General features: G+C 48.0%; 1 protein-coding gene across 1 annotated transcript; it reads left to right on the forward strand.

Moving 5' to 3' along the window:
* The first annotated feature begins 28,729 nt into the window (after positions 1-28,729).
* On the forward strand, positions 28,730-59,699 carry EHD1 (EH domain containing 1). Its single transcript, XM_087703050.1, has 5 exons — positions 28,730-29,217; positions 37,263-37,360; positions 48,078-48,490; positions 54,806-54,970; positions 58,988-59,699. Exons 1-5 carry the CDS (start codon positions 28,814-28,816, stop codon positions 59,510-59,512), a joined length of 1,605 nt encoding a protein of 534 aa, XP_087559176.1. The 5' UTR covers positions 28,730-28,813; the 3' UTR covers positions 59,513-59,699.
* Positions 59,700-60,948: the final 1,249 nt, after the last annotated feature.

Below are 60,948 nucleotides of genomic sequence, written 5' to 3' on the forward strand. Positions count from 1 at the left end.
AAGGGAGGGACTTTTGCCATTCTGCGTCTTCTGGGGGGGGCCCCTATTCTGGCAGCAGCCCTGGCTGGGGGGTGGAAGCTGTTTCTGGGTTTGTTTGCTCCCATCCCCCCTCGGTCTCTTCACCCTCTCTAAATTTTTGCATAGAGTACTTTTGTTCAAACTCTTCTGTTTGTTCTCTTTCCTGGGGCCTCCGTTCAGTCAAGGTTTCTTCCCAGTTGGCTGGTTTTTTCCTTTGTTTTCTCCTGGTAACTCCAGCATCCAAACTCTCACTATCCTCTTTTTGCCCCACACCTAGGGCGAACCGCAGGGTCCTCTATTCCTAGGCCAGCCATCCTTCCAGGTAAAGATGGGTCTGCAGTTTCCCTTTCAGTCTTCTCTTCATCGCTCGCTCTCAACGATATTTTTCTCGTTCCTTCTTGTGAGTAGACCCCCCAGGGTAGGTTGAAACCTCCTGGTGGGGTGTGAGTGAGTCTTCGCTTACTGTCAGCACCTCTTCATTGGGTAATTAGGAAAGAAGACCACGAGACTCCATAGGTAGAAATCAAGTGTACTTTTACTAATTATAAATGATTAAAGGAGTAGCGAAGCGAAGACTGATTATTTAGGCGCGAAAGCAATTGATATATAGAATAACCCATTCCTCACTCCTTGGCATCACAGTTACAGTCCAATCATAATTCTCCCAAGTGTCAGGTGTGAGATAATTTCAAAAGGCATCACGAAGATGGAATGTCGGTGCGGTTAGTCTTGGCAGGAACCTCCTACGCATGCGTAGTCCGACAGGCAGCAGAGCTCCAGAATCTTCCTCCAGCACAATTAGTAAACCCCTCCCAAATACCATGCCCTCCCTCCCCGTTTAATGGCAGCCAAAGCAGCAGCAAAGCAGAGGCTGACAGACCAGGAGATGGTGAGTCTTTGTAGACCTTTACTTCGTACAGGAAATGGACCTTGGTTATGTTGGACAGAAGGACCAGGAGATGGTGAGTATTGGTAGATCTTTACTTCATACAGGAAATGTCCATTGGTTATTTTAGACAGAGGGATCAGGCGATGGTGAGTATTGCTAGATCTTTACTTCATACAGGAAATGGTGTGGGTTATGTTGAATGGAAGGACCAGGAGATGGTGAGTATTTGGACCACTTTACACGAAAACGGTACAATAATGACATTGAACAAAGGAGATGGTGAGTATTTGTAGATCTTTTCTTTGTACAGGAAATGTCCCTTTGTTATGTTAGACAGAAGGACCAGGATATGGTGAGTATTGGTAGATCTTTACTTCATACAGGAAATGCCATTGGTTATGTTGGACAGAAGGACCAGGAGATGGTGAGTATTGGTAGACCTTTACTTCGTACAGGAAATGTCCATTGGTTATTTTGGACAGAAGGATCAGGCGATGGTGGGTATTGGTAGATCTTTACTTCATACAGGAAATGGTGTGGGTTATGTTGAATGGAAGGACCAGGAGATGGTGTGTATATGGACCACTTTACACGAAAACGGTACAATAGTGACATTAAACAAAGGAGATGGTGAGTATTTGTAGACCTTTACTTCGTACAGGAAATTTCCCTTGGATATGTTGGACAGAAGGACGAGGCGATGGTGAGTATTGTTAGATCTTTTCTTCATACAGGAAATGTCCCTTTGTTATGTTGGACAGAAGGACCAAGAGATGGTGAGTATTTGTAGACCTTTACTTCGTACAGGAAATGTCCCTTGGTTACGTTGGACAGGAGGAGCAGGAGATCAAGATCTGCAGTCTTCATGCAATTAATCAATGAGATCTTGCATGACCACCTCTACAAAGGAGTTATCGTATATTTGGACGATATCCTTATCTATACTCGCTCCTATGACGAACATGTCGCACTTGTGTGCACTGTTTTGAAAAAACTCAGAGCTGCTGATCTTTATGCCAAATTATCCAAGTGTGAGTTTCACCAAACCAAGATTGACTACCTTGGGTATCGCATCTCTCCAGCCGGCATTGAAATGGACCCTGAAAAAGTAAGGGCGGTCACTGAGTGGGACGCGCCTAGAACTCGTAGACAATTGCAAAAATTTTTGGGATTTGCTAATTTCTACCGTCAGTTCATTCCTTCCTTTGCCAAAATTGCGCTTCCTATAACTAACTTGCTAAAATCCAAAGGTGGTCCTAAACCTAAGCCAAGCAAACCTCTTGACTGGACCATGGACTGTCAGGCGGCTTTCGAAAAGCTGAAACGCCTTTTTGCTGCGGAACCAGTGCTGAAGCATCCCGACATGGACAAGCCTTTCATCGTCCAAGCTGTTGCCAGTGATGTCGCCATTGGGGCCGTCTTGTTGCAATCCAACGACCAAGGTAATTTGCAACCTTGCGCGTACACCTCCCGCAAACTCACAGACACCGAAAGACGTTGGGCAGTTTGGGAGAAAGAGGCTTTCGCTGTACGATGGGCCCTGACCACTTGGCGCCATTTTCTGGAAGGCGCTAAGCACCCTTTCGAGGTGTGGACTGACCACAAAAATCTGGAGGCTTTGAGAACGCTGCGCCGACTCTCCCCCAAACAAATGCGGTGGGCCCAACATTTCAACCGTTTCAATTTCACACTCAAGTACATCCCCGGTGGGAAGAACTTCATGGCAGACGCCTTGTCCCGACTCCCACAATACAACTGCTCTAAACTGAGCATCGTGCAACCTGTGGTTCCTACTTCCAGCCTGGCGGCTCCGATGGTTACTCGCAAACAGGCACGAATGAAAGTCGACGTGCCTCAAGATTTTCTTTCTGACCTCAAACTCGCCCTTCCCCAGGATGACTGGTTCCAGAAGCATCAGGATGAGTGCACAATGAGGGACGACTTGCCATGGATCGGCGCCAAATTATACATCCCCACATCCCTTTGCCCCGTTGTCCTCCACCAGGCTCACGACTCCAAGTTGGCGGGTCATTTCAGTTTTGTAAAGACTTTACACTTAGTGAAGAGACAATTTTGGTGGCCATCTTTGAAAAAGGACATTGAACTTTATGTTGCCAGTTGTCCCGTTTGTGCGGCCGCGAAACGCCCCCAGGGAAACCACAGGGATTGCTCCAGTCTGTTGCCCGACCGGTTGCCCCTTGGAAGGAGATCTCTATGGACTTTATTGTTGAACTCCCCGAGAGCCAGGGGCACACCGTCATTTGGGTCGTTACTGATTTGTTTTCGAAACAAGTTCATTTCGCGCCCTGCCACAAGATTCCTTCCGCTAAGGCGCTAGCTAAACTCTTCATTTCCCACATTTACCGCCTACATGGGGTGCCTGATCGCATCATATCCGATAGGGGTGTCCAGTTCACCTCAGTGTTCTGGAAGGAATTTCTCAAACGTATTGGCTCTGCCCAGGGCCTTAGCTCCGCCTACCATCCTCAGACTAATGGCGCTTGTGAGAGGACTAATTCTGTTCTTGAACAATATTTACGTTGTTTCATCAATTATCAACAAGATGACTGGGTGGACTTATTGCCGCATGCTGAAGTAGCCTACAACAATTCTGTCCATTCCAGCACTGGGTTCACGCCTTTCTGGGTTGTGTATGGTCAAGACTTTGTTCCTATTTCTGAACTGCCTCGTGACCAGCCGCAGGTTCCATCCGTCGCTGACTGGAGCGAACGTCTCAGCCGCATTTGGCCTTTGACCCTAGCAACTCTGGATGCTGCTCATCGTGCCCATAAGAAACAGGCGGACAAAAAGCGTACACAGCCTTATGAATACCGGGAGGGTGACATGGTTTATTTGTCCACTAAGTTCCTTCACACCACACAGAAGTCCAAAAAGTTGGGGCCGAAATACGTGGGTCCGTTCCCCATCGTGAAGATCATCAATCCTGTCTCTTCATGCTGTCCTGTATCGTCCGACAAGCGTAGAGTCCCCACAACCCATGAATCCAAATGGAACTAATCTGGGCATGCTGGCTGGGAATTCTGGGAGTTGAAGTCCCAGCATCTCAAAGTTGGAGATTTGAGGCTCCCCGACTCCAGATGTCTGCAGGGAGCTGATTTTCCCCAACGGAATAATCAAAATTAAAAAGGAAGGAACAGACCAGGGACATCCAGGAGACCCTCTGAACATGCGGCCACCCACAAGGGCATCTCTGCCACTCCTGGCACTGCACCCCTTTTCCCAATGACCTGACCGCTGCACAGAAGAAGTCTACCTGGACACGTCTCGATTGGATTCATAATTTATTACTAATAAATGTTCCAAGACAAATCACGATACACCTGAGCCCCTTTTATTCCAGCTGCTATCCGTCCACTGGGCACACCTCGAAGTTTCCCGGTGCCCCCTTCTCTATTTGAGCTTCCTCTTGCGTCCTCTGCCCCACGCCAAGTCTGGCTGCTCACTGTCGGCAATTTCATAGACGGTGATGCGCAGCTTGTCCGAGCCCCACTTTTTCAGATTCGGGGGGTCCCTCTCCTTCCCTGCCTTGGCCCCCAGGGTGCCCTTTCGGTTGCGCACCTCACTCAGGAAATGCTCCAGTTCGTGCTCCATGCAGGTCAGCTGGTGGGCGTACGCCTGGAGTGGGGGGTTGGTGCCCAGAGGGGTGGATTCGCACTCGGGCTGGGCCGGGACAAGGACCTGAGATTGGTAGCCAGATGATTCATCTCCATCGTCTTCTGGACAGGACATCTGAACCTCCTGCAGCAAAAAAGAAGAATGAAGAGAGATCGGTTTTAATTAATTAATAAAAACCAATTGTAGTTTCTCAATTCATTAATGACTACACATGCTTTCTTCATTAATTAACCACTCACATTACTTCATTCATCAAAGACCAGTGAAAGCTAGTTCATTGATGTCCACTCATATCTTCAATCATTAATGACCAGTTGGAGTTTTTTCACTCATTAATGACCATTCCTATTTTTATTAACTAATGACCAATTGTAGTTTCTTCATTGATTAATTAATGATCTGACCAGTCATAGTTTCTTCATTAATTTATGACCACATAGTTAGTTCATTAATTAATCAACAACAGTTGTAGTTTTTTCATCGGTGTCTTAATTAATGACCAGTTGCTCCTTCATTGATATATTAATGACCATAGTTTCTTCATTAATTAATGACCAATCATAGATGCTTGGTTAATTAATAATCACTTGCAATTTTTTAATGACATTACTCATCTATCATATGCTCTTCCTGCTTGCTGCTTTGACCTAGGCTTCCCCAGCAGCTCGAAGCCGAGTCCTCATCCCGATAAACTCTTTTTATTGAATTGACAGTGAATTCCTCTCCAGCAAAGCCTTTCCTCTCCCACAGTCTTTCAAGAGAGTTCCCAATTACCGACTTTTATCAGGCTTGGAGAGTGGCCAGGCCGATATCTTTTAGATGCTGCAATACTTGGCAAGAATGCAGGAATGAACTAATGGTCTCCTGCAAACTCCACTCCCCTGTCGCTCCTCTTTTATTTCTTCTGGGAGGGGCCATTCACTGTCCACCTGCGGCCTTACTCCCAAGTCGATCCTTGTTCCTTAGCTGTTTCCTTCTCCTGGCAGCTCTGCGCATGCGCACACTGGGAACAGGCTCCAGCTGTTCATCTGCCCCACTGATGTCTGACTCCGAAGGTAGCTGATAACTGTCGATCAGCCCTCATCAGAGCCTTCCCCAGACTCCAGGACTGGCCCATCTTCCTCCTCAACCTCCTCACTGTCCAACTTTTCTGCCAGCTCCACTGGCCACCAGCAAGGCACAACACTGGCTTTTATTCCAGAATGGACTCCAAACGTCCCAAAAATGTGTTTGCACCACATGAAGAGACCCTCAAGCTTACAACGAACCACTTTTTATTTATTAAGCAATTACATTTTTATGGCACCCATCTCATTCATACGTTGACTCTGGGTGGACCACCGTAGAATAAAAAGGGTTTAACACCCACCCACCCACACCCACCCCGATGAAACAAAGGCAGCTAAAGGAAGAAGTGGAAGAGAAGGGAATTCAACTGAGCCCGTTGCATGGAGGCTGTGTCCTTCCCTGGCTTGGCTAAGTGGGTTGTGTGAACCATTGATGTCATCTCACAGAATCATAGAGTTCTAGGACTGGAAGGGACCTTAGAGGTCTTCTATCCAGCCCTCTGCAAAAGGCAGGAGACCTTATACTACCCTGGTCAAATGGTTGTCCTCTCTCTTCTTAAAAACCTCCAATGTTGGAGCTCCCACAACTTCTTTTGGGAAGCCGCTCCATTGAGTAATTTGCTCTCGCTGTCAAGAAATTCCTCCTTAGTTCCAGATTGAATCTCCTTTTGACGAAGCCCTTGCTTCTCGCACTCAGATGCTTCAGAGAATGGCTCCACTCTGCCTTCTCTGTGGCAGTCCCTCAAGTACTCATCCCTCTGCTGGTTGTGTCCCCAGCTGGCATACCTCCCAACGTTTCTCTGCTCCCTCGTCCAGCTCCTGCGCGCACTCGTTCCTCCTGAGGCACAAGCAGCGGATGGCGTAGAAGACAAAGAGCCAAATGGCCCCGATGCTGCTGAGCAGAGCCAGCGTGGACAGCCACGGCCCTCCACCCTCGACGCTGCTGTGCCGGAAACGCAGCTGTTGCTCACAAGGGCCGTTGGTGCCATGGGTCTCCCCATTGGAGAAGGGCCCATCCAGCAACGCCCAGGCCACGACCAGGGACCAAGAGCCTCTCCGGACCTCCATGGCCACTACGAGGGCTCCCACTGAAACATTCCGGAAGCTCCTGGGTGGGGAATGGCTCTCATTATGAGTTGGCTGCCTCAATGTTCTCCGTGGGCAACCAAGAGGAAGAAGTTCCAAGCCAGTGTTGGGTGCTACCCATCAGTGCCTTTTAAAACACCCCCCTTTTTAAAAGGAAAACTTAAGGATTTCCCAGGTTTTCTCCATAGCTGCTTTTCGGGACTCCAAATTCAACCCAGAGGGGAAGCATTGAAAATGTTGAAGCTCACAATTTAATGCAAAGCAACAGCCTGCTAATCCATCCGGCCTTCTTTTGGCCCCACTCTATTCCCAGCTTCTATTGCCTTGTTCGGGCCTTCTCCTCGGGGGTGGGGGTGTCTTCCTTCCCTGCTTATTTTCCTATTTCTGCAAATCCCAGAGTTCATCTAAGTGCTGTAAAGGAGATGGTGGGAGAATTGTATTTTAAACATGCAAGATGGGATGTCAATCTCTCCAGATAGACCAACGGGAAACAAAACGAGAGGACTTGATTGTAAAGCTACACTAATTGGAGTTTTAGAAGTTTGAAAGTGCCCCCTTTATACTGTGAGAATTCTTAAGTGTGGTCTCTAATGTTTTATACAATAATACAATACAATAGCAGAGTTGGAAGGGACCTTGGAGGTCTTCTAGTCCAACCCCCTGCCTAGGCAGGAAACCCTATACCGTTTCAGACAAATGGCTATCCAACATCTTCTTAAAGACTTCCAGTGTTGGGGCATTCATAACTTCTGGAGGCAATTTCTGTTCCACTGATTAATTGTTCTAACTGCCAAGAAATTTCTCCTCAGTTCTAAGTTGCTTCTCTCCTTGATTAGTTTCCACCCATTGCTTCTTGTCCTGCCCTCAGGTGCCTTGGAGAATAGCTTGACTCCCTCTTCTTTGTGGCAACCCCTGAGATATTGGAACATATTATGATGAATGTATTTTACAATGACTATGTTAATGATATCACAGTTGCTGTATGTACATTGAGAGCAGAGGTGGCATTCAGCAGGTTCTGGAGGACCAGAAGTGGAAATTTTGAGTAGTTCGGAGAACCGGCAAATGCTACCTCTGGCTGGCCCCGCCCCATCTATTCTCTGCTTCCCGAGTCCCAGCTCATCGGGAGGGAATGGGGACTTTGTAGTATCCTTCCCCTGCCATGCCCACCAAGCCACGCCCACAGAACCAGTAGTAAAAAATTTTGAATCCCACTACTGATTGAGAGGTTCCACACCAGAAAAAAATTCCTTGTATGTCTAATCACATTTGGCCAATAAAGAATTCCATTCCATTCCATTTTAAGAGCCAAGGTGGCGCAGTGGTTAAAAAGCAGCACTGCAGGCTACTGCTAGATCAGCAGGTCAGCGGTTCAAATCTCACCGGCTCAGGGTTGACTCAGCCTTCCATCCTTCCGAGGTGGGTAAAATGAGGACCCAGATTGTTGGGGGCAATATGCTGACTCTCTGTAAACCGCTTAGAGAGGCCTGAAAGGCCTATGAAGCGGTATATAAGTCTACTGCTATTGCTATTGCTATATTCATTCCATCTATTCCTCTCCACTCTTGCCTTCTCTTTATTATTCTCTCCTCTCTTCCCTCCCCTTCCCTTCTTTCCACTCTTCTCATTTCTTTATTATTCTATTCTATTCTATTCTATTCTATTCTATTCTATTCTATTCTATTCTGAGGGACACATTGGTTCAGTGGCTTGTTGACCAGAAAGGTTGGCAGTTTGGCGGCTCGAATCCCAAACGTCATGTAATGGAGTGAGCTTGTCCCAGCTTCTGCCAATTTAGCAGTTCGAAAGCAGGTAAAAAATGCAAGTAGAAAAATAGGAACCACTTTTGGTGGGAAGGGAACAGCGTTCCGTGCGCCTTGGGCATTGAGTCATGCCGGCCACATGACCATGGAGTCGTCTTCGGACAGTGCTGGCTCTTGGGCTTTGAAACGGAGATGAGCACCGCCCCCTAGACTAGAGTCAGGAAGTCCACCCTTCCTAAAGTTGTCAAGGTTGAGAAACACTCTGCTAGAGTCTGAATTGCTCATAGTAAAACTTCAAAAGAAGAAGGGCAGCTAGGTAAGCAAAACTGGGGGACAGTTTGTCTTCTGGGAGGGGGACCTCGGATGTTCATCCAGAGGGACAGGAGGAATGAGACCACAGCGTATAAAATGGGATGGGGGAGCTGACTCAGATCAAGGGGCCGAAGGTGTGTTGTAGGAGGAAGCCTTCCTTTTAATTTCATTTCTAATTTTGTGTTGCGTTTCTGTTTTAAAATTCTGCTCAGGTGCCTGGAGGGGCTTTTATCTCTTAGGTCACTCTGAGGGGGGAGGCACATGAAGCCCCTGGGGTCTCCAGCGATCGTGGCACCTACTCTCCCACCCCCACTGTTTTCCTGGGTGCTGCCCTTTGAATTCTCCCAGCACTTATCAAATATTTGCAGCAGGCTAATCATTAACCAGCTGCCCCGTATGAGCCAACCGCCCCACTGGGTGGAGCTGATCCGACTTTGCCCGCTTCCTGGATGGGGGGGGGGCTCTCTCTACCCAGCAGCAGCCACCGGAGTGCAGCACCAGGCTGGGGGGCCTTGGAGAAGGTAAGGTGCCTCTTGGGTGACTGAACCATTGCCCCTTCCTTCCTTCCTTCCCTCCTTCCTTCTCATTCACTGCTTTCTTGCTTTCTTTCTTTCCTCCCTCCTGCTCTTCTTTCCTTCCTTCTGCTCTTCTTTCATTCCTTTTCCCTTCCATTTTCTTCTTCTTCCTCCTCTCTCCCTCTCTTTGTAAGTCTTTCTTTCTTTCTTTCCTTCCTTCCTTCTTTCTCATTCACTGCTTTCTTGCTTTCTTTCCTCCCTTTGTATTTCTCTTTCCTTCTTTCTTTCCTTCTTTCCTCCCTCCCTCCTCACTTTCCTTCTTTCTGTTCTTCTTTCATTCCTTTTCCCTTCCATTTTCTTCTTCTTCCTCCCTCCCTCTCTTTGTATGTCCCTTTCTTTGTTTCTTTCTTTCTTTCCTTCCTTCCTTCCTTCTTTCTCATTCACTGCTTTCTTTCTTTCCTCCCTCCCTTTGTATTTCTCTTTCCTTCTTTCTTTCTTTCCTTCTTTCCTCCCTCCCTCCTCTTTCCTTCCTTCTGCTCTTCTTTCATTCCTTTTCCCTTCCGTTTTCTTCTTCCTCCCTCCCTCTCTTTGTATATCCCTTTCTTTATTTTTTTCTTTCTTTCCTTCCTTCCTTCCTACTCCCTTTCTTCCCTTCTCTCCTTCTTTCCTCCTTCCCCTTTCACTTCTTCCTTTATCCTTTTTCTTTCCTCATTCACTCCTTTCTTTCCTCCTTCCCTTTGCATTTCTCTTTACTTCCTTCCTTTTTCCCTCCTTTCCTTCTTCTTCCTTCCTTCTTACTCCCCTTTTTCCCTTCTCTCCTTCCTTCATCTTTCACACCTTTTTTCTTTCTTTCCTCTCTCCCTCCCTATATTTCTCTTTCCTTCCTTTTTCCTTCCTTCCATTTTACTCCCCCACTTCCCTTCTCTCCTTCCTTCCTCCTTCACTTTCTTTCTTTCCTCCCTCCCTATGTATTTCTCTTTCCTTCATTCTTTCCTTCTTTCCTCCCTCCTTGTCTCTTTCCTTCCTTCTGTCTTTTTCCCCTCCTTATTCCCCCTTTCCCTTCTTTTTTCTTCTTGAAAAAATGCAGAGAAGAGCAACCAGGATGATGAGGGGACTGGAGGCTCAAACAGACGATGAACGGTTGCAGGAACTGGGCCTGGCTAGTCTAGGGAAGAGAAGGACCAAGGGAGACAGGAGAGCATCTTCCAATATTTGAGGGGCTGCCCAGAGAGGAGTTAGGGGGTCAAGCTATTCTCCAAGCACCCAAAGGCCAGAGAAGGAACAATGGGTGGAAACTGACCAAGGAGAGATTCAATGTAGAACTAAGGAGATAATTTCCAATTGGAATAATTAATCAGCGGAACGACTTGCTCCAGAAGTTGTGAGTCCTTCAACACTGGAGGTTTTTAAGAAGAGACAGGAGGGTCACTTGTCGGAAATGGTCTAGGGTCTCCTGCTTGGGTGGGGGGTTGGACTAGATGACCTCCATGATCCCTTCCAACTCTGTTACTCTGAATTGCTCCACTGCCAACTGCAGTGCCATACGCCACTGTCTGTGACCAGAGTGCAGGGCCTGCTTCTGGCCGCTTCAGGCCGCACAAGCATACCAGGTTCAGAGTCCAACGGCAGGCAGGCCAAGGATGGCCCTGGGCATGGCTGACCAGTGGGGAGGGCAAGGTTCTTCCTGGGAGCCAGGAGTGGCACTGGAGTGGGTGCAAGGGTTAGCCAGCCAGGCGGAACACAGGAACTCAGTTCTGACAATGTGCCAAGCAAGACACTGCCAGGGTGCCCCCTCTGCCCACAGAAGAGGAGAGCGGGGCAGACCGAATGGATAGAGAGACGTGGGGAGAGACAGTCCCACCCCTGACCTCAGCAGCTCAGAGCAAGAATCTCACATGGGGAAGCCACAATGGGCACCAGAGGGGAGGAAGGGTTGTGTTGAAGGCAAGTGGGGGGAAACAGACCTTTTGCAAAGAGCATGAACTCACCTGGCTGCCCGTTCTCCCTCTTCCACAGGTGAGCATCCGGGAGAGGGAGGCCGGCCCCATTAGGGCTCCCCAGAATGGGGGGAGAGGGCTGCAGAGAGGGGGGGCTGCCCACCCAAGGGGGTGCCTATCGACTGTAACAGCAACTCCATGTGGAAGCATGAAGCTGTTCCCATGGGGGGGCTGTTATTTTGGATGGACACTTAAGAGCTGCCTCGCATTCCCCCCCTCCCTGGTCTGGACAAGGAGAAGAGACCAGTCTGTGACCCGCCCGTCCACATACATGGATGCAACAACCCACTGGATTGTAATTTGATGGACTCCACTGGATCACAAATCGAGGCCACCCTTGGATCACCTACTGAGGCAATCTGGTGGCTGTAAATGGATGCAACCGGCCGGATCGTGAATTGAGGCAATCCACTGGATCATAAAGTATTTATGTGATCTGGGGGTTGTAAATGGATGAAACCCGCTGTGAATGGATGCGACATGCTGGATCATAAACCGAGGTGACCCACTGGATCATAAACCAAGGCGACCCACTGGATCATAAACTGAGGCGATCCACTGGATCATACATTGAGGCAATCCACTGGATCATACATTGGGGAAATCCACTGGATCATAAACCGAGGCGATCCACTGGATCATACATTGAGGCAATCCACTGGATCATAAATCGATGTGATCCACTGGTTCATAAATCAATGTGATCCACTGGATTATAAATCGATGCCATCCACTGGATCATAAATCGATGTCATCCACTGGATCATAAATCGATGTGATCCATTGGATCATAAATTGATGTGATCCACTGGATCATAAATTGAGGTGACCCACTAGATTATAAATTGATGTGACCCACTGGATCATAAATTGAGGCAACCCAGTGGATGTAAATGGATGCAAGCCGCTGGACTGTGAATTGACCCACCAGATTCTGAATGGATGTGGCCAACGGATCCTGAACGGATGTGACCCACTGGATCCTGAACTGAGGCAAAGGGTTGGGTTTGCCCAAGGAAAGGGGGGAGGGGGGGCAAAACTGACTAGGGGGTAATCTGTATCCCGTAACTTGAAGCTGACGAGGCGTGTAGAAGGTTGACCAGGGTGGGGTGAAGGATCTGGAAGGGGAATTGGGGAGCAACCCTGAAGGGCCCTGGGGAGTGTTGTAGCTCACACACAAGACAACAGAGGGAAGTACACTGGCCGCCTCAAACTAGCTACCTGATGGTCCAGAGAGGACAGGAGGTGGCTACCTGCATGAAAGATGGCACAAATTACCTTGCTAGGACATTAACTGCCCCTGAACTACAGCGTATGACATTTGCTGGAAGCGGAGGCGGCGTGGGAGTCAGGGTCAGCATCAGGGCAACCTGGGAGCTCCGAAGGGGAAGAGGGAATTGAACTGGGAGGGAGGGAGGGAGGGAGGGAGGGAGGGAGGGAGGGAGGGAGGGAGGGAGGGAGGGAGGGAGAGAGAGAGAGAGAGAGAGAGAGAGAGAGAGAGAGAGAGAGAGAGAGAGATGGAGGCTGGGCTGTCCGTCAGACCTCAGATGGGGAGTCAACAACCCCCAGGTCTGAAGGTGACTGATGAGGAAGAGGAGGGACAGCTGGGTCCAGTGCCTGACGCATGAGCATAGAAGGCAGAGGAGAGCAGAGCAGAGGAAATCTATGGGCCGGTCCTTGGGACGGAAGAGCCACCGCTGCTAGCGAAGCCCCACCTGAGCTCTGGGGATCAAAGGCAGGGGGCGGAGATGAATAGATGGGGCAGACAACTCTTCATCTCCCTGTGGGATGGGCTTGTTAGCCTGCGGTTAGAGCGAAACTTTGCTGGGGCTGCCGGCACTCCTAATAAAGGAATCTTTGAGTTAGCTTCAGAGGGTTTGCCGTGTTTGGGGAGCTGGGTCAGAACACTGAGTCCCTCTACTTAACCTACCCCACAAGGCTGTTGTGAAGACGAAACTGGGTATGAGAACTGGAGACAAAACTGCTGACATTTTAGCCATATGAAGAGGAGTCAAGTCTCCCCAGATCGATCTCACGACAGCATCTGATATCCTAGGAAGGTTAGTGGCTGATTCTTTCTTCCAAGAGACTTTGCAACTTCCCACTGTGGCCCTAGGATCGCCTAGTGGCCTCCTTTTCAAGGAACAAAATGCTTGAGCTGAATGCATAAGGAAGGCAGACTCAGCTAGGCACTGCCCCCTGGTGGATCAGAGAGGAATCGCTGTAGCATTGCCAGTCTTGGTTCAATGGGGGGGGGGGGGGTTTCCCCTCAAAAATCAATCTGGAATTGAACAATAAATTGAACTTAACAAACAAACAAACAAAATTGATCCTTGGTCTGTTTAGGTAACGGATGACCTGACTCATGTATCCCTCTGGCTCACTTTGAAAAAACATCACAAGTTGCAGTGTGTTTTTGTGTGTGTGTGTGTTGAACTAAACACAGTCATGTGGCCGATTAATAACTTACTTACTAAACTGCCCTGTTTGTGGTGTGCTTTTGTTGTTTGTTTTCTCTTGAAAACTATGGTCAAAGTTCATACATCATTGTTTGCAATACCCTTAAACCAGGTGGGAGGGGAAAAAAACCTCTTGTGTTTTTCAAATTAAAGCATTATTCAAGAGGGATGGACTCCAACTCCCAGAATTCTTTAGATAGCATCCTTTAAAATGCATGGACTACAACTCCCAGAATTCCCCAGCCAGCATGTTTGAAGAGGGCTGGACTACAACTCCCAGAATTTCCCAACCAGCATCCTTTAAAATGTGTGGACTTTAACTCCCAGAATTCCCCAACCAGCATGTTTGAAGAGGGGTGGACTACCACTCCCAGAATTCCCCAGCCAGCATGCTTTAAGATGGGTGGCTGGGGAATTCTGGGAGTTGAACACAGGTCTTAAAGTGACTACATTTGAAAAACACTGGCTTATTGGGTTAATCTAAACTTTAATCCGTTGAGCGATGTCTGCAAATGGTTTAATATAAGAGCAGAATTAAGAGGTTGTGTGAATGGAACCACTGACTTCTTTCTGGACCATGATGTAGTGAATAACTGGATTGCACATTACATCATAGACAGAGGTAGGTTGCAAATAGTTTTACTACTGGCTCGGGTGTGCTCACATGCGCATGCAACACTTCTGCGCATGCGCTGGAACCGGCAGCAACCCAGGCCTGCCACGCCCTCGACCGGTTCTCCCACAGGGCCACCATCTTGATTTTCGGTTCTGTGCATAAGCAGAACAATTGTAATTGCACTAATTTAATTTTGGTTCTTTTTTTTAACACTTTCCGAATGCGCAGACCTATTTTTGTGTGAATGTGGACATGCGCGCACCGAACCGACAGTAATGCCGATAGCAGCATATCCCATGGTCTGGGCGTGTGGGTGGGGCCTCCCGCCGCCGCTACTATTGATTCAGCAACCCACCCCCAAATTATAAATAATGGCTTTCTAATCCATGCTAAAAGTAGGCAAGAAAAACGAAATGCACAGGTACAGTATAGGTGGTACCTTGCTCAACAGGAGTAACTGTGAGGGGGATCTTGGAGTCCTAGTGGAGAACCATTTAAATCGGAGCCAGCCGTGGGCAGCAGCTGCCAAAAAAGCCAACACAGTTCTAGGCTGCATCAACAGAGGGAGAGAACCAAGATCACGTGAAGGGTTAAGACCACTTTACAAAGCCTTGGTAAGGCCACACTTGGAATACGGCATTCAGTTTTGTCACCACAATGTAGAAAAAATGTGGAGACTCTAGAAAGAGTGCAGAGAAGAGCAACAAAGAGGATTGGGGGACTGGAGGCCAAAACATACAAAGGAACTGGGTATGTCTAGTTTAATGAAAAGAAGGACTAGGGGAGACGTGATAGCAGTCTTCCAATATCTCAGGGGCTGCCCCAAAGAAGAGGGAGTCAAGCTATTCTCCAAGGCACCTGAAGGCAGAACAAGAAGCAATGGGTGGAAACTAATCAAGGAGAGAAGGAACTAAGGAGAAATTTCCTGACAGTTAACAATTAATGAATGGAACAACTTGCCTCCAGAAGTTGTGAATGCCCCAACACTGGAAGTTTTAAAGAAGAGGTTGGATAACCATTTGTCTGAAGTGGTGAAGGGTTTCCTGCCTAAGCAGGGGGTTGGACTAGAAGACCTCCAAGGTCCCTTCCAACTCTGCTATTCTGTTCTGTTATTCTGTGAATCTAATCCCAATGACATGATGGTTCCTACTGTATGCTAAACATGACACCGAATACCAAACTGCCCGGTGAATTCTGGGAGTTGAAGTCCACCCATACTTCAAGGTTGAGATACGTTGCCCTTAAACCATGCTTCGTAGTGGCTGAGTTCACATAAGCAGCTAAACCAATGATGGCTAACCTTTTTCTAAAGGGGTGCCAAAACTGTGTGTGCGCACACTATTATGGGTGCGTGCATTCCCACCCACCTGTGCATGCGCAAACAAGAAGCCAACCGGAGCCCCGGAGGCTTTCGTGAATTCTGGGGAGGGCGAAAATGGCCTCCCTCCAACTCTCCGGAAGGCTGAAAATCAGCTGCCCAGTGCTCACATGCGCGTCAGAGCTGAGAGCTGCAAAGGCTGCCTTGCCAGCAAATATGGCTCTGTGTGCCACCTGTGCCACAGGTTTGCCATCACGAAGCTAAACTAAAAGCAAGCTAAGTTGGGTGCAAGATGTAAATTTAAACAGGAATCACGACAAAAAAAGAAGAAATCGTATTCAGCTCGGCTGTTGGTGACATTTACGGACGTGGTCCATCACCGCATCCTCTCGATCTTTCTTTCAACTTCCTGGTGATCTCCCCTTCAAAGCAAACCCATATAGGTTCAGCCTATAGATGGCTCATCTCCTTTGAGCCAGCTGTTAAAATTTAATTGATGAAAGATAAAAGTGACGGAGGACATTTTTAAAAAAAATAATGTTTTATTACTACATTTTTTAAATATCATTTAAAAAATGCCTATATATCTGAACAGCGTGTTGTCTGGGCACAATTAATTTTAAGCAGAAATCCCATATGGATCAGCATTAATCATAATGATAAACATAATAAACATATCGGTAATAATAACAGCAAAATAGCAATACAGTTAGTTTACAAAGTTTTCAGTGCGAATGTTCTTAGGCACCTTTTTAGATTTTAATCTCTGATTCTGTTCATTAACCATTGGTAAAACGAATTCCCATGTCAAAAAGTATTCTGTTTCTTCCTTTTCCTTTATTTTAAGGGTTAATCTGTCCATCTCAGCACATTCTAATATTTTTATAACACTTTCCTCCGTAGGGATCTCTTTGTTTTCCAAATTCTTGTTGCTGTTAATACATGTAAAATTAAATATATTTTCCCTTTGTCGTACTGTTCTGGTAATATACCCAACATGAAAATCTCTGGTTTCAAATCATTATGTTGTTTTATCATGCTTTCTAGCCGAGTATGTATTTAGTCCAATATTTTTTCGCCTTTGAGCATGAACACCACATGTGATTGTATCTGAATTTAAATTTAATTGATAAAAGATAAAAGTGACTGGGGACATTTTTAAGCATTTTTAGCCAAAGAAGACATTAGATCCAGAATGGGCCAGCATTTGGTGCAGGTGATCTTCGAATTACAACCACAAGTTTGCCTCAAAATTCTGTTGCTAACCAAGACTGGTTAAGCGAAGTTCGTCCCATTTTATGAACTTTCTTGCCGCGGCCGTTAAGCAAATCACTGCAGTTCTTAAATTAGTAACATGGTTGTTAAGCCAATCAGGCTTCCCCCTTGACTTTGGTGGTCAGGAGGTCGCAGAAGGTCATGACATGCAGGACACTGCAATCGTCATAAATACGAGTCAGTTGCCAAGTACCTGAATTTTGATCATTTGGAATCATTTGGAGGCTGCAACAATCGTTAAGTGTGAAAAAAGATTTGTCAGTTTTTTCAGTGCTGTTGTAACTTCAAGCAGTCGTTAAACAAATGGTTGTACGTCGAGGACTTCCTGTAATGAGTGGGAGCTTGTTTAAAGAGAGATCCAACTTTGAGGACTACCTGAACTCTAAATCAGAGGTCCAAATAGCACCCAAAATTAAATCAGAGTCCGGGGCAAAGTATTGCTCAAAGTTCCAATTGATGAAGAGAGCCATGTTGGCCCATCTGGGGAAACCCGAATCTGAAAGCTTCCCGGTTTTCCCCACCCAGTTGAAAGTTCAAGATCTTTCCCCCCACACCCACAAGTCCATCACATGGTCCCATCTCCCAATGCCATGCTGGCATTTCCACCCATCCAGTTCCAGTCAGGTGCAGAGGTGCAGAAACTAAGAACGACCTTGGCTTTATAGAAAGAATGTTGTTATGGCTACATAACATCTAACTCCTTACAATCCCCCGCCCTCCCATTTTCCCACCATAGAAACAGCATAGTAGAATAATAGAACGTGTGGCAGGCCAAAGACCCAAAAGAAAAGATGGCTGCAGGCCTGACAATTCTAGCCACTTTAAGATGGTGGACTTTAACTCCCAGAATTCCCCAACCAGTGGAACAAGCTGAGGAATTCTGGGATTTGAAGTCCACCCATATCAAAGCATGCTATCTGGGGAAATCTGGCGGTTGAAGTCTATGCATTTTAAAGCATGCTATCTGAAGAATTCTGGAATTGAAGTTCACACATCTCAAAGCATGCTGGTTGGGGAATTCTGGGAGTTGAAGTCCACCCATCTCAAAGCATGCTGGTTGGGGAATTCTGGGAGTTGAAGTCCACCCATTTTAAAGTTAGCAAGGTTGACAAACACTGCTCTAAATAGTTTTTCCAGGTTCTCATTGAGGCCAGCTTGGGGGTCTCCTGAGGTTGCAGTGGGGGACCCCCTAACGCAATCAGCCTCCTCCCCTCTCCAGCTGCAGCTTTCATCTCCTTCCAGCCAGCTACAGCCTCAGGTTGGCTGTCTTTGCTGAAAAGGGATTTCCAGCTGGGCTCCCTTTGCGCTGGCACAGCGTCACGTGGCAAGGACACAGCTGCAGGGCAGGAGGTCAGAGCCCAGATGTTGAGGGCTGCTGTCCAAATGTCCCTTCTCCGCTCTTGGATGGGCCAGGAGAGGCTGGGGAACGAGGACTCCTTGGAGGCTGCAGTGATGTCCTGAGATGCTCCCTGGATTGGGGGGGGGGGGCTGCATCCACCCCCTACTCCCAACTTCTTGGCAAACCCCAGTGAAAAGGGCTAACCCCTTTTTGGAGCACCTGCTCCGCTTGTGCCAAGGGGCTGAAATAAACGATGTTGCCATCAGCACCCCGATTCCGCCCTTCACCCCCATTCTGGCTATTTTGGATTTTTTTTTCCATCTCCCATCTCATGTATGTATGTATGTATGTATGTATTTATTTATTTATTTATTTATCTTGTCATCTTTATGTAATGTAGAATTGGAGGTGGTGACCCTTTAAAAGCTGTACGCAATGAAATTTCTTTTTTAATGTATGTACAAAGTGACAATAAAGTTTGTCTGTCTAGCTCTATATTTTTCTACCTCTATCTTTATCCCCCTCCCTCTCTCTCTCATCTATCTATCTATCTATCTATCTATCTATCTATCTATCTATCTATCTATCTATCTATCTATCTATCTATCTATCTATCTATCTTTTTATCTATCTTTTTATCTTGCTATCTATCTATCTCTATCACTTTCTATCTTGCTATCTATCTATCTATCTCTATCTATCTATCTATCTATCTATCTATCTATCTATCTATCTATCTATCTATCTATCTATCTATCTATCTATCTCTTTCTATATTTTTATCTTTCTATCTATCTTTATTCCTTTCTATCTATTTCTTTCTATCTATCTATCTATCTATCTATCTATCTATCTATCTTAACTATCATCTATCTATCTATCTATCTATCTATCTATCTATCTATCTATCTATCTATCTTTCTATATTTTTATATTTTTATCTTTCTATCTTTCTATCTCTTTCTATCTTTCTTTCTTTATTTCTTTCTATCTATTTCTTTCTTTCTATCTATCTATCTATCTATCTATCTTAACTATCATCTATCTATCTATCTATCTATCTATCTATCTATCTATCTATCTCTATCTCTCTTTCTATATTTTTATCTTTCTATCTATCTCTTTCTATCTTTCTATATCTATCTCTTTCTATATATCTATATATCTTCCTATCTTTCTTTCTATCTTTTCCTACCTTTCTACCTTTCTATCTATATCTATCTATCTATCTATCTATCTATCTATCTATCTATCTATCTATCTTTCTTTCTATCTATCTTTCTATCTTTCTTTCTATCTTTCTATCTATCTATCTTTCGATCTATCTATCTATCTTTCGATCTATCTATATCTATCAATCTTTCTATCTATCTATCTGTTGAATACTAGCCCGGGAAACACAAGCGCGGGAATGAGGACTCCTTCTGATTGGTTCCCGGGCGGAGCCGGTTCAATCCTCGCCCCGATTGGTCGAGCTACTCGACGCCCCATTGGCTCCTCGTTCAAACCCGGGGGTATAAATGTTTGGCGCGAACCACGCCACGTTGAATCGTAGTCACTCTGTTCTGAATAAAGGTTGCTGTTTGCATACCCGTTTTGTCGCGTCCTTTCCCTTCGCTCCAAGATGCAAAACTGGCGACGAAGGTGGGATACCGATTCCCGCGACCACGGAGAAGAACAAGCCAGCTGCCACCGCGTCTGAACCGGCACGAACGCTATCCTCAGGCTGAGAACTCCGGCAGCGAACGCAAAATTTTCTCCGCTCTCTTCCTCCCCCTCTCTGGCTCCACACCACGATGGCATCAGCGCTTCCTCCTTTCGCGCCATTTGGATCCGCCGGAGAATCATGGGACGGCTTCATGGAGCGTTTCGAGTGCTACTTAATCGCATCGAGGAACCAGGCACAGACCGACGAGGAGAAATGCAGCTTCTTCTTGTCTTGCTGTGAGCCTTCCATGTTCGCCTCTGCGAGAGCCCTGGCCGCCCCGAGGCCAGCCTACAAACTGGGGTGGGACGAGCTGATGTCCAGGCTGAGGAACCACTACGCTCCCTCACCCTCTCTGATCGCACGCCGCTTCACCTTCCGCCGCCGAGTGCAGAAGCCCAACGAATCCATCAGCCAGTTTCTAGAGGCTTTGCGCACAGTGGCCGCCCAGTGCGATTTTGCAGATCTGGAGGAGAACCTCGTGGAGCAGTTTGTATGCGGGGTCCGTGACGTGCATTTGCGCAGCCGCATGCTCCGGAACCACAAAATCACCTTGGTGCAAGCCGTGGATACCGCGCGAGCAGCGGAGCTCTCCGAACAATCCACGGCCGACATCGAACGCCTCCAGCTGACAACCCCCGCGCAAGCCGCCGCGGGGCCTCCCACCCAGACGAACCTCGTCGACGATCTCTCTCCTGCTGAAGACGAGGAGGAGGAGGAAACCGTCGGACAAATGAGGACGCAGCCGAAGCGGAGGCCACACCAGCAACCACCGACGCCCGCTCAGCCAGCCTCAAACACACCTTGCCGCGGATGCGGCGACCGCCACAGCCGCGCATCCTGCCCGTTCCGTTCCGCCGTCTGCCGCCGCTGCCGAGGAGAAGGACACCTCGCCAGGGTCTGCCGGGCTCTCGTGCCAGCCCCATCGTTCATGCAGCCCAGCGACCAGCGCCAGACACCGCAACGCCGCCAACAGCCACGTCCTGCGAGGCGAGCCGAGGACTGCCACTCAACCTACCAGCCCTCCGGCGCCGACTGCGTGGTCTACCAGGCGTCCCACGTTCCCGCCGGAAATCGCAAAATCAGCACCGTCGTCCGACTCGAAGGTCAGCTTTGTCGAATGGAGGTGGACTCCGGGTCTTCCCGTTCCCTCCTATCTTGGGCTTTGTTTTCCCGCCTTTGTCCCGGGGTCCCCCAGAGCCAATTGCGCCCCGTCGGGGTCTCCCTCCTAGACTACCAGGGAAATGGGATCCCCACGGCAGGAATATTCCACATCCGGGTGGAATACGGAGGCTTTAAGGGGAAACTTCCAGTCCTAATCGTCAGGAACGATCTGCCCGCTCTCCTTGGGTTGGATTGGTTTCCCGCCTTGGGCCTCACCATAGAGGGGGTGCACAGGGTAGTCCCCCTCACCGTAGATAGCGTTCTAGATGAGTTCGCAGATGTGTTCGATGGGAAATTGGGCTGTTATAAGGGCACCCCCATTTCCCTCTGCCTCGATCCCCAGGTCGCTCCCATTAGGCTGAAGGCACGCAGGGTCCCCTTCGCATTGAGAGCAAAGGTAGACGCTGAACTTGATAAGCTTATAGAGCAGGGGGTAATCGAGCCCGTAGATCACGCCCGTTGGGAAACCCCCATAGTCCTCCCGGTCAAACCCGACGGATCGGTGAGAATATGTGCCGACTATAAGTCGACCATCAATTTGGCCCTGCAGGCAAATCCATATCCGGTTCCCGTAGTGCAACACCTACTCCACTCCTTAGGGCAAGGCCGCATTTTCGCCAAGCTAGACATGGCACAGGCCTACCAGCAGCTTCCCGTAGTAGACGACGATGCGGCTACAGCCCAGACCATCGTCACCCACCGCGGGGCTTTCCGTTGCCGCCGCCTCCAATTCGGCGTTTCGGTTGCCCCGGGAATTTTTCAGAGCCTCATGGAGCGGTTGCTCCACGGGCTCCCAGGCGTCGTTCCCTACTTCGACGACGTCCTGGTCGCAGCCCCCAGCCACTCGGAACTCCTGAAAATACTGCGGGAGGTTCTCACACGTTTTAGGGAGGCAGGACTGAAACTTAAGCGCAGCAAATGCGAAATTGCTGTTCCCAAAGTGGAATTCTTGGGGTTCCTCATTGATGCCCAAGGCATCCACCCCACTCCTTCCAAAGTTACCGCCATCAAAAACGCGCCCGCACCCACCTCTAGGGCGGAATTGCAGGCGTTCCTGGGGCTTCTAAACTTCTACGCCCCTTTTATTCCCCACAAGGCGTCGCTAGCTGAGCCGCTACACCGACTGCTTGACCGGTCAGCGGCCTGGCAATGGGGTAGCCGTGAAGCGCACGCGTTCGCGGCTATAAAAGACATTTTGACCTCGTCGGCAGTCCTAATTCAGTATAGCGATAGGATGCCCCTAGTTCTGACTTGCGACGCCTCTCCCTATGGCATAGGGGCGGTCCTGAGCCATGCCCTCCCGAACGGCTCAGAGGCCCCCATAGCTTTCTATTCCCGGACACTCTCCTCCACGGAGCGGAACTACAGCCAAATCGATAAAGAAGCCCTGGCTGCAGTGTCCGGCATTAAGCGGTTCCATGACTATCTCTATGGTAGGAATTTCACCCTTGTCACGGATCACAAACCGCTCCTGGGGCTACTGGCAGGCGACAAGCCAACCCCCCCCATTTTGTCTCCCCGCATGACACGCTGGACGGAGTTCCTAACAGCGTATACGTATACGCTGTTATACCGTCCGGGTAAGCAGCTAGGGCACGCAGACGCCCTGAGCCGTTGCCCCTTGCCAGAGACGGACACAGCACACGTGCCCGCTCTCTCTACTTTGTCCATCGCCGAATCCGACCTCCCCGTCTCTGCCGCGGACGTCGCAGCTTGCACAAAGGCTGACCCCATCCTATCCCAAGTAGCTTCATGGGTTTTGAGGGGTTGGCCCACGGAAAAGGTAGCGGAAGGATTCCGACCATTTAAAGCACGACAAGCCGAACTCGCCCTTCACGGGGGTTGTCTTGTCTGGGGGGATAGGGTAGTGATCCCCACAGCCCTGCGGGCACGAATCCTGCCCGCACTCCACAAAAACCACCCAGGCATAGCGCGAATGAAAGCCTTAGCCCGCAGCTATGTGTGGTGGCCCTTGCTAGATTCGGAAATTGCAGACTACGTAGGCCGATGCAGGATCTGCCAAAACTCTAGGCCGAATCCCCCCACAACCGCCCCTAGAGAGTGGGAAATCCCTAGAGGCCCATGGTCCCGTTTACACATTGACTTTGCCGGCCCCTTCCACGGCCGAAACTTCATGATAGTAGTCGATGCTTACTCCAAGTGGGTGGAGCTGGTAATCATGACCTCCACCACAGCAGAGAGTACAGTGAGGGCCCTTCGTAAGATGTTCGCCACCCATGGGTTACCGGATGTGATAGTCTCAGATAATGGGCCCCAGTTTACCTCCACCACATTCCAAGAATTCCTGGCCGAACAAGGAATCAGACACGCAGCCACCGCCCCTTATCACCCAGCTAGTAACGGCCGGGCGGAGCGCGCAGTTCGCTCAGCCAAAGAAGCTTTGGGCCGCATGGACCAGGGCGACTGGCAAGAAAGAGTGGCGGCTTACCTCTTGAGCCAGCACTCCATACCCTGCCCAACGACTAATAAAAGTCCCGCGGAGCTCTTGATGGGTAGGAGATTGCGAACCCCCCTAGACAGGCTCCATCCACTTTACGCAGGGGATCTGCCGAGCAACCTGGGGGCCCTCCCTTCTCACGCGTTTAAGTTAGGGGATCCTGTATGGGCCCGCTCCTTCTCTGGGGATCCACGGTGGGTTCCCGCAACCATCTCAGCTCTGACCGGCCCCTGTTCCTTCAGGGTCGGCCTGGCCGACGGAACACAATGGAGGCGCCACGTGGACCAGCTAAGGCGACGCCTCCCCGCGGAAACAGACGGCCCGAGCCTCTCAGACACCCGCTCTCAGCATGAGCCACCCTCGATGACCTTTCCCCCAACGGACCACCTCCACCCGGGAAACGGGGGAAAGGCCGATATGAACCTTTCAGGCAGACGCGCCTCACCCGGCTTCTCCTTTCCTCGAAGCCCTTATCGAGACTCTGAACCTACACCCCAACCGGACTGCACGGGGCCACTGTTGGACACTCCTGTTGCCACAGAGACGCCACCCCGGGCAAATGGACATCGGGCACGGGGTCCGGGGCCAGCGCCCCCTCACGGGGCCGCGTCGCAGATTCACCGCCCCACCACGGACACACCTCCGCCGGCGGTTCCCCCCCCGACGACAACCGCCGGGGAGCCACGAAGGTCGGGACGAGAACGTCACCGTCCCACCTACTTACAAGACTATGTTTGCCCTTCCTAAGGAAACTCTTTGACTAGGGGGGGAGGGGTGTTGAATACTAGCCCGGGAAACACAAGCGCGGGAATGAGGACTCCTTCTGATTGGTTCCCGGGCGGAGCCGGTTCAATCCTCGCCCCGATTGGTCGAGCTACTCGACGCCCCATTGGCTCCTCGTTCAAACCCGGGGGTATAAATGTTTGGCGCGAACCACGCCACGTTGAATCGTAGTCACTCTGTTCTGAATAAAGGTTGCTGTTTGCATACCCGTTTTGTCGCGTCCTTTCCCTTCGCTCCAAGATGCAAAACTATCTATCTATCTTTCTATCTTTTTATCTTTCTATCTTTCGATATATTTATCTTCCTTTCTATCTTTCTATCTTTTTCTATCTTTCTATCTTTCTATCTTTCTATCTTTCTATCTTTCTATCTATCTTTCTATCTTTCTATCTTTTTCTATCTTTCTATCTTTCTATTTTTCTATCTTTCTATCTTTCTATCTATCTATCTATCTATCTATCTTTCTATCTTTCTATCTATCTATCTATCTATCTATCTTTCTTTCTTTCTATCTATCTATCTTTCTTTCTATCTATTTCTATCTTTCTTTCTATCTTTCTATCTATCTATCTTTCGATCTATCTATCTATCTTTCAATCTATCTATATCTATCAATCTTTCTATCTATCTATCTATCTTTCTATCTTTTTATCTTTCTATCTTTTGATATATTTATCTTCCTTTCTATCTTTCTATCTTTTCCTACCTTTCTATCTTTCTATCTTTCTATCTTTCTATCTTTCTATCTATCTATCTATCTATCTATCTATCTTTCTTTCTTTCTTTCTTTCTTTCTATCTATCTATCTTTCTTTCTATCTATCTTTCTATCTTTCTTTCTATCTTTCTATCTATCTATCTTTCGATCTATCTATCTATCTTTTGATCTATCTATCTATCTTTCGATCGATCGATCGATCTATCTATCTATCTATCTATCTTTCTATCTTTCTATCTTTTTATCTTTCTATCTTTCGATATATTTATCTTCCTTTCTATCTTTCTATCTTTTTCTATCTTTCTATCTTTCTATCTTTCTATCTTTCTATCTTTCTATCTTTCTATCTTTCTATCTTTCTATCTTTCTATCTTTCTATCTTTCTATCTTTCTATCTTTCTATCTTTCTATCTATCTATCTATCTATCTATCTATCTATCTATCTATCTATCTATCTATCTATCTAATCTAACCCCCCTCCTTCTCCTCCCTCCCTTGCAGTGGAAAACATGTGTCGCAGGTCTGCTGGGATTTGTCGGGATGTGGCTTTTCCCATATTTGGAAGCAAAATCTCATCCTTTTCCTTTTTCTGCCCAGCCCAACTTCCCTTCCTGGCTTCCTGGCCGGCTCTGCCCGGAGCCCCTGATGCTCCCGCTCGGAATTTCTGGCTCTGGTCCTCGGAATGCAAGCAAAACAGGCCAAGCGGAGCTAAGCAACGACTCAGCAGCCACCAAAAGATCACTCCACCCACCCCAAAGTCCAGCATTCAGCTTTCTGACAGCCTCCACGCCTCCCCCCACCCCCCAAGTCCCCAAGTAGTCCTCCACTTACAACAGTTCATTTAATGACCATTCAAAGTTACAACGGCACTGGAAAAGGTGAGATGCCGGTTTTTCACACTTACGACCGTTGCAACATCCCCATGGGCACGCGATCAGAATTCAGAGGCTTGACAACTGACTCATATTTATGACAGTCGTAGTGTCCAGGGGTCATGCGATCAGCGTTTGCGACCCTCTGATGAGGAAAGTTAATGGGGAAGCCAGATTCACTCAACAACTGTGTTACTGACTTTAACAACTGCCGTGATTCGCTCAACAACCGTGGAGAGAGGGTGTTGTAAAACGGGGACAACGGCCTTGCTTAGCAATAGAAACGTTGGGCTCAATTGTAGTCGTACGTCGAGGACTACCAGTTATAGGAAGTCCTCCATTTGAGAACCACAATTTCTGCTGCCCAGCCAAATGGGTTGGACCTGATTTTATGACCCTTTTTTTGCCACATTCACTTTGTTAAGCGAATCACAGCTTGCTGTTAAGTGAATCATGCTGCCGTTAAGGGATCTGGCCTCCATCCTTGAGTTTGCTCGCCGGAAGCCAGCAAGGAAAGGGGAGAAAGGGTGACCCCAGGACGCTCTAAGTGTCAAGCGGCTGAATTTTGATCAGGTAATCATAGAGAATGCTGCAATGGTCATAACTGTGGGGACCAGGCTTAAGCCATTTTTTCAGTGCATTTGGCACTTTGAAATGGTGGCTAAATGAATGCTTCTTAAATGGAAGACTACATAGAATACCAAGCTCTGCTTTGAAAGAATGCCACTCCCCAAGAAAGCAGCTTCGGATTGGAGGGGCTCAAAGTGCCAACCCACTAGGCTAACCCACCCAAAGCATGCACAGTCTGTACTAGGCAACTTTTTTGGCAGTGTTTCTCAAGCTTGGCAATTTTAAGATTGTAGACTTCAACTCCCAGAATTCCCCAGGACAGCCAGAGGAAATCTGGGAGTTGAAGTCCACCTATCTCAGAGCCTGCTGGCTGGGGAATTCTGGGAGTTGAAGTCCACCTATCTCAGAGCATGCTGACTGGGGAATTCTGGAAACTAGGCAACAGACAACCATTATTTGCCTTCCCCTTGACTTATTCAGCAAGCCAGCATCTGACACCAGGACAGCCTGGCCATTCTGGAACTCGCTGACCTCAGCTGCAACCCGCAGGCTGGTTCACAAAGAGGAATTCCATCTCAGGCGGGTGGTTCAACTGCCGAGCTTGCGGGGGCTGCAATGCAAGGGGTTCATGCCGGAGCCCTCCGGAATTTGGACATGGACGAAGGCAGCTCAGGTCAGGTCAGGGGGCTGCCCTGCCCGTCGAAAGGGGAGGAGAGGGACAGTCAAAAAGGTCAAAAATGGCAAGCCAGATAGGCCTGGTTTTCATAAGCCACGATTGTGGGCTTCTTCAATGGCCAGTTGAAAACAGGGAGCATGTTTCCCAGCCCCTACCCCTCAAAATGGCATGGCTTTAGGGCAGTGGTTCCCAAACTTGGCAACTTTAAGACTTGTGGACTTCAACTCCCAGAAGTCTTAAAGTTGCCAAGTTTGGGAACCCCTGCTTTAGGGGAATCTACGTTTGGGTCCATCTCATCCATGGAAGCTTATGGATGTCTTCCACCAGCCCACCTCGCAGGGTTGTTGGGAAGAAGGGGAAAAAAGCATGCTGGCCTGAATTCCAGGCAGACAAAATACAGGAATGGTAGTTTATTTGGAAGACACCTAAAGGTTCAACAGTTCTATCCCCAGCAGCAGGGAAAGGTAATCCAAGGTGGTCAAAAAAGTTAAGATGGCGGGTGGTGGGTGTGGCTGTAGGTGGATAGGAGGAGCAATGCTCCATTTCTTTTTGCGATTCGCATTTAACAAGGTCTAGGCCAGGGTTTCTCAGGCTCAGCAACGTGGGTGGACTTTAACTCCGAGAATCCCCCAGCCAGCCTTGGGAGTTGAAATCCACCCATCTAACATGGCTGGACTTGGGGAAATATTGTTTTTTAATCGTTTTGAGATCTTGGTGGTGCACATTTAATTTAATTTTAATCCGAAGATTTAAAAAATAATAATCTGGTCCAGGTACTCTGAACATGCTCAGAGGCAGTCTCACGGCATCACTCGCCTTTTCTCTTTTAGGTCACCTCTACCATTTCCCCCCATTCTCTAAGCTCCATAGATCCCTGAGCGGCGCTACACTTCCGCCTCGCCTACCACGGCCGTAGCCAATCGGAGCCGAGGGGGCGTGGCCAAGACGGAGGCCTTTTTTTAAAGGGAAAGGCGTGGCCAGTGGAAAGGGCGAGGCCGTCCGGGAAGAACCAATTGGCGCTGAGGGGGGCGTGCCCCTGGAGGTGGCCTTATAAGGGGGAGGGCCTCCAGAGAGAATTAGACCTCCGGGCAGGAACCAATCAGTGCTCAGGGTTTGTGTGCCCAAGACGAAAAACTACTGTGCTGTGGAGAGGAGGGACCGCCCGGCAGAAGCCAATCAGCGTAAAATGGGCGTGGCCGGGCAGAGGCATTCTAAAAGAAACATTATTCCCGGCGCGAGAAAGAAGCCAATCAGCGCCGAGAGGGCGTGAACCGAGCGCAGGCTTTATTAGAGGAATGTCCCGGAGGGGTGTGGCAAGGCCGGAGGACAGGGCGAGGCCGTCAGGGTGAAGCCAATCAGCGCCGAGAGGGCGTGGCTCGAGCCTGCTCTTTTTAAGAGAAGCACCCTTGGAAGGGCGTGGCCGCCGGGCAGGAGCCAACCCCGGGCAGCGGGGGCGTGTCCCGGGCGGAGGCTTTATAAAGGGCGGCGCGGCAGGGCGCGTGGCGAGTCCGTGCGGTCTGCGCCGGGGGGGGGTTGACGCTCTCTTTCCCGGTCCCTGCAGCAGGGCTGGGCTCGGCCATGTTCAGCTGGGTGAGCCGCGACGCGCGGCGGCGCAAGGAGCCCGAGCTGTTCCGCACCGTCTCGGAGGGCCTGAAGCAGCTCTACGCCGGGAAGCTGCTGCCGCTGGAGGAGCACTACCGCTTCCACGATTTCCACTCGCCGGCGCTGGAGCCGGCCGACTGGGAGAGCAAGCCCATGGTGCTGCTGGTGGGCCAGTACAGCACCGGCAAGACCACCTTCATCCGGCACCTGCTGGAGCAGGACTTCCCCGGCATGCGCATCGGGCCCGAGCCCACCACCGACTCCTTCATCGCCGTCATGGGCGGGGAGAGCGAGGGCGTCGTCCCGGGCAACGCGCTGGTGGTCGACCCCCGGCGCCCCTTCCGCAAGCTCAACGCCTTCGGCAACGCCTTCCTCAACAGGTGAGGGGCTGGCGCTCCCCAGCTGGGAGGGAGGGAGAGAAGAGAGACTGATCTTGAGGGCTAGAAACACTGCTGCAAGGGGGGCGGGGAAGCAGGAGAGTTTTGAGCCTGGGCTTGAGGACTAGCAACACTGTTTAGGTTTGTAGATGCAAGGGCAGCAAGGCGGGACGATCTTGAGGACTAGAGCCCCAGTTTTTAGCTTTGCAGATGCAGAGGGGGTGGAGAGGAAGGCGGGAGGGACTTTTGACTCTGGACTTGAGGACTGGGAGGGAGCAATGTTGCTAGCTTTCCAGTTGTAGTGATAAGCAGTAGGGAGAGTCTTTTGAGCCTGGGCTTGAGGACTAGCAGCACCTTTTAGGTTTGCATATGCGGGGGGGGGGCAGCAAGGAGGGAAGAGGACTGATCTTGAGGACTAGAACCACTGTTTCCTGGGTGGGGAGAGAAGGTCTTTTGACTGATCTTTGGGACTGGAAACAATGCTGCTAGCTTTCCAGCTGCAGGGAGAAGCAGGGAGAGTCTTTTCAATCTGATCTTGAGGACTAGCAACATCTTTTAGGTTTGCAGATGGGGGGCAACAAGGAGAGAAAAGAGGACTGATCTTGAGAACTAGCTTTCTGGATCCAGGGAGGGGGCAGCGGAGAGGAGGAGAGGGTCTGATCTTGAGGACTAGAACCACTGGCTGCTCGATCCTTGGTGGCTTTAAGGTAGGTGGACTCCAACTCCCAGAATTCCCCAGCCAGCCATGGGAAAAAGTGCAGATTTTTTTTCTTTGCAGCCAAAAGGGCACTTTGGTGCCCTCCTAGTGCCAGGAAGTCAGGACAGACCAGACTACAGAATCTCAGAGTTGGAAAGGGCCCTTGGAGGTCCTCTAGTCCAACCCCCTTCTAGTCCAGCAAGAGACCAACCCCCCTTCCTAGAAGGTTGTTGATATATTTAATTTATATGCTGCCCATCTCACTGATCAAGAGACCCTAGTTTAGCATAGAGCTGGATAAAAGGACAAGGGAGGTGAAGGGCCCTCTCCATCCAATTATGGTGCCAAGCCAGGTTGACTTAAACCCAGTTAGTGGCATTGCAAAGCAGCTGATTTCACCCCATCCCTGCCCCCAAGGCGGGCAAATTCCGCTTGAGTTCATTTGCGCTTCTATGAATGGCCTCCATGGTCAATGAGGAAATGTTTTCCTCGGGTTCAGCCGCCACATCCCGAATGACCAGAATAACAGAGCTGGAGCGGGACCTTGGAGGTCTTCTAGTCCAGCCCTGCTGCTCAGGCAGGAGACCCTATAGCAGTGTTTCTCATCGTTGGCAACTTGAAGATGTCCGGACTTCAACTCCCAGAATTTCTGGGAGTTGAAGTCCAGACATCTTCAAGTTGCCAACATTGAGAAACACTGCCCTATAGTATTTCGGACCAATGCCTGTGCATTTGTCCTCTTCAAACCTTCACAACGTCTGAAGGTGAGCCTTTCCTGGGATTAATTGTTCTCATTGTCAGGAAATTTCTGCTGAATTGGCGTCGGAGGAGGGAGGGTCAGCAAGGCCCTCTTGCAAAAACATCTGAGTAATGCCCCCCACTCCTTGGTGTAACTACGCTGGAATTCTCTTCTTTCTGAATCACTGCAAACCCTGGGCGTGGCTGCTTGCTGGACTTTACCTTTTGCTGCCAGCCTATGCCCATCTCGGTCGCTCGATTGCCCCATTGCAGGCATCTCCGGCGTCCGGTCGCACCCCCCGCCCCCCCCCCGCCCCCAAGCAAAGCCTTTTGCAACTCTTACAAAATCTTTTAAAAATCACATATAAATCTAAGTGGGCTTCCTTCCCCCATTGCAAAAAAACCCCATTATCTATTCTTCCAGTTAGAAAAATTCTGCTTTGGAATGGGGAAAGAAAAACAGCGTAGGGTTAAATCGGCCTTTTTAAAAGTCCAGAGTTTTGGTCCATTGTTCTCTTCATTGCCGTGGAAGCGTCTGCCAATTATGTTGTCCAGTGTCATTAATTCACAAAAGAAAAGAGAAAATATTTCTGGAATGCAGGCTTTGCAGCTGTAGAAACATGATTTTTTTAAAGGAAGGAGGTGGGGGAAATTTACAAATATTAAAAATAGCTCAGCATGTTCTAAACTTAAAAAGCCCAATAAAAATACATTTGTTGAGTGTTTCTCCCGGCTTAAAATCAGGGATATTAAGCCCAGGGATGGAGGCAGACCTGAAAACGTTTGCAACTTTTTTCTGCTGTGTCAGATATTGGTTTTGTGGTCTGGAAAAAGACTTTTGTGGGCCTGGGATCAGCCCATCCGTCTGTAGAACTCTCTGCGGCCTAAATTGTTGTCTTCACATAACACAAACTAAACCCAAAATTTTTAATTTTGCAACGCCTTAGACTGTTGTTTTCCAAACTTTTAAGATGGGTGGACTTCAGCTCCCAGAATTCCCCAGCCAGCTGTGCTGGGAGTTGAAGTCCACCCCTCTTAAACTTGCCAAGTTTGAAAAAAAAACTGCTTTGAAGTTGCCCAAACTCTAAACTCTCTTCCACAAATACACCAGAGTTTAAAAATAAAATCTGCCAACTTTAGTGTGTTTTCCTGGTGAAACTCAACTGGCTGTGTGAACGCACAGCTGCAATGTTGGGAACTCAAGCGCAGGCTGAGCTCTGAGCTCCCCCAGGATTTTGCAAAGGGTAACTTATGGTTTTCGGGATCCTTGTCCACTGGCAGAGTTTGCAAAAAAACTGTAAGATTCCTTATAGGCTCCTGTGGGTTGGGCTGTCTTGCTGGGTGTTAATTCGAATGTCAGTCTTGGGCAGGCTGATTTGGCGCCAGAATGTGTGCCAGGTGTCCACTCCCCACCCTGTCCAGTCATCGGGGGAATGTCTGGCATAAAGAGAAAGTGATAATCTCAACATTCTCCATGTGGCTCAATGGAAACCCCCACCCTCACCTTTTCAAGGCAGGAGGTCCCGTGGGTCAAGCTTTTTGGTTTTGGCCTGGTTAAAAAGCAGCCCCTGCAGAGACAACACAATCTCACTTTATTGTTGTAGCTGATAAGAGAAATTGGCAAGCAAGTTTCGGTAATGGCAAAGGAGAAAATTTGTAGTCAGGCTTGAATCGAGGTATCCTCTGTGCTCTGGGAGCTTGGTTGGTTTCTTTCAGGTGTTTTGCCACCCAACTAGGTAACAATATCCATCCTAGAAGGGAGTTGGGTTTGTGGAATGGAGGAGGACTGTGGAGTCCTTGCTGCTCTCTGATCTTGGTCGTTTTCTTGCAGACGTTTCATTGCCCAACTAGGTAACATCACCAGGGACAGAAGAGAGGAGGAAGAGTAGTTAGGAGAGTGAAGGCTGTGGGGGTCCTTGGTGGTTTTATTGAAAATTTAGAATAGAAACGGGCCTATTCTTTCCCACCCTATGAAAAATTAACCTGTGGAATTCACTGCCACCAGGCATGACCACTAAGCCGACTTTGGAGAGATTCTTTACGGCACCAGTTCCAGCATAGGGGAATGAAGATAGTCCTCAATTTACACCACAACTGGGAACGAAATTTCTGTTGCGAAGTAAGGCAGTTGAGTTAAATTGTGCCTGATTTTTACGGCAGTGGTTGTTAATTAAGTGAATCACATCTAGTTGTTAAGTGAAGGCCGTGAAGCAAGTGTGACTTCCTCCATTGACTTTGGAAAGCCCACCAAAATCTTGAAAGCCCACCAGAGTTTAACAGACTAACAGAGTTGGAAGGGACCTTGGAGGTCATCTAGTCCAATCCTCATGCCCAAGGAGACCACCATTTCTGACAGAGGGCAGTCCAGTATCTTCTTGAAAGCCTCCAGGGATGAAGCTCCCACAACTTCTGAAGGCAACTTCTGTTCCATGGGTTGATTGTTCTCCCTGTCAGGAAATTCCTTCTTATTTCCAGGTTGAATCTCTCCTTGATCAGTTTCCATCCATTCTTCCTTCTCTGGCCTTCGGGGGCTTTGGAGAATACCTTGACCCCCTTCCTCCTCTCTGGGGCAGCCCCTCAAATATTGGAAGATGCTCTCCTGTCTCCCCTGGTCCATCTCTGCTCTAGACTAGCCAGGCCCAGTTCCTGCAAACATTCATCAGATGTTTGAGCCTCCAGTCCCATCATCATCCTGGTTGCTCTTCTCTGCCCTCTTTCTAGAGTCTCAATATCAGTTTAACGAAGTTGGAAGGGACCTTGTAGGTCATCTGGTCCATCCCCCCACCGAAGCAGGAGACCCTACACCATTTCTGACATATAGCAGTTCAGTTTCATCTTGAAAGCCTCCAGGACTGAAGCTCCCACAACTTCCGAAGGCAACTTCTGTTCCTTCGGTTGATTGTTCTCCCAGTCAGGAAATTCCTCCTTATTTCCAGGTTGAATCTCTCCTTGTTTAGTTTCCATCCATTCTTCCTTCTCTGGATTTCGGGTGCTTTATATTGTGGTGACCAAAACTGGATCCAACATTCCAGCGTTACTAAGGCTTTACAGAGTGGTATTAGGACCTCCCTTGATCTCGATTGCATTCCTCTCTTAACGCAAGTACCCCAAACAGGATCAAGGTAGGATTAGGTTGTTGTTTTCCTCGCACTTTCCCCTTTCCCACGATGAAGTTCCTCCAACTCCCATTGATCTCTCCGGCTTTGCAACTTGGGTTTTCTCGCTCCAACCGCACGGATTTTGTCATCTTTGCGTTTTTGTCATCCGTGCTGATTTTAAAGGAAGGGAAGATCTATTTCTTCAGAAGCCAACTAAGATAGTCTCACTTTCCAGAGTGTTGAAAGAGTTCCTCTTTCTCACAGCTTTTGGGCCGAGGGGCCATTACAACCCCACATTTGGTGTGGACTACAACTCCCATCGCCTACCCAGCCAGCACCAGCTGCGAGGAGGCAAATCTTCCGAGGGGAAGGTCACACACCCCCCCCCCCCCAAATCACCTCCGCTGCCTTTCCCATCCTGGGTTTTCGGTCCACCTCGCATGCCACTTCCCTTCATGCCGGAACCACAAACCATTTTGCAATCCCGCGAAGGATGTGGTTTGCGGCTACTGGGGGGGGGGGGGACTACAGAGGTAGTCCTCGACTTACGACCCCAATGGAGCCCAGCATTTGAGTCGTTTGAGTCCTGCCCCACTGTACACCTTTCATTGCCGTTGCCGTTAGGTGAGTTGCAGGTGTTTTAAGTTAGTGACGTGGTTAAGTGAATCGTTCCCCCCCCCACAACGGAATCAGGTCACACACACACACTGGGATATGGCATCATGCCGTCATAAGTATGAGCCGGTGGCCAATCTGAGTTGGGGGGGGGGTCGTAAATGTGAAAAACATTTTAAAAGGTCCCCCCCAGGCCATTGTAGCTTCAAACAGTCACTAAATGAATGGTTGTAAGTCGAGGACTACCTGTGAAACCTTCCCAGAGTTTCATGTGTAAGAAAAACCTGGGCGAAAACGTCTAGCGTCTGACTCGGGCAAAGGCAGGATGGGCTAATGGTTGGATCCACTGGTTGGGGCTGTCTCTGTTCCTCCAGAGGCCGGTTTCTGTGCCCTTTGAACCCGCCTGGCCTTGGACCCCTCCTGGCTGCTGCTCTGCAATGCTTTTGCACCACCAGAGCAGGAGTTTTGCTATGCCAGATAGAAAGCAGAGAGTCAGAAATATGCGCCAAGGCCCTTGAGGCTTCCCTTCGTTCTGGGTTGGGTCTCTCTCTGTCATATGATTCCCTTCATTCCTTCTTAGTATCCTATGACTATCTCTAAGTGGTGGATCTTAGGAGTCTCAAGGAATGTATGCTATTTTATTTTGTTTTATGTACCCTGAGAGCTTATGCACCAAAGACAAATTCCTTGTGTGTCCAATCACACTTGGCCACCAAAGAATTCTACTCTACTCTACATTCTATCCTCTTCTTTTATTTCCTATTCTGTATTCTATGTTATTCTATTCTCCTCTATTCTATTCTATTCTCTTATTTCCTATTCTGTATTCTATATTCTTCTATTCTCTTCTATTTCTATTCTCTATTTTCTATTCTATTTCTATTCTATTTCCTTATTTCCTATTCTGTATTCTATATTCTTCTATTCTCCCCATTCTCTTATTTCCTATTCTATATTTATTCTATTGTCCCCTATTCTCTTCTATTTCTATTCTCTATTTTCTATTTATAATCTATTATATTTCTATTCTATTCCATTCTCTTATTTCCTATTCTGTATTCTATATTCTTCTATTCTCCCCATTCTCTTATTTCCTATTCTATATTCTTTATTCTATTCTATTCTCCCCTATTCTATTTCTATTTCTATTCTCTATTTTCTATTTATAATCTATTCTATTTCTATTCTACACCATTCTCTTATTTCCTATTCTGTATTCTATATTTTCCATTGTATTCTATTCTCTTATTTCCTATTCTATATTCTATTCTATTCTATTTCTATTCTATTCCATTCTCTTCTTTCCTATTTTATATTCTTTATTCTATTCTCTATATTCTATTCTATTTTCTATTTCCTGTTCTATTCTAATTTGTCCTGCCCTCAGGTGCTATTCTCCCAAAGCCCTGAGGACAGGACAAGAATCAGCCGATGGAAACTTACCAAAGGGAGAAGCAACCTGGAAATGAGACATTTCCTGTCAGTGGGGACAATTAACCCGTGGAACAGTTTGCCTCCAGAAGTTATGGATGCTGCATCACAGGGAGGTCTTCAAAAAGAGATTGGACAACAATCTGTCCGAAATGGTATAGGGTTTCCAGCTTGAGTTGGACTAGATGACCTCTGAGGTGCCTTCCAGCCCTAGGATCCTATTTTCTGTGTCTCAGCGCATTCTCTGCAACTTGAAGCTTACCATATCTCTGGGATGTTTTGGTAGTTCGCAAAGGAAGGACCCTGGAGAGGGTCGTATAATGGATGGGGTGGGTGTGATGGGATTGCCCACACAACACCAAAGAAGCTTTTTTCAAGATGCACTTCATTTTTCTTTGAAGATGTTCCACTTCTCTTCTTCAGCTCTGCCTGGATGGTGGGGAAGGGAAGGATTTATATTCCTTGCAGACAGCTGGTCATTTGCATCCTTTTAGAGGGTCATTGAGGCCACTTGGGGGTTTATCTGTGTCCCCAGGGTCACCTGAGTGGTGCAAATGGGCATGAATCGTCCTTGGGACGGCTAAGAGGACTCTGTTGGTAGACTGGAGATAGAGGGTGTACATTGGGGAAACAAAACAGCCACTTCACCAACACATGGCACAACATAGACAGTGTTTCTCAACCTTGTCAACTTGAAGATGTCTGGACTTCAACTCCCAGAATTCCCCAGCCAGCTAATGCATTCGCTGGCTGGGGAATTCTGGGAGTTGAAGTCCAGACATCTTCAAGTTGACAAGGTTGAGAAACACTGACATAGGAGAACAAACCCATCCATTATTGGACTCGATCCAATAATCCATCTGGATTTAAAAGGCAAAGCCCACTCTTTTGAAGACCACCCAGTTCCATATTTTGGACAGAATGGACTGCTGGTTTGAAAGGGGTCAAGGAAACCATCTATGTCAAAATTGAACAGCCCTCCCTCCCAGGGGGGAGGGATACAACACCATCCATCTCCAGTCTACAACACGGCCCTTTCAGCAGTTCCAAGAAGCCCCCACACCCATTTTCACCTTGACCCCACAGATAAACCTCCAAGCGGCCTCAACGGCTTCCTAGAAGAACGCAACTGCTGTCTGCAAGGAGGACACATCCTTCCATCGCCCCCCAACATCCAGTCAGAGCTGAAGAAGCTTCTTGGATGAGAAGCAAAACATCTTCAGAGAAAAAACACTTGCCTCTTGGGGGGGGCACTGGTCATCTAAGGTTTTGAGGGGTCAAAATGGGAAGGTTTGGGGTTTTCCCACCCCTGAAGTGTCCTTTTAATAGATGAGTCAATCCCCTAAGTTTTGCGTGGAGGAGAATGACCAGTTCAAGCAGGAAGGCAAAAACGGTCACCCGGGCAGCCCCATTTCTGCCCCCTGCTCGGACCAGCCTCCTCCTAATCCTGTCCCTTCCCTTCTTTGCAGATTTATGTGTGCGCAGCTCCCAAATCCCGTCCTGGACAGCATCAGCATCATTGACACGCCGGGCATCCTCTCCGGGGAGAAGCAGCGGATAAGCAGAGGTGAGAATTCAGAAGAAGAAGTTGTGTTGAAGGGTTAAGTTCCTGGGTCTCCGTTTTGCAGGACCTCTTCTAACCACCCCACTCTCCCCCAAGAAAGAAAAAATAAATAAATTATAGGTTTTGAACAGAGGTGGTCCCGTATTTAGTGACAGCCCACTTACGGCCATTCAGAGTTGCATCGCTGGAAAAAAAAATGACTTGCAGACATTTTTCACACAACCGTTGCAGCTTTTTCCCCTCGGTGACGTGAGCAATATTCGCATGTTTGGGAACTGGCTCATATTTATGACGGTGGCTGTGTCGTGGTCATGTGATTTGGCCGCCTCCTGACGAGCAAAGTCGTTGGGAAGCCAACGCAACTTAGGAACTGCGTTCCTGTTCTGAGCGAGGCTTCCCAAAATCACAAAGCAGACTCCTTGTCCCGCCAAAAACCTCCTCCTTATGGAGCTCATGTGAATTCCTCTCCTTCACATCCACCGGCAAACGGTCTTCCAGGGGTGAATTCACAACCACAGACCTTTATCAGGTTTGGAGAGCTGCCAGGCCGATATCTTCCAAATTCCACGCTGTAGCAGCAATTACTTGGCAAGAAGCCAGGAACAGATCTTTAATCTGATGAATTGAACTAATGGTCTCCTGCAAACTCCACTCCCCTTTTGCTCCTCTTATTCTATCTGGGAGGGGCCATTCATCGTCCACCTGCGGCCTTACTCCCAATCGACCCCTGTTCTTTAGCTGCTCCCTTCGTCTCGCAGCTCTGTGCATGCGCATACTGGGAACAGGCTCCAGCTGTTCTTCTGCCCCACTGATGTCTGACTCAGAAGGCAGCTGATAACTGTCAGACGGCTCTGGCGCCCTCTCTGCCTCCGACACAGAGGCCTCACCAGAGCCTTCCCCAGACTCCAGGACTGGCCCAGGTTCCTCCCCAGCCTCCTCACTGTCCGAATCTGCCATCAGCTCCACTGGTGGGCCACAACAGTTATTAATTTAACAACTGCAGTGATTCACTTGAACGTGGCAAGAAAGATCGTAACACAGAGCAAAACTCACTTAACAAGTGTCTCGCTTAGCAACATGAATATTGGGCTCCATTGCGGTCATAGGAGAGGACACCACTGCCCTGTACTATTTCAGACAAATTGGATGTCCAGTCTCTTCTTGAAAACCTCCAGTGATGGGGGTCGGGGGGGCACAACTTCTGGAGGCAAGCCGTTCCACTGATGAATTGAAGTGGGATTATAGAATAAGTTGGAAGGGACCTTAGAGGTCTTCTACTCCAACCCCCGGCCCACTACCATTCCAGACAAGTGACCTTCCAATCTCTCTTGAGAAGCCTCCAGTATTGGGAGCACCCCCCACTTCTGGAAGCAAGTTGTTCCACTGAATAATTAATTGGTCTGAGGTCTCCTGTTTGACTAGAAGACCTCCAAGCTCCCTTCCAACTCTGTTATTCTGCTGTAAGGGTCTCCTGCTTGAGCACAGGGCTGGACTAGAAGACCTCCAAGGTCCCTTCCAGCTCTGTTATTCTGTAAGGATCTCCTGCTTGAGTAAAGGGGCTGGTCTAGAAGACCTCCAAGGTCCCTTCCAGCTCTGTTATTCTGTAAGGGTCTCCTGCTTGAGTAAAGGGGCTGGTCTAGAAGACCTCCAAGGTCCCTTCCAACTCTGTTATTCTGTAAGGGTCTCCTGCTTGAGCAAGGGGGATGGACTAGAAGACCTCCAAGGTCCCTTCCAGCTCTGTTATTCTGTAAGGGTCTCCTGCTTGAGCAAGGGGGCTGGACTAGAAGACCTCTAAGGTCCCTTCCAGCTCTGTTATTCTGTAAGGATCTCCTGCTTGAGTAAAGGGGCTGGTCTAGAAGACCTCCAAGGTCCCTTCCAACTCTGTTATTCTGTAAGGGTCACCTGCTTGAGCAAGGGGGCTGGACTAGAAGACCTCTAAGGTCCCTTCCAGCTCTGTTATTCTGTAAGGATCTCCTGCTTGAGTAAAGAGGCTGGTCTAGAAGACCTCCAAGGTCCCTTCCAGCTCTGTTATTCTGTAAGGATCTCCTGCTTGAGTAAAGGGGCTGGTCTAGAAGACCTCCAAGGTCCCTTCCAACTCTGTTATTCTGTAAGGGTCTCCTGCTTGAGCAAGGGGGATGGACTAGAAGACCTCTAAGGTCCCTTCCAACTCTGTTATTCTGTAAGGATCTCCTGCTTGAGCAAGGGGGCTGGACTAGAAGACCTCCAAGGTCTCTTCCAACTGCCTGGGGGGGCGGGCAGGCGGGGGGGGATTGTAGTTTCCCATGTCGGGTAGTGGATGAAATGTATCACCGGCCAAGGACTCGCTTGGATAAAAATAGTTGCCCGTTCTCAAATGCTTTTCCTTCCTTGACGGATCCCGGGCACTCTCCTCACCCTGGGGGAAGCCTTTCCCACCCCAAATTCTCCATCTGCCCCAGTTTGGGACTCCGAGCGCTGCATTCCTCTCTGCGGGAACGCAGGATGGAAAGTTTCCTGGCTGAGGCGAAATCCCCCCCGGCGTACCCAGCCGGAGTGGGCAGGAAACGCTGCGATCCATGATAAGGCCCGGCTTGACCCCGGCGGGCGAGGAATCACAGGGGTGGCGCCCAGCGAAATCCAGCACTGGAGATTTGGCTCTGGCTTTGGAGGCCACAATTAGACAGGCTACCCCTCTGCTCTCCAGGGCTCAGTGCCACAGTTCTTAGGTAATAATCCAGTGAGTTTTGGATACCAAATATCCTCCTTGAGAGAAGGATCTTGAGTCTCACTGGACAACCAAATAAATATGAGCCAGCCGTATGCGGCAGCAGCCAAAAAAGCCAGTGCAATCCCAAATTGCATTGACAGGGGGATAAAATCAACCTCAAGGAAGGTATTAATGCCACTTTGTAAAGCCTTAGTAAGGCCACACCTAGAGTCTGTAAGGATCTCCTGCTTGAGCAAAGGGGCTGGACTAGAAGACCAATTTTGGTCACCACATTATAAAAGAGAGGTTGAGACTCTAGAAAGGGTGCAGAGAAGAGCAACCAGGATGATGAGGGGACTGGAGGCTCAAACAGACGAACGGTTGCAGGAACTGGGCCTGGCTAGTCTAGGGAAGAGAAGGACCAGGGGAGACAGGAGAGCATCTTCCAATATTTGAGGGGCTGCCCCAGAGAGGAGTTAGGGGGTCGGTCAAGCTATTCTCCAAAGCCCCTGAAGGCCAGAGAAGGAAGAATGGATGGAAACTGACCAAGGAGAGATTCAACCTGGAAATAAGGAGGAATTTCCTGACAAGTGAGAAGAATCAACCCATGGAACAGAAGTTGCCTTTGGAAGTTATGGGAGCTTCATCCCTGGAGGCTTTCAAGAAGAGACTGGACTGCCCTCTGTCAGAAATGGTATAGGATCTCCTGCTTGGAAGTGGGGTTGGACTAGATGACCTCCAACGTCCCTTCCAACTGTGGTGTACTATAATCAATGGAGCAGAAGTTTCCTTCAGAAGTTGTGGGAGCTTCATCCCTGGAGGCTTATTATAGCGTGGTGACCAAAACTGGACGCAGGATTCTAGGTGTGGCCTTACTAAAGCTTTATAGAGTGGTATTAGTGCCTTCCTTGATCTTGAATGTCTCCCTCTGTAATGCAACTTAGGATTGCGTTAACAATTAACATTGTTAAGTGATTTTTGCCCCCTTTACAACCTCTTGCCACAGTTCTTAAGTGAATCACTACAGCTGTCACATGGTGCAAACAGAAGTTGCCTTCGGAGGTTGTGGGAGCTTCATCCCTGGAGGCTTTCAAGAAGAGACTGGACTGCCCTCTCTCAGAAATGGTGTAGGGTCTTCTGCTTGGAAGTGGGGCTGGACTAGATGACCTCCAAGGTCCCTTCCAACTCTGTCAATCTGTAAACTACCACCAGGTGCCCAACCCTGAATGGAAAATTTACATAAAATGGTTTTGCCTTCTAGGGGAACATTTTTCTCTGCTGTTGCTACAGTTTTCCACAGGAAAATCTCCGACTTTTTAAGAGTTTAATTGTTCCATAACGTGAAACTTGGCATAGATGAATAGTTTTAAGTGCCTGGGGGTGGGTATAAATCTAAGCTTTGGGCATTTTTCCAGGTAGCGATCTGGTTTTTTTTTTACCAAAAACAAAACCAAAAAGCCTGCATATTTATGCAAGTGTAAATCTTGCCTGCTAAAATTGATGCATTTGTGTTTTTCTTTCCTCAATTTTCCATGGCAATTGTAAATACTGAGGCATAAACCTCCACGTAAATCTGCAGATTAATAAAAACACAGCCCTTTATTTCTCAGTTGTTTGCAAAGGAGGGAAAGTGGTTGGACCATTGGTAAAAAATGCCACAAGTAGATATGGTCATAAAAAACGGTCGTAACGAAAGTCATTCTTGCCAGCAGATTCCAGCCCAATAAGTTGGTTTCTGTAATACAGTCCTCCACTTTGGACCACAATTGAGCCCAACATTTCTGTTACCAAGCGGCGACGTGTGTTAAGTGGCCTCTGCTCCGTTTTACAACCTTTCTCGCCCCAGTTAAGTGATTCGCTGCAGTTGTGAAAGCAGTAATAACGGTTGTTAAGTGAACCTGGCTTCCCCATTGACTTCGCTTGTCGCAATAGGGGATCACGTAACCCTGGGACACTGTGCTGTCATAAATGTGAGTCACTTGCCAAGCGTCTGAATTTTGATCATATGACCTCAGGGATGCTACATCCTCTTTTAACGACCTTGTAATCCCTTGTATGGGGGGTGGAGTCTGGGCAACTGAATGGAGCTGAGGGTTTTACTGGCCGGATGCCCTTCCCTGTCGCCAATGCGGAGTTATATTCAGCAGATATATTCTCATTGTGCCCAGAGAGAGGAATATCTGCCTCTACCTAGGATTGAACTCCCAGCCTCCTGATTGTGAGGAGAGAGCTCCACACCTCTAGGCCACCCTGCACCACTCACCTCAGGTATGCTACAATGGTCGTAAAGGTGAAAAACGGACATAAGTCATTTTTTTCAATGTCGTAACTTCGAACGGTCGCGAAACAAACTGCCGTAAGTCAGGAACTACCTGTAACCAGCTTTAGAATATTTCAAATCTTTTCCATCTTTTGGAGGCTAAACAAAGCAGACCTGCTCTACGACGCAAAATGCCTGTTATAAGATACTCATTTTTTTTGAAAAGCAGTGATTTGTCCAGCATAGAAGATAGCAATAGCAGTTAGACTTATATACCGCTTCATAGGGCTTTCAGCCCTCTCTAAGCGGTTTACAGAGTCAGCATATTGCCCCCAACAACAATCCGGGTCCTCATTTCACCCACCTCGGAAGGATGGAAGGCTGAGTCAACCTTGAGCCGGTGAGATTTGAACCGCCAAACTGCAGATAACAGTCAGCTGAAGTGGCCTGCTGTACTGCACCCTAATCACTGCGCCACCTCGGCTCCTTATATCAGCTCAAGATGTTGAGCTGATATAAGACCCTAGAAAGAGAAGAGCCACAAAGAGAATTAACAGAGTTGGCAGGGACCTTGGAGGTCATCTAGTCCAACCCACCCACCCAAGCAGGAGACCCTACACCACTTCTGACAGAGGGCAGTCCAGTCTCTTCTTGAAAGCCTCCAGGGATGAAGCTCCCACAACTTCCAGAGGCAACTTTTCTTCCATGGGTTGATAGTTCTCACTGTCAGGAAATTCCTCCTTATTTGCAGGTTTTAATCTCTCCTTGGTCCGTTTCCATCCATTCTTCCTTCTCTGGCCTTCAGGGGCTTTGGAGAATAGCTTGACCCCCTTCCTCCTCTCTGGGGCAGCCCCTCAAATATTGGAAGATGCTCTCCTGTCTCCCCTGGTCCTTCTCTTCCCTAGACCAGCCAGGCCCAGTTCCTGCAACCGTTCGTCTGTTTGAACCTCCAGTCCCCTCATCATCCTGATTGCTCTTCTCTGCACCCTTTCTAGAGTCTAAACATCTTTTTCATAGTGTGGTGACCAAAACTGGATGCAGGACTCTAGGTGTGGCCCTACTAAGGCTTTATAGAGTGGGATTAGGACCTCCCTTGATCTTGATTGTATCCCTCTGTTAATGCAGTTTAGGATTGCACTGGATTTTCTGGCTAATAAGATGATTAGGGACTGGAGGCTTAAAACCAATGAAGAAGGATTGCAGGAATTGGGAATGTCTAGTCCAGGAGTCTCCAACCTGTTTGAAGTTTGAGTCCAGAGCTCTTTAAAGTTGCCAAGTTTGGAGACCCCTAGCCTAGTCGAACAAAGAGAAGGATCACAAGGGACCTGATAGCAGCCTTAAAGCACACTGGAAACATTTTAAATAATGCACCGGAGCCAGGGGTTTCCAAACTTGGCAACTTTTAAGACTTGTGGACTCCAACTCCCAGAATTCTCCAGCCAGCATAGCATAGCTGGCTGGAGAATTCTGGGAATTGGAGTCCACAAGTCTTAAAAGTTGCCAAGTTTGAAAACTTCTGCACTGGAGTGCCTCTGAAACTCGTTAAAGGGGATTTTGGTGGAAGCATTAAAAAAAGAAATTGCAAGTAACTTAGATTGGAGGTGGTGGGGGGAGCATTGTGACAGGTTTAGAAACACGCAAGCACAAAAGTTTTGGGTTTCCCCTGCAGGAAGCTGTAACAGGAAAACATTGAGATCTGCTGAGATCAGAAAAAGCGGGTGGGAAGCTGTGGGCCACACATTCCCCCCCCCGCCCCCAACACATCAGCAGGGTCTGCAAAATGCTGAGGCAGTTTTTTGTCCTGGCCCTGAGAAAATTGAGAATAATTTTATTTTGTTTTTTAAAAAATGTCCTTCAGCATTTTTGTGGGTTCGTTTTTTTAGAATTCCCTTTGTGTCCCTGGCCTCTAAAACGGGGGTATTTCATAAGCTGCTTCTCTGTCTGAGCCTCTTGACACGAATTCTCTTTCTCTTCTTCAACACAAGCATTGTTCATCTGAAACAAACGGGGCCAGATATTTCCTTTTTTAAGTTTTTGTGGAGTGAAAGTGAAAATCCTGGAACTGCAGTGGATTCCTGGAATTGTCCTTGGCTTATGACCACGGTTGAAACAAAGTTTCTGTTGATATGCAAGACAGTTACTAAGTGAGTTTTTCTTTCACGGCCTACCTTGCCAGGTTTAACAGGTTAATAGAGTTGAAAGGCAACTCTTGGAGGTCATCTAGTCCAACCCCATCCCCACTGCCCAAGCAGGAGACCCTACACTCTTTCTGACAGAGGGCACTCCAGTCTCTTCTTGAAAGCCTCCAGGGATGAAACGCCCACATCTTCCGAAGGCAACTCATCTTCCCATTAGTTTATTCTCACTTGTCAGGAAATTCGTCCTTATTTCCAGGTTGAATCTCTCCTTGGTCAGTTTCCCTCCATTCTTCCTTCTCTGGCCTTCGGGTGCTTTGGAAAATAGTTTGACCGACCCCCTAACTCCTCTCTGTGGCAGCCACTCAAATATTAGAAGATGCTTCCTGTCTCCCCTGGTCCTTCTCTTCCCTAGACCAGCCAGGCCCAGTTCCTGCAACTGTCCATCGGATGTTTTAGTCTCCAGTCCTTTGATCATTCTTAGATAGATTCAGATTAACAGAGTTGGAAGGGGTCTTGTAGGTCATCTAGTCCACCCCCACCCAAGAAGGAGACCCTACACCATTTCTGACATATGATAGTCCCGTCTCTTCTTGAAAGTCTCCAGGAATGAAGCTCCCATAACTTCCGAAGGCAACTTCTGTTCCGTGGGTTGATTGTTCTCCCTGTCAGGAAATTCTTCCTTATTGTCAGGTTGAATGTCTCGGTCAGTTTCCATCCATTCTTCCTTCTCTGGCCTTCAGGGTCTTTGGAGAATAGCTTGACACCCCCCTCCTCCTCTCTGGGGCAGCCCCTCAAATATTGGAAGATGCTCTCCTGTCTCCCCTGGTCCTTCTCTTCCCTCGACTAGCCAGGCCCAGTTCCTGCAACCGTCCATCGTATGTTTGATCCTCCAGTCCCCTCATCATCCTGGTTGCTCTTCTCTGCACTCTTTCTAGATTCTCAGCATCTTTTTTATGGTAAGGGGACCAAAACTGGATGCAGGACTCTAGGTGTGGTCTTACTAAGGCTTTATAGAGTGATGTTAGGACCTCCCTTGATCTTATTGTATCCCTCTGTTAATGCAGTTTAGGATTGCATTAACAATTAACATTGTTACGTGAATTTTGCCTCCTTTACAACCTCTTGCCACAGTTCTTAATTGAATCACTACAGCTGTCACATATTGGGAACAGAAGTTGCCTTTAGAAGTTGTGGGAGCTTCATCCCTGGAAGCTTTCAAAAAGAGACTGGTCAGAAATGGTGTCGGGTCTCCTGCTTGGGTGGGGGGTTGGACTAGATGACCTCCAAGGTCCCTTCCAACTCTGTTCATCTGTCTCAGCTTAACCGCAGAAGTTTTGCGCTCAATTGTGGTCGTTCTTTGAGGACTATCTGGACATCCATAAAGTCAATCCTGATGTGGCCGGCTGACCCGCTCCTGTGACTGAAGTGGAACCGTCCACCCTGAGTGTTTTTTCCTTTCCTCAAAATGACTAACCTGGGCAAAACTTTTGGAGTTTTCCTGTCGCAGAGACCTTTGGGAGGGGCGCACTTAAGTGCATGCATAGAATGTTTCGCCTCTCCCCCCCCCCCTCTTTCTCTAGAAAGTCTCCGTGCCTCTCCCTCCCGGGCGCATATTTCCATCATTTGCAAATCTGTTTGAGAGCCAGGAGTGATTTCAGCACGGATTTCAACTCCTCCCGCCCTCTTCCAAGAAAGCTGCCTTGTGCAACCTTAGATTATTATTATTTTTTCTGTCCTTTTGCCTTCCTGGATTTGAGACAATAGAACTGTCTTTCTTCCTCTTTCGGCCCTCTGCTTTGGCGGAGCAGCAAGCCTTCCCCTCCAGAGGAAGTAAAGGTTTCTAGTCCTCAGGATTCAGAAGGAAAGGCAGAAGTTTGGGCAAATCCGGACAAGGATGGTGGCATTAGAAGGGCTTCCCCTGCTTGCTCAGGGTATGGAATTTGCAAGCGGTGGCTAAATTAAACCTCTTTGCCTAGAAGGGCAAAGAATATCTGCATTTGCGGCCGAGTGGAAATCCCATAATAGACTTTTTGCATAAAATGGAAAAAATGTACTTACGATTTGTGGTTTTGACGGTTAGGGGAAAATATGGAGAAAACAGAGAGCTCTTTTTTCTAATCCAGGACTAGGGGAAGAGGTATTTTTGAAATTGTACTTGGATTTGCGGCAATGGAAATCCCAAACTTGCTTCCTTTTCCTTCCTTCCTTTTTTCCTCCTTCCCTTCCTTTTTTCCTTTCTTCCTTCCAACAGGTGGCTTTCCAATCTCTTCTTAAAAGTGATTAATCACCCATGATTTCCATTGGTTCATTGTCCTCACTGTTAGGAAGTTTCTCCTTAATTCCAAGTGTCTCTTCTCCTTGATTAGTTTCCATCCGTTGTTTCTTGTCCTGCCTTCTGGTTCTTCAGAGAATAATTTGACCCCCTCCTCTTCTTTGCCCCTCAAATATTGGAACACTGCTGTCGTGTCACCCCCATAAGATCTTATGTTCTCAACCTCTCCGTTAACCACCTTGGCTGCCTACTTTTGAAACAGGCATTGGAGGCTGTAGAACATAGAATATCAGATCTGGATATTCTCACAAAGAGAATTAACAGATCTGGAAGGAACCTTGGAGATCTTCTAGTCCAACCCCCAGCCAAGCAGGAGACCCTGCACCATTTCTGACAGAGGGCAGTCCAGTCTCTTCTTGAAAGCCTCCAGGGATGAAGCTCCCACAACTTCTGAAGGAAACTTCTCTTCCATGGGTTGATTGTTCTCCCTGTCAGGAAATTCCTCCTTATTTCCAGGTTGAATCTCTCCTTGGTCAGTTTCCATCCATTCTTCCTTCTCTGGCCTTTAGGGGCTTTGGAGAATAGCTTGACCCCCTAACTCCTCTCTGTGGCAGCCCCTCAAATATTGGAAGACTGCCATCCTGTCTCCCCTGGTCCTTCTCTTCCCTAGACTGGCCAGGCCCAGTTCCTGCAACCGTTCATCATAGGTTTTAGCCTCCAGTCCTCTAATCATCTTATTTGCTCTTCTCTGCACCCTTTCTAGAGTCTCAACATCTTGTTTATCTTGTATATTATATAAAACTAGATGCAGTATTCCAGGTAAGGTCTTACATGAGAGTACAAAGCAATTCCAAATATTCCAAAGCAGGTTACAGGTTGTCCTTGACTTACAACAGTCGTCTCGTGACTGTTCAAAGTTATAGTGGCATCAGGAAAAAATTACTTTTGACCATTTTTCACATTTATGAGTGTTGTAGCATCCCTGAGGTCAGTGGTGCAGTGGCCCAGAGGTGGAGCTCTCTCAAACAGGAGGCTCTAAGTTTGTTCCTAGGTAGAAGCAGATATTTCTCTCTCTGGGCCCGACGAGAATATATATCTGCCGAACAAAACTCCGCATTGGCAACAGGGAAAGGCATCCGGCCAGTTAAATACTCTGCTAGCTCCATTCAGTTGCCCAGACTCCACCCCGCAAAGGATTATGGGGTCGTTAAAAGACGATGATAACTTCAACCATCCCTAGTTGCATGCCAAACCTGTGGCTTTTGATGATCCAAAGTCTGGACGAGTTGTCCGTGCGAATTTGGCTCCTCTGAACGAGTTGGACTTGTCTCCAGCCACTGACCTCTGCCTCGTTTTCCCCGCAGGTTACGACTTTGCCGCCGTGCTGGAGTGGTTCGCAGAGCGGGTTGACCGCATCATCCTGCTCTTCGACGCCCACAAGCTGGACATCTCGGACGAGTTTTCAGAGGTGATCAAAGGCCTGAAGAACCACGAGGACAAGATCCGGGTGGTGCTGAACAAGGCGGACCAGATCGAGACGCAGCAGCTGATGCGGGTCTATGGGGCGCTGATGTGGTCTCTGGGCAAGATCATCAACACCCCGGAAGTGGTGCGCGTCTACATAGGATCCTTCTGGTCGCACCCGCTGCTGATCCCGGACAACCGTAAACTCTTCGAGGCCGAGGAACAAGATCTCTTCAAGGACATCCAGTCACTGCCCCGCAATGCCGCCCTCCGGAAGCTGAACGACCTCATCAAGAGGGCCCGGCTGGCAAAGGTCAGTGTTGTGACCCAGCTCCCCAAACACGACAAAGTCTCAGAAGTGAACTCAAAAAGATTCCTTTATTAGGAGCACCAGCACCCGCGGCAAAAAGTTTCTCATCGCCGGCTAACACGTCCGTCCGGTCAGAAGATGAATAGTTGTCTGCCACATCTGTTCATCTCCTGCCTTTTATCCCTAGAGTTCAGGTGGGGCTTCGCTAGCAGCGGTGGCTCTTCCATCCCAAGGACCGGCCCATAGATTTCCATTGTTCTCCTCTCCTCTGCCTTCTGTGCAGCCATGTGAGAGACTGGACCCAGCTGTTCCTCCTCTTCCTCATCAGCACCTCCTGAGCTGGGGGCTGTAGACTCTCCATCGGAGGGTTGACAAGACGGCCCAGGCCCTCTCCTCCCCCCCTCTCTCCCTCCCCCCATCTTCTCTCTGCCAGCTCCATTCCCTCTTCCCCCTCGGAGATCTCAGGTTGCCCTGATGCTGAACCTAACTCCCATGCCTCCTCCTCCTCCTCTGATTTGGCTCCTGGAGGGGCCGGCGGCCTACAGGCCCAACATTCAGAAGCCCTGCCCATCCAGACATTTTGGAGATGGCTGGGGATGATGGAGATTGCAGTGGGGATGGGGACAGGTAGCCTTTGACATCTTTGGAGTCTGGCTAGGAGGCAAAGGTCCGTCAGGTGCAAAGAATCAGGACCGTGTGTTAAGCGTTTAGCAATCGCACTTATAAGGTAGTCCCCGAACTTATAACGGTTCACTTAGTGACCGTTCAAATTGACACTGAAAAAAGTGACTTATGACCGCTTTTCACAGTTATGATCCTTGCGGCATCCCCATGGTCCCGTAACCAAAATTCAGACCCTTGGCAACCGATTCATATTTATGACGGTCACTGTGTCCCGGCATCATGTGATCCCCTTTTGCGACTTTCTGACAGTGAGGAAGCCAGATTCATTTAGTAACCATGTTGCTAATTTAACAACTGCAGGGATTCACTTAACAACCGTGCCAAGGAAGGTCGTAAAATGGAGCAAACTTCACGTAACAATTGTCTCGCTTAGCAACAAAAAAATTGGGCTCAATTGTAGTCGTAGGTCAAGGACTACCAGTATACCACTTCATAGTTCAGTTCCAGTTAGGCTGATTTTATTGGTCTTGCCTGTAGGAAATAGGCAATGGGACGCTGTGGCTCATTGGCTAAGAAGCTGAGCTTGTCGATCAGAAAGATGGACAGTTCGGCGGTTCGAATCCCTAGCAGTGCGTAACAGGAGTGAACTCCCGTGACTTGTCCCAGCTTCTGCCAACTTAGCAGTTCGAAAGGACATAAAAAATGCAAGTAGAAAAATAGGAACCACGTTTGGTGGGAAAGGAACAGCGTTCCGTGCGCCTTCGGCGTTGAGTCATGCCGGCCACATGACCACGGACACGTCTTTGGACAGTGCTGGCTCTTCGGCTTTGAAACGGAGATGAGCACTACCCCCTAGAGTCGGGAATGACCAGTACACATGTGCAAGGGGAACATTTACCTATAGAAAATAGCCTCGTTTAAAGGTTAGCAGAGAAAAGTTAAGAGAATTCAAGAGTTTTTAAACCATTTATGAGAATGTAACGATTCCAGGCTGATTCCTTTCTTGACACTGCCCCCCTCCTTCTCCTTACACAGGCAGGCAGACGCTTGCCAGTCCCCTAAAGCAGGACCGTCAAACTCTCTATACCATTGAGGGGGGGGGCGTATCAGGGTTGTGTTGGACCTCAGGGTGTGTGTGTGTGTGTGTGTGTGTGGCCAGGGTGGGCATGGCCATCTTGATGTCACTTGTGTCAGTGGTGCCTATGGTGCCCAAGCACTCTGCCAGCAGGGCTCCCAAGCTCCATTTTTGGCTGCGACCCCCCTGGGCCCTTGAGTTTGACACCCCTGCCCTTAAAGCAAAGGTCTCCAAACAACAACTTCAAGACCCATGGTGGCTGGGGAATTCTGGGAGTTGAAGTCCACAAGTCTTAAGTTTGGAGACCCCTGGCCCAAAGCATCCTCTTGTACAGAGAGCAGACTGGTCTCTTGACCCCCTCCTGCAAATACAGGTAGTCCTCGGTTTACGACCACAATTGGGTCTGGTAATTCTGTCACAAGTCAGGGCAGTCATAAAGCAAGTCATCACGCAAGCAGAACTGTTTTCACCCCTGTTTTGTGACCTTTTTTTTGCCAAGGTTGTTTTTTTTCTCCTTTACATATTTATTTTATTTTTATATAAACAATCCCTTTTCCGTTGTGTCACCTGGTTACAAATATTTTGTGCCAACATTAAAATATACAACCTTATTCATTATTTAATCTCATCTTGGCTTAATTTCCAATTCCTTAAATATCTAATATTACAACAATCCCATTGTCATTTATTTAACTCTTATTAGTTATATTAACTCTTCATACATTTTCTATACTTTAGATAACTTTTTTTACTATTAGTTCTTTTTTTTCCCACCAATTTTTTTATTTTGTTTATTCTCTTACATTCCATTGTAAGTATACATTCACATAACTGTTATTCTTCTTTCCATTTATCATTCTTATACATTTATTATTTCATTTAATAGGTTATAATATACAGTTTGGGTTGCTTTATTTGCCGTCCCTTCCTTCTTTTGTAACACCTCCTTGTTTTCCCTTGCTTTTCTCCCACCTCCCTTCTCTACTTCCTTCCTTCCTCTTCTCCTTTCCCTTCCTTCTTCCCTTCCCTTCCCTCTCCCCTACTCCTACTCTTCCTCTTCCCCTTCCCCTTTCTACCCTCTCTCCTTCTCTTTCTCTCCCTTCCACCCTCCTCTTCTTACCTCTTCCTTCCTTCCCTCCTCTTCCTCTCGTTCTCTCCTACTCTCTCCCTTTCCTTTTCTGTCATTATAGATGCCTCTTTCAAATCTCAGTTTATGTTTCCCTGGGATGGTATTTCCTTAAATCCAAATATAATTTAGTATCATTCCTTATTTCCTTACCTTTGCTAATCTATCCTATGTTTCCCCCCTCCCTTTATATTTCTCTCTTGAATATATTCTTGTATGTTTAATATTTTCTTTTCCGTTCCCCCCACCTTTCTCATTTAATAGTGCATCATTTTACTATTAATTTTTACGTCAATTCTCTAACCACCGCTGACTTCCTAAAAAAAAAATCTTCAAGTTTTAAAGTTTAAAAATTAGATGTGTATTTATTTATTCTTTCACTGTGTGTCTGTACTAGCTCCGTTCATAGAAAATCTGGCCTTTTGCGGGTATTAATCCCAAAAAGCCGAGACTGTAGGGTTGGCTTAGAAAATTTCCCACCAAACGCATCCTATTTTTAGGATGTTTTTCTGGTTTTTTTTAAAGACATAAACAGCCACAGCAGAAGCCTTGCAGGGCACAGCTCTCTTCAAAGCTCCCTTTGTGGAAACACACACATTTTCCAACAGAGGATCCTTTAATATGGAAGAGATCTGCATTAATGAGCCCATTGAATAAAAATGAACGATGCACCTAGGAGAGTGGAATGTGGCAAGGAAGGTTGTAAAATTGGATGCAGCTCATGTAATACTTCAGTTTAGCTTTGGTCCCAATTTTAATAAGTTGAGGGCTATACATAAAGCTAAACAGGACTGGACTTTTATTTCTTGGATGAGACACCACCAAGAGATGCCAAAGATTTAAAAGGAAAAAAAGTTTGGACAAAATTGATCACAAACCATTTTTTGTATCACTGGTAAGAAAACTACTGTTAACTTAAGAATCAGATTTGACTTGAGGTTGCCTTTTCTTAAAATTAAAATTACTGTATTTTTCGGAGTATAAAAGCATCTCCCCCCCCCCCCCCCCCAAAAAAAAAAGAGGGCGAAAATTTGGGTGCATCTGTAGCCCCACCCACCCACTGTCCTCCACCTTTTGGCCTCTGCCCCGCAGCAATTTACCTCCGTGCAGCAAAGGGGAAAATGGGGATTGCAGAGGCTGCAATAGGCTATGGCAATCCCTGCAAACTGTAACAGCTGATGATCGGGAGGTGCTTAAACTGAAAGTGAAACTTGCTGTTTGCTACCAGGAGGCAAATTGCTGGGAGGCAGATTTTTTTTCTTTGTGCTAATCAGGCTGTTTGCTGTTTTCTGCAAGGAGGTAAGTCAATAACTATAAATGCCTCTAAAATGTTCAAATTATTAGACATATTTTTTAAAGACTGCTTTATTATTGTTCTAGACAGCTTAAGAAAATGAAGAACCTTTTTAAAATAAATGCTTGATTTGAAGAGACCCATGCTTCTTTTAAATAGCAGAGAATAATTTATACTTCCAGAAAGCCACATCAACTTTAACAGCATCTGTACAAATACAGTCTGAAATGTAACACCACAAACAGTGTATATTGTGTTTGCTGTTTGCTGCAAGGAGGCAAATTGCTGGGAGGCAGAATTTTTTTCTCTTGTTTTTCTCCCAGAAGGCTAGGTCTTATACTTTGGAGTGTCTTATACTCTGAAAAATACAGTACATTTCTTAACCTTAAACAATTCTAGCTGTGGAATTCTGGGAGTTGAAGTCCAGAACCTCTTCAAGTGGCTACAATTGAGAAACACCGGCTTGAACCAATTATTGGATCTGAATTATTTTTAGGCCTGTTTTGACCCTTTCAAATTTTCTAACCCCTTGAGAGACACATGGGAAGACATGATTAAGGGCACCATCTGTCAACACCATTGCACTGACAGGTTTGAAGGGCTGCCCCCTTTTTATGTTTGTTTTTATTTATTTAGTTTAGATTTATTTTTATAACAGCCCTAGATCCAGTCCAGTCTGAACACTTGGGTCTTATCCAACAAATTCTTCGGTGAGAAAAGTAAGGTCCCACAGTAAAGTAAGAAAAAACCAAATGCATAGGTATAGAGTAGGTGGCATCTGGGTCAATAGTAGTAACTCTGAGAGGGATCTTGGAGTCCTAGTGGGACAACCACTTAGGGATGAGCCAGCTGTGTGCTGCAGCTGCCAAAAAAGGCCAATACAATCCTAGGCTGCATTATCAGAGGGATAGAATCAAGATCACATGAAGTGTTAATATCACTTTATAAGGCCACACTTGAAATATTGCATCCAATTTTGGTCACCAGACTATTAAAAAAGAGGTTGAGATTCTAGAAAGAGGGCAGAGAAGAGCAACCAGGATGATGAGGGGACTGGAGGCTCAAACATACGGCAAACAGTTGCAGGAACTGGGCCTGGCTAGTCTAGGGAAGAGAAGGACCAGGGGAGACAGGAGAGCATCTTCCAATATTTGAGGGGCTGCCCCAGAGAGGAGCAAGGGGGTCAAGCTATTCTCCAAGGCCAGAGAATGAAGAATGGATGGAAACTGACCAAGGAGAGATTCAACCAGGAAATAAGAAGAAATAAGGGTCTCCTGCTTGAGCAAAGGGGTTGGACTAGAAGACCTCCAAGGTTCCTTCCAATTCTGTTATCCTGTAGTCTGGTTTCCCCTACAGATTTTGCTGCTTAGATTTTGTTTGGCTGAGAAGGTTGCAGCTGATGACACCCCCCACCCCCAAAAGATGCTGCCACTGTCATAAATAATATGCCAGTTGCCAAGCACCCAAATTTTGATCCCGTGACCATGAAGAAGGGTGCGCTGGTTGCAAGGGTGAAAACTAGGTATAAATCCTCTTTTTCAGTGCCTTCATGAGTTTGAACAGTTGCTAAATGAACGGTCCTAGTGGTGAAATTAATTTTTTTTAAAATCGGTTCTGTGGGCGTGGTTTGGTGGGCGTGGCAGGGGAAGGATACTGCAAAATCCCCATTCCCTCCCAATCAGCTGGGACTTGGGAGGCAGAGAATAGATGGGGCATGGCCAGCCAGAGGTGGCATTTGCTGGTTCTCCGAACTACTGAAAATTTCCGCTACTGGTTCTCCAGAACCTGTCAAAACCTGTTGGATTTCACCCCTGGTCCTAGGTGTATTCTAAGGCTCTGATGCAGTGGTTGGTTCCTCCGGGTACAGTCCAGTACAGCGTACCGGTAGTAGCCGGGAGCAGCTGATAGCGTACTGGTACGGTTGCTCGTTTCGCCCGCCCACCTTCTATACCTCTTTTTAAAGCAACTGGCCAATTGCGCACACACGTACAGCCCCAACAAGCAGTTGGGCATTGCGGGGGCGATGGATTGCATATACATGCGTAGTACCCATGCACGAAAAGGACACATGGCCCTGTGAGCAGCGTATCGGTAGCGACGGTAAGAGCAACGCACCTCTGCTCTGATGCCCTCCGCCAGTCCAGCGTGACTCGGTCGAGAGCCCCCTTTCTCACCCGCCTCCCTTCTGCTTCTTGGTAGGTTCACGCCTACATCATCAGTTCTTTGAAGAAGGAGATGCCCAACGTCTTCGGCAAGGAGAGCAAGAAGAAGGAGCTCTTGAACAACCTGGGTGAGATCTACCTGAAGATCGAGCGGGAGCACCAGATCTCACCTGGAGATTTTCCCAGCCTCCGTAAGATGCAGGTAGAGATTTGGGTGAGGCCGCCTCGGGGGAGGGAGAAGCCGTAGGGGGAGGGTGCCGCATGGTCATGTTTTTTTTTAATAGTTTTTTATTAAACATTTTTACCTTTAAAAACAAAAAAGAGAGACACAACAAAGAAAAGAAAAACAAGACAAATTTAACCATATAAAATAGTTATGCTGCCTTCTGTAGCAGGATTCATGTTTAGCGACTAGCGAGATTGGCCAAAATGTATCCAAATTTATCTCCCAAATGGAAATGTAACCACAAGTCAGGAACTTGGTCGCGTTGACTGATGATCTCTGGAGAGCCAGGAATGGAGGCCATGCCTCCATCCTGGTGCTCCTTGACCTCTCAGTGGCTTTCGATACCATCGACCCTGGTATCCTTCTGCGACGACTGCGGGAGGTGGGGGTGGGAGGCACTGTCTTATGGTGGTTTTCCTCTTACCTCTCGGACAGGTCGCAGTCGGTGTTAATCGGAGGGCAGAGATCGACCCCTAGGCCCCTAACGTATGGGGTGCCGCAGGGTTCGGTCCTGTCCCCCCTTCTTTTCAATATCTACATGAAACCGCTGGGTGAGATCATCCGACGGCACGGGATAAAATACCATCAGTATGCGGACGATACACAGTTGTATCTGTCCGCCCCGTGCCAACTCAATGAAGCAATGGACGTGATGAGCCAGGGTCTTGAGGCTGTTAGAGACTGGATGGGGGTTAACAAGCTTGTGCTCAATCCAGATAAGACCGAGTGGCTGTTGTGCTTCCCTCCAACGAATTGGCCAAGTGTTCCATCTCTCAGGCTGGGGGGTCAAAATGTACGCCCCTCAGATAGGGTTCGCAACTTGGGAGTCCTCCTGGACCCACAGCTGACTTTCGAACATCATTTGTCAGCTGTGACCAGGGGGGCATTTGCCCAGGTTTGCCTGGTGCACCAGTTGCGTCCCTACCTGAACCGGGAGGCCCTCACAACAGTCACTCGTGCCCTTGTGACCTCTAGGCTGGAGTACTGCAATGTGCTCTACATGGGGCTGCCCTTGAAGAGTATTTGGCGACTTCAGCTGGTCCAGAATGCGGCCGCGCGAGCGATCGTGGGTGCACCTCGTTTCACCCACGTAACACCTATCCTCCGCGAGCTGCACTGGCTGCCTGTTGATCTCCGGGTGCGCTTCAAGATGCTACGTGTCACCTACAAAGCCCTTCATGGTATTGGATCTGGGTACTTGAAAGACCGCCTACTGCCAATTACCTCCACTAGACCGATAAGATCGCATAGATTAGGCCTCCTCCGAATTCCATCAGCCAGCCAGTGTAGACTGGCAACTACCCGGAGGAGAGCCTTCTCGGTGGCTGCTCCGACCCTCTGGAACGAACTCCCCGTGGAGATTCGGACCCTCACCACCCTCCAGACCTTCCGCGCCGCCCTTAAAATCTGGCTGTCCCGGCTGGCCTGGGGTTAAAGACTCTAACCCCACTCGAATTGTATGACTGTTGTGTTCTTAAATGATGTAGTGTTTTTATGTTGTAAATTGTTTGTCCTCCCCCCCTCCCCCCCCCCGTTTGAACTGTGAGCCGCCCTGAGTCCCCCCAGGGAAAAGGGCGGCATACAAATAAAGTGACTATGACTATGACATTCTACCCTGTGTGGTGGACGTGCCCCATCACAAAGAAATATTGGTGCAAAATTCAGAAATAGCTGGAAGAAATTACAGGGCAAAAGATAGAATTGAAATCGGAAGCGTTCTTATTAGGAATATTAGACCCAAAAACGGACAAAACATTTCAATACATTATATTGTATTATATGATGTAATATTCAATACATTATACGCGTACTCGCAGCTAGGATTGCTTTCGCACAAAACTGGGAAAAAATCAATACACCCGCAGACAAAACAATAATTAGAAAAGTACTTGAATGTGCAGAGATGGACAAAATGGGAATAGAACTAAAAGAAAAAGAAGAATCGGATATCTACAAAATATGGAATAGAAAACAAGCCAAAACAAAAAATAGAAGTCTTTATTTTTGTTTTTTCCCCAAACTATTGAATAAAAATTAACCGAAGATTACTAATTACTATCAAACTTAAAGTACTGGCCACAATGTAAATATAATGGCGATATGAACAATTAATAGTATTGCAAGTGTTAGTACATCTGTTATTACATGATTATAGAAGTTAAAACTGATAGGAAGGCAATGTAGATTGGTGAACCACACATGGTCATGCCATCCCTGTAAAGGCGGTCCTTAAATTATGGCCACGGTTGAGCCCAAAATTTCTGTTGCTAAATGAGACCGTTTTGAATTTTTGCCCCGTTTTACGACCTTTCTCGCCACAGTTGTTAAGGGAACCATTGCTGCGGTTGTTAGCAACATGGTTGTTAACTGACTCTGGCTTGTCGGAAGGTCGCAAAAGTCACTTTTTTCAGTGCCATTGTGATTTTGAATGGTCACTAAATGAAACTGTCGTAAGGTGAGGACTACTTGTACTCTTGGGGACTGGGGTGTGTGTGTGTGGAGGAGGTGTCAAGGTTCTAAGTAATACACCCATAGCAAACAGAACTCCGAGGCAGGTAGATGCCTCCAAGAATAGTTTTCTTGGATATATCATACCAAGATGCACAGATCTGATGGAAAACCGACTCTAAATATTCCCATGATTTTCACCTAATTAAAAGTTCTTTCACTTTCTCCCGGCAATCCATCCCATGGTCCAATCAGGATGCAGTCCAGTTGTTAGATGACTCCAGTCCCCTCCTTCTGGACACCTGGCGGCAGGGGTGGGTTTCAACCAGTTCGCACCGGTCCCTACGATCCGGTTGGTCACCGAACCCGGAAGTAAGTAACTTCCGGGAACGGCGAAGCCCCCCCCTCCCCCCACGCGCGCCCGCGCCCGCTCCTTACCCGTTTTTTACGAATTCTGCACTTCTACACATGCGCAGAACGCATACAGCGCCTGCGCGATCCTCCAGGAGCAGCTGGAGCATCGTGCAGACGCTAGTACGCATGCACGTGCTGTGTGCGTGCGCGAGGACGCCACGTGCGTGTGCGAGGATGCCGCTGGCCTCGTTCCAACCGAACCGGTTGGAACGGGGCAAGAAACCCACCCCTGCCTGGCGGGAATGTCCTTGGTTCCCAGGAGAAAGCATTTTATTTTGGCCACAGCGCCCCGGCTAAATCTACTCCTCCCCTACCCCTCCCACAGCTCCAATTGTGGCAGCCCTGAAGCCCCAAAGTGGCCAGATCAGCTTCAAAGTTGACACGCGGAGTCATTGCCAAAGCTGAGACTGGACTGTTTTCTTTGCATTTGGAGGATCAGAGGCAGAAATTCCGACTGAACCTTTAAATGGTCACTAAATGAACACGAACCGTGGTGGTGCAGTAGTTAGAGGGCAGTACTGCAGGCTACTTCTGCTGACTGCCTGCAGTTCGGCAGTTCAAATCTCACCAGGCTCAAGGTTGACTTAGGCTTCTGTGCTTCCAAGGTCGGTAAAATGAGGACTCAGATTGTTGGGGGCAAGAGGCTGATTCTATAAATGGCTTAGAGAGGGCTGTAAAAGTACTATGAAGCGATATATAAGTCTTAAGTGCTATTGCCCTTCCTCCCTCCCTCCCTCCCTCCTTCCCTCCTTTCTAGAATGCAGCATTGCAGGCTAACTCTGCCCACAGTCAGGAGTTTGATCCTGACTAGCTCAAAGTTGACTCAGCCTTCCATCCTTCTAGTAAAATGAGGACCCAGATTGTTGGAGGCAAGAGGCTGACTCTGTAAACTGCTTAGAGAGGGCTGTAAAAAGACTGTGAAGTGGTATATAAGTCTAAGGGCTATTGTTAAATTGAAGACTGTTTCCCAATTTAAGTGAAGGAAACTTAAAGCTCCAACGTCCTCCCAGTTGGGCTCCTGTAGATTTGGGGGTGAGAAACCCTGAAGATGACCTCTCCAACCAGTCAACACATCCCCCACCATTGTCCCTTGGCCCAAAGTCACAACTCAGTGTGTTTGTGTGTCCTCAGGAACAGCTTCTGAGCCAGGACTTCAGCAAGTTCCAGCCGCTGAAGCAGAAGTTGCTGGACGCGGTGGATGACATGCTGGCCAATGACATTGCCCGGCTGATGGTAATGGTGCGCCAGGAGGAGTCGCAGATGCCATCCCAGGTGGTGAAGGGTGGGGCATTTGAGGGCACCATGAACGGGCCCTTCGGTCACGGCTACGGTGAGGGCGCCGGCGAGGGCATCGATGACGTGGAGTGGGTGGTCAGCAAGGACAAACCCTCTTATGACGAGATCTTCTACACCCTCTCGCCCGTCAACGGCAAGATCACGGGTGCCAGCGCCAAGAAGGAGATGGTCAAGTCCAAGCTGCCCAACACCGTCCTGGGCAAGATCTGGAAATTGGCCGACGTGGACAAAGACGGGCTGCTGGACGACGAGGAGTTCGCCCTGGCCAACCATCTTATCAAAGTCAAGCTGGAAGGGCATGAGTTGCCGGCCGAACTCCCTTCTCACCTGGTGCCGCCTTCCAAGCGCAGGCATGAATGACCCCACCCTCCCGTCTCCGGACGGACAGGCCGAGCGCAGCAACACGCTCTGGGTGGGAGATGCCCGAGCAGTGCTCGCAGGAGGGACCACGTTCAAACCTCCCTGCTCTGTGAGAAGCTGAGTTGCCCAGCCTTTGACAAATGTACAATACTGTATGTTCTGATATATATATATATATATATATATATATATATATATATATATATATATATATATATATATATATATATATATATATATATATATATATATATATTGATATATCTACACTTGGATAGATATGTCTGCATATATATGTGTGTGTGCGTTTGTCTACTGGAAGAAAGTGTAATACAATGTTTTAAGGCTGTAATCTTCTCTGGTGCTGCGGGGGAAAAAATGGCTCACTTTTTTATTTTAGCCGGAATATAATCCTGGGATTCTTTGCGGGATCCGGGAAGTGGGGATAGCTGATCCCAGATTCTTACCATCTTTTGACAGGGCGTATTTTTTCACAAGCCTGATGGCTGTCCCAGGACGAGACAAGCAGGACTCTTTTTTTCTAGGGAGAATCGGTGGTCTTTCTCCCCTTTTAAGCCTATCCTTATTCCTGGAACCCGTTGCCGAAGAGGAAAATTGGGTCACCACTCGGCACACATCTTCACTGCCCGCAAAAGTCCACACTCACCGCATCTCTTCCGGAAGTCCCTCTCCTCTCCCACCCTTATCCCTTCGCCCTTTTCCGGGGGAGGGATTCGTGTTCTTGTTGCCATTGCATGCTTTTGGGGGCCTAAATGGTGTCTGGCAGCGAAGCAGGGTTCCTCTGGAGTGGCTGTAACATCCTTGGGCACAAGCCAGCATCCAGGACATAGTTTTGGTTAGAAGCCAAAAAGGTGTCAGCACACAGCAATGTTTCCTAACTTTGGTGTGGACTTCGACTGGCTGGGGAATTCTGGGAGTTGGAGTCCACCCATCTTAAATCTGGTTGAATTTGAGAAACACTCCTGCAGAGCGGGCTCCGAGGCATAGGCAAGATATGGGGGGGCAGGACTTGGAATGAGCATTGAGGCGAAGCAGGAGGGACCCCCTCCCCACCTCCCAGTTCTTTGCACGGCCGATCCTGTTATCTGTGGGCCCCAGACCCAATTAGCTAGCCCCAGAATGGATCTGCAAGAGAGTACGGAGTCTGCAAGGGGACACAATGCTGAAGTTCACAATCTCCCTCACTGTGAGATTCACTTAGGGATGGAATTGGGAATCTTCACGTTGGCCGGAAGGAAAGGTTGATGGGTTTAAATGCTTTCCTGGAAGGGGGGGGGGGAGGAATCAGAGAAAGCCATCTTAGATTCCCAGAATCCCCTAGCAAATATGATCATTGCTGAGAATTGTGGGATTTGGGCTATTATCTTGTAAAGGGATGGCTGGTTTATGAGTGGCTTTCAGTCTGGGGTGTACCC

Source organism: Thamnophis sirtalis, unplaced genomic scaffold, assembly GCF_051295495.1.
Source record: "Thamnophis sirtalis isolate CommonGarterSnake01/CBP01778 unplaced genomic scaffold, rThaSir2_p1.2 scaffold_19, whole genome shotgun sequence".
Lineage (NCBI taxonomy): Eukaryota > Metazoa > Chordata > Lepidosauria > Squamata > Natricidae > Thamnophis > Thamnophis sirtalis.

Excerpts from the sequence above, each read along its gene's own strand:
- EHD1 (XM_087703050.1), top strand. The coding sequence starts at position 28,814 with ATGTTCAGCTGGGTGAGCCGCGACGCGCGGCGGCGCAAGGAGCCCGAG. Across the intron at positions 29,218-37,262 it reads GGCAACGCCTTCCTCAACAG|ATTTATGTGTGCGCAGCTCC; the intron begins GTGAGGGGCTGG and ends CCTTCTTTGCAG. Across the intron at positions 54,971-58,987 it reads CCAGCCTCCGTAAGATGCAG|GAACAGCTTCTGAGCCAGGA; the intron begins GTAGAGATTTGG and ends GTGTGTCCTCAG.